Source organism: Loxodonta africana, chromosome 11, assembly GCF_030014295.1.
Source record: "Loxodonta africana isolate mLoxAfr1 chromosome 11, mLoxAfr1.hap2, whole genome shotgun sequence".
NCBI classification, from domain to species: Eukaryota; Metazoa; Chordata; class Mammalia; order Proboscidea; family Elephantidae; genus Loxodonta; species Loxodonta africana.
The window spans coordinates 20363705-20435793 of record NC_087352.1 but is presented as its reverse complement, the minus strand read 5'-3'; the positions used below and the strand labels follow the sequence as shown (position 1 = coordinate 20435793).

At 43.5% G+C, this 72089-nt stretch overlaps 1 pseudogene; it reads right to left on the bottom strand.

The window, feature by feature from the left end:
• Positions 1–29912: 29912 nt before the first annotated feature.
• Positions 29913–65743, bottom strand: LOC100672016 (zinc finger protein 350-like; annotated as a pseudogene).
• Between the last annotated feature and the right edge of the window lie 6346 nt (positions 65744–72089).

Below are 72089 nucleotides of genomic sequence, written 5' to 3'. Positions count from 1 at the left end.
CCTCTTCATCTGTGTACAGGTTCCTCATGAGTACAATTAAGTGTTCTGGAATTCTCAATTTTCCCAGTGTTATCCATCATTTCTCATGATCTACACAGTCGAATGCCTTTTGTAGTCAATAAAACCCAGGTAAACATCTTTCTGGTACCCTCTGCTTTCAGCCAGGATCCATCTGACATCAGCAATGATATCCCTGTATCTGCGTCCTCTTCTGAATCCAGCTTGAATACCTGGCAGTTCCCCATCGATATGCTGCTGCAGCTGCTTTTGAATGATCTTCAGCAAAATTTTACTTGTGTGCGATCTTCATGATATTGTTTGATAATTTTCACATTTGGTTGGATCACCTTTCTTGGGAATAGGCATAAATATGAATCAGTTCCAGCCATTTGGCCTGGTAGCTGTCTTCCAAATTTCTTGGCATAGATGAGTAAGCACTTCCAGCACTGCATCTGTTTGTTGAAACATCTCAATTGGTATTCCATCAATTTCTGGAGCTTTGTTTTTTGTTAATGCCTTCAGTGTAGCTTGGACTTCTTCCTTCAGTACCATCAGTTCCTGATCATATGCTACCTCCTGAAATGGTTGAATAGTGACCACTTATTTTAGGAATAATGACTCTGTATTCCTTCCATCTTCATTTGATATTTCCTGCGCTATGTAATATTTTCCCCGTAGAATTCTTCAATATTGCAACTCAAGGCTTGAATTTTTTCCTCAGTTTCTTTCAGCTTGAGAAATGTCAAGAGTGTTCTTGCCTTTTGGTTTTCTGTCTCCATGTCTTTACACATGTCATTGTAATAATTTATTTTGTCTTCTCAAGCTGCCCTTTGAAACCTTTTGTTCAGCTCCTTTACTTAATCATTTCTTCCTTTTGCTTTAACTACTCGATATTCAAGAGCAAGTTTCAGAGGCTCTTCTGACATCCATTTTGGTTTCTTCTGTCTTTCTTGTCTTTTTTATGATTTTTTTGGTTTCTTCATGTATGATGTCCTTGACATCATTCCATAATTTGTCTGGTCTTTAGTCATTAGTATTCAGCACGTCAAATCTATTCTTGACAGGGTTGAGAATAGATTCAGGTGGGATATACTCAAGGTCGTACTTTGTGTCTTGTGGATTTGTTCTAATTTTCTTCAGTTTCGACTTGAACTTGCATATGAACAATTGATGATCTGTTCCTTTTTTTGGCCCCTGGCCTTGTTCTGACTGATGATATTGAGCTTTTCCATCATCTTTTTCCACAGATGTAGTCGATTTGATTCCTGTGTATTCCATCTGGTGAGGTCCATGCGTATAAAAAAAAAAATAGTCACTGTTAATGTTGTTGAAAGAATGTATTTGCAATGAAGAAGTTGTTGGTCTTGCAAAATTCTATCTTGTGATCTCTAGCATCGTTTATATGTCCAAGGCCATATTTTCCAATTACTGATCCTTCTTCTTTGTTTCCATCTTTCACATTCCAATCACCAGTAATTATCAATGCAATCTGACTGCATGTTTGATCAATTTCAGACTACAGATGTTGGTAAAAATCTTCAATTTCTTCACCTTTGGCCTTAGTGGTTGGTGTGTAAATTTGAATAACAGTCATATTAACTGGTCTTATTTGTAGGCTATCACTGACAGCATTGTACTTCAGGATAGATCTTGAACTGTTCAGTTTTTTTAAAATAATTTTTATTGTGCTTTAAGTGAAAGTTTACAAATCAAGTCAGTCGCTCACACAAAAACCCATATACGCCTTGCTACACACTCCCAATTACTCTCCCCCTAATGAGATGGCCTGCTCTCTCCCTCCACTCTCTCTTTTCGTGTCCATTTTACCAGCTTCTAACCCCCTCTACCCTCTCATCTCCCCTCCAGGCAGGAGATGCCAACATAGTCTCAAGTGTCCACCTGATCCAAGAAGCCCACTCCTCAGCAGCATCCCTCTCCAACCTATTGTCCAGTCCAATCCATGTCTGAAGAGTTGGTTTCAGGAATGGTTCCTGTCCTTGGCCACCAGAAGGTCTGGGGGCCATGACCACAAAGGTCCTTCTAGTTTCAGTCAGACCATTAAGTCTGGTCTTACGAGAATTTGGGGTCTGCATCCCATGCTCTCCTGTTCCCTCAGGGGTTCTCTGTTGTGTTCCCTGTCAGGGTAGTCATCGGTTGTAGCTGGGCACCATCTAGTTCTTCTGGTCTCAGGATGATGTAGTCACTGGTTCATGTGGCCCTTTCTGTCTCTTGGGCTCGTAATCGCCTTGTGTCCTTGGTGTCGAACTGTTCATTTTGACAATGAATGCAATGCTGTGCCTCTTCAAGCTGTCATTCCCAGCATAGTATACCAGAGGATTGTCCAATTCAAAATGGCCAATACCAGTCCATTTCAGCTCATTAATCCCCAGGATATCGATGTTTATGCATTCTATTTAATTTTTTATGCCTTCCAATTTTCCTAGATTCATACTTTGTACACACCATGTTCTGATTACTAACGGATGTTTGCAGCTGTTTCTTCTCATTTTGAGTCATGTCACATCAGCAAATGAAGGTTGTGAAAGCTTGACTTCATCCATGTCATTAAGGTCATCTCTACTTTGAGGAGGCAGCTCTTCCCTAGTCGTATGTTGAGTGCTATCCAAGCTGAGAGGCTCATCTTCTAGCACTCTATCAGACAATGTTCTGCTGCTATTCATGAGGTTTTCACTGGCAAATTCTTTTTGGAAGTAGACTGCCAGGTCCTTCTTCCTAGTCTTTCTTAGTCTGGAAGCTCAACTGAAACCTGTCCACCATGGATGACTCTGATGGTATTTGAATATTGGTGGTGCAGCTTCCAGTATCACAGCTACATGCAAGCTCCCACGGTATGACAAACTGGCAGAAGCATGGGGGAATAGATGAATGGATAAACAAGTTATGGTACATATGCACAATGAAATACTATGCAACAATAAAGCACAATGATGAATCCATGAAACATCTCACAACAGGGGTGAATCTGGAGGGCACTATGCTGAGTGAAATAAATCAATCACAAAAGGACAAATATTGCATGAGACCACTATTATGAAAATTCAAAGAAAAAAAATCTTTGATGGTTACGAGGGAGGGAAGGTGTGGGGAGGGGAAATTATTAACTAGATAGTAGACAAGTGTTAACGTTGGTGAAGGGAAAGACAACATACAATGACAGGAGAAGCCAGCACACCTTGACTACAGCAAAGTCATAGCAGCTTCCCAGACACATCCAAACCCCTTGAGGGACCGAGTTACTGGGGCTGAGGGCTGGGGGCCATGGCTTCAGGGGACATCTAGGTCAATTGGCAAACATAGTTCTTAGAGAAAATGTTCTACATCCTACTTTGGTAAATAGGATCTGGGCTCTTAAAAGCTTGAGAGCAGCCATCTAAGATACATCCATTGGTTCCATCCTATCCAGAAGCAAAGAAGGATGAAGAAAACCAAAGACACAAGGAAAACATTAGTTCAAAGGACTAATGGACCACATGAACAACAGCTTCCACCAGCCTGAACCCAGAGGAAGTAGATGATGCCCGGCAACCAACACTGACCACTCTGACGGGGATCACAATAGAACGTCCCAGACAGAGCAGGAAAAAAATGTAGAAGAAAAATTCAAATTCACAAAAAAAGAGCAGACTTACTGGTCTGACAGAGACTGGAGGAACCCCTGAGAGTATGGCCCCTTTTACATGAGACTATTTGGGCAACTCCTGTCTGGAGGTGAGCTTAGAAGACAGAAGGGGACAGGAGCTGATGAACGGACACAGGCAATACTGGATGGAGAGGAGAAGTGTGCTGTCTCAATAGGGAGAGAGCAGCTAGGAGTACATAGCAAGGTTTGCATAAGTTTTTGTATGAGATACTGACTTGATTTATAAACTTTCAGTTAAAGCACAAAAAAAAAAAAAAAAGAATTAGTCCTTCAATAAGGCAGAGTCCTCAGAGTGAGGTTATTCAGAGCAGTGTGATAGATCACTTTTGTGTGGACTTTCTCACCATGATTGGGCAGGACGGTGCAAATAAGGTAATTGTAGCCAACCAAAGGGATTGGTCAGTTTTGCCATCCTGCTAGGCTTAAAATGAGCCATCCCAGGGTCAGGAAAGAGGATCTCGCCACCACTAAGGAAGAAGAGCCAAGAGTGGATGTGTAATCCCTGTGCTGAGAAGCTCCTGGAAACAGGAGACAGAAATAGAGAGATGTAACACTAAAGACAGCCAGAAGCGATGGCACAGAAACAGCAGCAGGAGACTGACATGAAACGGCACAGTCGGCTTCACAGCCCAGGGAGTGAGAAAGCCGAGTATCTTTGTGCAGGAGGCTTCCTAGCAGAGTAGGGTGCCTCCAGACACTTGGTGGAGCAAAATTTCCAAGCCCATGGAGTGAGAAAGCTGAGTGCCTTCGTTTGAAGGCTTACTGGCAGAATGTGGTACCTCTGGGCACTTATCAGCAAAGCTAAAATGGCTCTGTAACACTTGCCAGAGCAGTACAGAGGCTGAGGGCCAGAGAGAGGCATGCTTGAGAAGAGGCTGTCCTGATGGAAGAACTGTATCCTGAGTGTTTCTGACCATGAAATATAACCTGTTACTTCCCTAATAAACCCCATAATGATGAGTATGGTCTGTGAGTTCTGTTTTGCCGTTGCAATGACTTATTGAACCCACAGAGAAGTATAGAATGCCTTCGGAGGGACGGATAGGGTTAGATTGGTAAAGATGGTGGAGAAAGGAGGCGTGTCTGAAACTCGCCTCATCAGAATCAGCCCTGGACTGTTAGTCTTGATTCTCCTTCCACCCTGCGAAGTTAGAGGAGGTCAGACACCACTCCCATGCCATGTTTAAATTCAAGTATCTGTCATTCAGGTCTGCTGCAGGTGTTTATCTCATCTGGTCAGGTTCTCCAAACGTCATCTTGGCTTCACCTTTTCTAGTGTCTGATGAAATTTAACCAAGAGAAGATTATTCCCTTGCTCTGAGACTCACAAGGTATCAGCATAGCAAAACCTTTAAGGGGACTTAGGTTTGGCCACTGTACTGCAGTCCGGCAGCGCCTCTCCATTAGTCCACTCTTTCACAGTTACAGCTTCTACAATTACAGTTCTTAAAATCACAATTAACCCTGTTAAAAACAGCACTCACAACAGAATCATATAATCCTATCCGCATCTTCCCCCACTGTCCCATCCACAGACCCAACAACAGGAAAAGGGGAACCTATTCAGTGGGTGTCTTAGGCTGGGTCCTCCAGAGAAGTAAAACCTGTGAAACAGCAAAGTTCTGTCCATTGGGAGGATTTCCCTTCACCAGTGTCATTCAGGGAGGCTCCAAAAAGGGCTGTAATGCTGCCCCCATCTACTTTCTAGTGCTGCCTGCATAGCACACAAAACAATCTATAAACCAGGCATGAGATTTCTCTTCCTCAGCCAACTGATCTTAAGGAACTTCCCATGAGGCCATAAGTGAAGATGGGGAGATGGAAGGTAACATGACAGGAGTGGAGGCCATGCGCATTTGGACCCCTTTCTCACACAATTTATTTGTGCCTTCAGGTCTTGCTTGGGCCTGATCTCCCATATACCGCTTCCATATAAAGATGGAGTGCTGCCGTACACTTCCAAATTTATGACTCTGTGCGTCAGACAACACACAGTTCATTAGGGGCAACTCAGGCTACATGGTGACTTGGTGGTCCATAGTTAAGCATTCAGTCTCTAGTAAAGCCCAGTAACAAGCCAAAAGCTGTTTCTCAAAAGGAGAGTAGTTATCTGCAAAGGATGGCAGGGCTTTGCTTCAAAATTCTAAGGGTCTGTGCTGTGATTCACCACAAAGGGCCTGCCAAAGACTCCAAAAAGCATCTCTTTCTGCCACAGACACTCCAAGCACCATTGGATCAACGGAATCTTATGGCCCAAGTGCCAGTGCAGCTTGAACGGCAACCTGAACCTGTTGCAGAGCCTTCTCTTGTTCTGGGCCCCACTCAAAACTAGCAGCTTTTTTTTTTTTTTTTTTTTTTTGACTTCGTCAAAGTGAATATATTTATGTTCAGAACACAGTATACCAAAGTTGTCAGCCTGCCTTGTTTCATTGTTGTTAGGTGCTATCAAATCAGTCCTGACTCATAGTAACCCTATGTACAACAGAACGAAACACTGTCTCGTCCAGCACCAACTTTACAATAGTTGCTATGTTTCAGCCCTCCTCTGCAACCACCGTGTCAGTCCATTTCATTGAGGGTCTTCCTCTCTTTTGCTGACCCTCTGCTTTACTAAGCATGATGTCCTTCTCCAGGGACTGGTTCTTCCTGATAACATGTCCAATATGTGAGATGAAGTCTCACCATCCTTACTTCTAAGGAGCATTCTGTGTGTACTTCCTCCAAGACACATTTGTTCATTCTTCTGGCAGGCCATGCCATATTTGATATTCTTCACCAACACCGTAATTCAGAGGCATCAGTTCTTCTTTGGTCTTCCTTATAAACTGCCCAGCTTTCACATGCATGTGAGGTGATTGAAAATACCATGGCTTGGGTCAGGTGCACCTTAGGCCTCAACAAAGATGTCAAGTGACATCTTTGCTTTTTAGCACTTGAAAGAGGTCTTTTGTGGCAGATTTGCCTAAGGCAATGGTGTCATTTGATTTCTCGGCTGCGCTTCCATTGGCATTGATTGTGGATCTGAGTAAAATGAAATCCTTGACCACTGCAGTATTTTCTGCCTTCATCATGATGTTGCTTAGTGGTCTTGTTGTGAGAGTTTTTGTTTTCTTTATGTTGAGGTATAATCCATACTGAAGGCTGTAGCCTTTGATCTTCATCACGAAGTGTATCATGACCTCTTCATTTTCAGCAAGCAAGGTTGTGTCATCTGCATATGGAGAACTGTTAATGAGTCTTCCTCCAATCTTGATGCTGCCTTCTTCATATAGTCCATCTTCCTGGATTATTTGCTCAGCATAGAGATTGGATGGGTATGGTGAAAGGATACAACCATGACGCACACCTTTACTGATTTTAAACCACGTAGTATCCCCTCGTGTATTCCAGTGACTGCCTCTTGGTCTTAGTACAGGTTCCTCATGAACACAGTTAAGTATTCTGAAATTTGTTGTGATCCACACAGTTGAATGCTTTTACATAGTCAATAAAACACAGGTAAACATCTTTCTGGTATTCTCTGATTTCAGCCAGGATCCATCTGACATCAGCAATGATATTCCTCGTTCCGCATCCTCTTCTGAGTATGGCTTGACTTTCTGGCAGTTCCCTGTTGATGTACTGCTGCAGCCACTTTTGAATGATCTTCAGCAAAATTTTACTTGGATGTGATATTAATGATATTGCTTAGTAATTTCCTCATTATGTTGAATCACCTTTCTTTGGAACGGGCACAAATATGGATCTCTTCTAGTCGATTGGCCAGGTAGCTGTCTTCCAAATTTCTTGGCATAGATTAGTGGGCACCTCCAGCATTGCATCTGTTTGTTGAAACATCTCAATTTGTATTCCATCAATTCATGGAACCTTTTTTTTTTTTTTATTAACTTTTATTGAGCTTCAAGTGAACGTTTACAAATCAAGTCAGACTGTCACATATAAGTTTATATACACCTTACTCCGTTCTCCCACTTGCTCTCCCCCTAATGAGTCAGCCCTTCCAGTCTCTCCTTTCGTGACAATTTTGCCAGCTTCCAACTCACTCTATGCTCCCATCCCCCCTCCAGACAGGAGATGCCAACACAGTCTCAAGTGTCCACCTGATATAATTAGCTCACTCTTCATCAGCATCTCTCTCCCACCCACCGTCCAGTCCCTTTCATGTCTGATGAGTTGTCTTCGGGAATGGTTCCTGTCCTGGGCCAACAGAAGGTTTGGGGACCATGACCACCGGGATTCCTCTAGTCTCAGTCAGACCATTAAGTATGGTCTTTTTATGAGAGTTTGGGGTCTGCATCCCACTGATCTCCTGCTCCCTCAGGGGTTCTCTGTTGTGCTCCCTGTCAGGGCAGTCATCGATTGTGGCTGTGCACGAACTAGTTCTTCTGGTCTCAGGATGATGTAGGTTTCTGGTTCATGTGGCCCTTTCTGTCTCTTGGGCTCTTAGTTATTGTGTGACCTTGGTGTTCTTCATTCTCCTTAGCTCCAGGTGGGCTGAAACCAATTGATGCATCTTAGATGGCCACTTGTTAGCATTTAAGACCCCAGACGCCACATTTCAAAGTGGGATGCAGAATGTTTTCATAATAGAATTATTTTGCCAATTGACTTAGAAGTCGCCTTAAACCATGGTCCCCAAACCCTGGCCATTGACTAGCAGCTTTTTGAATCACTTGATAAACAGGCCAGTGTAGCACAACCAAATGAGTGATATGTTGCCTCCAAAATCCAAATACATACACTAGGCATTGTACCTCCTTTTTAGTTGTGGGAGGGGCCAGATGCAATAGCTTATCCTTCACTTTAGAAAGAATATCTCTATGTGCCCCACACCACTGAACCCCTAGAAATTTCAATCATGTAGAGTGCGTGAATTTTTGAGGGATTAATTTCCCAGTCTCTAGCATGCAAAAGAGTCATTGACCCATCTTCCTTACTAGATCCAATCAGCATAATGTCATCAATGTAATGGACCAGTGTGACATCTTGTGGAAAGGAAAGACAATCAAGGTCCCTGTGAACTGAGTTATGACACAAGGCCGTAGCGCTGATATAACTCTAAGGTAGGAGAATAAAGGTATATTGTTGGCCTTGACAGATGAAGGCAAACTGCTCCTGGTTGTTCTTTAAAACAGCTATGGAGAAAAAGGTATTAGCCAGATCAACAGCAGCATATCAGGTACCAGGAGATGTATTAATTTGCTCAAGCAATGAAACCACATCTGGAACAGCAACTGCAACTGGAGTCACCACCTGGTTAAGTTTTCAATAATCCACTGTCATTCTCCAAGATCTATCTGTTTTTTGCACAGGCCAAATAGGTGAGTTGAGTGGGGACGTAGTGGGAATCACCACCCCTGCATCCTTCAAGTCCTTGATGGTGGTAGTAATCTCTGCAGTTCCTCCACAAACACGGTACTGTTTTGGTTTACTATTTTCCTAGGTATGGGCCGTTTAATGGCTTTCACTTGACTTGTCCTACCACAACAGCCCTTACTCCACTTGTCAGGGATCCAGTGTGGGGGTTCTCACAGTTATTGAGTATATCTATTCCAATCATGCATTCTGGAACTGTGGAAATCGCTACAGGATGAGTTTGGTGACCCACTAGAGTTGCTGTGAGACAGACATGAGCTAGGACTCCATTAATAACCTGACCTCTACAGGACCCACTCTGACTGGTGGACAACAGTGATGTTTTGTGTCTCCTGGAATTAGTGTCAGTTCAGAGCCAGTATCCAGTATTCCCGGGAAAGTCTGATTATTTCTTCTTCCCCGGTGAACAGTCACTCTCATAAAATGCCCTAAAACCCTTTGGGGAAGGCTGGGAGAAAGATTAACAGTATAAATTTTTGGCAGCGAAGTCCTTCCTCAAGAGTACCCACCTTCATTCAAGGGGTTGTGGGTCTTTAAACTCACTCAAGTCTGGGAATTGACGGAGGGGCTATGACTCCCTATGCTGGCGATTTGAGTTAGATTCTGTTCGCTTGACCTAGAATTCTTCTGCTTGTACAGATTGTGGTGCGATGGACCACTTTTGCACGGCCTTTCTAGCCCTGGCCTTGTAAATCCCCCCCAAGTGACTGGGTGGGACTGTGTGATATGATAACTGTGGTCCACCAAAGGGACTGGTCACTTTTGCCATCCTGCTGGTTTGAAAGAAGGCACCCCAGAGGCAGGAGAGACAGGATCCCACCACTGCAAAGGAAGAACAGCCAGGAGCAGAAAGCATGTCTTTTGGACCATGAATTCCTGCACTGAGAAGCTCCTGGACCCAGGAGAGAGAGAGCTGTAACACTGAAGACAGCAAGAAGCAGCAGCAGAGACCCAGCAGCAACCTCGCTGCATGAGACAGCATGCTGGGCTTCCTGGCCCTTGGAGAGAGAAAGCTGAGTGCCTTTGGGCAGAGGCAGAAGGCCATGGAGAGGTGTGCCTGTGAGCATGGTTGGGCAGAGGCTGTTCTGACGGAAGAACTGCATTCTGAGTGTTTCTGAGCCTGAACTGTAATGTGTTACTTCCACAATAAACCCCATAATCGTGAGTATTGCCTGTGAGTCCCATACGACCATTGAAATGAATTATCAAACCCAGTAGAAAAGTAGAGAGTGCTGTGGGAGGGACAGTTGATGTCAGAATTGGTAAAGATGGCAGAGAGAAGAGGTATATCTGACCTCTGCTTCAGAAGAATCAGCCATGGCCTGTTTACCTTGACTCTTCTTACCCATTGGGACGTTAGAGGAGGCCAGACGCTGCCCCCCATGCCATTTTTACACCGATCAGGTAAATATTTAGTAGATTTCCTATTTATTTCACTCCTAGGGGCACCATGACTAAGCAGCCAATGCCATAAGTCATACAAGTCAGACAATTCTGATTACTGCTTTGACTCTGCCGTCTATCACGGTAACCAGATCCACTTGTCTTTGTCAATTGAGTGCCACCACTTGGTCCCTACTATCACAGGGTCCAATCAACCCCATTGTAATTAGATGTCTTAATTCAATCAGGCAGTTCCCACTGTCAAATCTGACTTACATAAAATAGCAATCACAGCAGTCTTCAAGGATGCTGGGACTCCCTTCACAAATTTGTTCCTCACTATTGTTCTCAAAGGTGTGTCTCTGGACACTGTGTGTGGGTCTGTGGGTCTAACCTGATAAACTCGCTCCAACATGCCAACTTTTCTAAGCCTTTGGATATCTAATGCTTTCTACAGTATACCAACACATGTCAGGCGCTTCCACTTGATTTAGTGTAGCCCACTGTGTAATTCACGCTTCAGCAACCAAACCAATCGACCTATTAGATCGTTTCCTGTCCTCTTGAGCTGAAACACTGAATGAAGAATCTATGCTTACTGGGCCTTATCAATAACCTCAGACTGATCCATCTTTATGTTCCTTGGAGCATTATCCCACACCCTTAATAGACATTCCCACACATATTCCCCAGGTTTCTGTTTGTACATATTAGAAAAATCAAGCAGTTCTTTTGGGGTGTAGCACACCTCCTCCTGGGGCATACTTTGTACTTCCACTATTGAAGCTCACTAGGACTCAAGTTGTTATAGGTCTAAAAGCCAAAATGAGTGGCAGGGATGTGTTCTGAGAACATTGAGTGTTCTCTTTAAGGTATCTACCTCACGTGATGCCCCAGGGAACGACTGATACAAAGGTTCTTCAGACACAGCTGGTTTAATCTCACTGGATGGGGTGGAAGGACTACTGGTTTTACTGGTGATGGTGGCTTAGCAGACAAACATGGAGTAATCTCTTCAGGTGGGAGTGATAGGGCTGGTTCTGTTGGCAGGATAGATTCAACAGAACTTAGGGGCTCAGTATCCCCAGTTTCCTGATTATCTGCCCAAATGTCTCCATCCCAAGTTTCAGGATCCCATTTCTTTCCAATGAATGCCCTCTCTTTAACTTCAGACACCACTCAAGGTTGGGAATTACTTGGTATTATAATTCAGCAACTCTTGTGATAAGACTCTGGGTTTTGTTTTCAGCAATACTAGCTCTGTTATTACAAGAAATAAGGCTTTCCCTTAAGGTATAAGTGGAATCTTTTAGGTCATTTATGTGGTGCTTCAGGTGTGACTCTGAAGCCCTGAGCTCATGTTTTCTTTCACCAGTTTGTCTAGTGAAAGTAGGACCAACAAATCAGCTTCCTGATACTTCTCATTATAACATAATTGTAGAAAGGTATCCAACATGCGATGACCTCAAGCCGAACATGCCACTAATACCTAATCTATTGATGGTGATAGTTTACATGTTTCTATTACCACCTCATACCGTGGATTAGCAGTGCCCTCTTTACTGATGGAAGCAGAGTCATCAACATCTGTAAGACTAACGGGACTCAGGAACCAATTTAGAAAACTCATCCTTAAAATTCTGTTTCTCTAGAACCACTTGTCTTAGGCTGAGTTTTCTACAAAAACAAAAGCAGTGAAATGTATATATATATACATATACCCAAAACCCATTGCCATCAAGTGGATTCCAACTCATACCAACCCTATAGGACAGGGTAGAACTGCCCCATACAGTTTCCAAAGAGCACCTGCTGGATTCGAACCACCAACATTTTTGTTAGTAGCCATAGCGTTTAACCACTATGCCAGCAGGGTTTCCATATATATACGTATACATATACACAGACAGGGAAAGATTTATATCAAAGAAATGGGTCACGTGGTTGTACAGGCTGGAAAGTCCCAAATCCATGGGTCAGGCTGGAGGCTTCTCCTGACTCATGTAGCTGCAGGGGCTGGTGAACTCAAGATCCAGGCTGCAAAGGCTGATGAATCCCAAGATCGGCAAGTAAGCTGCCAGGTCAAGTTCCAGGAACTGGCTGTCCAATGATCAGGAGCCAGCTGTAGGATCCTGAGCAGACAAAAGCCAGTGAGCCTTGCCAGAAAGTCCATCCATATTTGATGCAGGCCACACCCCCAAGGAAATTCCCTTTAAACTGATCGGCTATTCACAGGAGCTCCCTTCATGGAGGTGATCACATTATATCAGATCTCATCACAGAGGTGACTGCATCATTACACGACTGCCAAATTACATCATAATTGCCAAGCCACAGTTGAGCACTTCCCTTGTAACCTCATTTTGTGTGTATGGACACCCACAGAATCGTGTAAGCAAGCCACTTCATGCGGTTATCTTCCCCTATTTTAGATAGCCAATGTTTTAATTGTCCATCCCTATCATACCAGTACTCTGAGAAGACAAGCATGTTACTTGTTCTTGAAAGGTCTTCTGTTCTGATTGGAACTTTCCAGCACCTTCATCCATAAGCACAGTCTAGCCCAGAGCAAGACATGAAGCTATAGCAATCTGCACTCGCTCACGGAGTAAAACCTCTTTCCATTCATCATGTCAAGTTCTGGTCAGCTCATCCCTAGCCATTCAGCCTAAGTCACAATGGATAGCCCCTTCTTTCTCTCATCCCTACCTCCTTTGGGCTAGGTCAATGTGCTCTACCCATAAACTCAGGAGTCTACACAACTCCCTGCACTTCTGACCAGCCAGCCCCCTCTCTCTCACTCTCATCCCTAACCCCCATGGGCTAGGTCAACAGGTGCAAATGGAAAATATCCAGACTCAAACTGTCTCTTCATTGCTGTACTTCCCCTACTTCTATTCATTCACTGAACCCAGGTGGTCACCGCAAGTGAGAATATCAAGCTGTCTACTCCCAATGTCCCTTTAACTTCTAGTCCTGGAAGTGGGTTCTGACGGGCCCTAAATTTTCCTGCCTCAATACACCCAAAGGCAAACCACTTCCTTACTCAAAATTCAAAAAAGTCACTTTTTCTCCTGCAGGTCCTTCCTCCAAATGCAAATCTTTTGTTCTCTCAGCAATTCTAGGTAGGTATGCATGTCTTCTCAAATGCATAATCTGGGTGGGGCTCAGGTTTTTGACCTAAACCCCTACTTTATACATAGGGCTACTGGCTTGAAACAAAAAATCTGTGTTTCATTGGGCAAACTATCTTTCCCCTTTCACCATGTTCAATCAAGTATTGAGCAAAGGAGGAGTGACACACCTTCTGGAATCTATAATACCCAATATTCATTTTTATCATACATTCAGGTCTGTTTTACAATACTAGGTAGGAGAAACATTCAACATCTACAATACATTCAATTAAATACATAATCCTAAACGCACAACCCTTTTTAAAACATTCTGGTTGCATCTACTCTTCTCTACCACTTCACTATCTTTCCACTCATATGCATATGGCCTTGGGCCTCTGGCTTGGTGGAACCATAATACCCTGGCCCCCATCAACATTCCAATCATCTGGCCTGGCTTTTGCCCCAGGCCACTGGAGATGCAGTTTTTCTCTCTCTCAGCTGCAGCATAAATTTCCTCCCAGCCACTACAGGTAACAAAGTAACCATCCACGAATCAAAAATTTCACTTCTGAAGCCCCATCATTCTTTCTCTTAAATACTCTCATTCTTCCATTAGTCTGGAACCACTGCAGAGAATCCCACTGCTGACACCAACTGTGAAAACGGTATGGCAGGGGTATCGTCTGACCTCCTCTAACTTCACAAGGAGGAAGGATGATCAAGATCAACAGCCGACGTTTGCTTCCTATGTGGAGGAGGTCAGACATGCCTCCTCTCTCCACCATCATTACCAATGCTCACACAAACCGTCCCTTCCATTGCACCCTCTACTTCTTTGCTGTGTCTGATAATTCATTGCAATGTCCACGCAGAACTCACAGACCATACTCACACTTATGTGGATTATTAGGGAAGTATCAAGTTACAATTTAGGTGCAAGAATACTCAGCATACAGTTCTTCCATCAGGACAGCCTCTTCTCAAACATACCCCAAAACATGCATCTCTCTGGCCCTCAGCCTCTGCTTGGGCAAGTGCTACAAGCTCTTTTAGCTCTGCTGATAAGTGCCCTGAGGCACTTGACTCTGCAGTAACCCTGGCCAAAAGGTGCTCAGCTCTAGCTCCTTGGGTCAGCAAACCTAGCTCTGCCAAGCACCTGGAGGCAGCCTACTCCACCAGCAAGCCTCCTGCCCAAAGGCACTCAGCTTTCCTGCTCTGTGGGCTGGGTCGTAACATCTCCTGACTCTGCTTTGCTTCAAAATCCTAAGGGTATGCTCTGTGATTCACCAATAAGGTCTTGCCAAAGACTCCAAACAGCATCTCTATCTGCCACTGACACTTCAAGCACCATTGGATCAGCTGAATCATATGACCCAAGTGGCAGCGCAAATTGCATAGCAACCTGAACCTGTTACAGAGCCTTTGCTTTTTCTGTGCCCCACTCAAAACTAGCAGCTTTTTGAGTCACTTGATAAATAGGGCAGAGTAGCACACCCAAATAATGAAAACGTTGCCTTCAAAATTCAAATACGCCCACTAGACATTGTGCTTCCTTTTTAGTTGGGGGAGAGGCCAGACGCAATAACTTTTCCTTTACTTTAGAAGGAAATCTTGACATGCCCCACACCACTGAACCCCTTGAATTTTCACTGAGGTGGTAGGTGCCTGAATTTTCATGGGATTAATTTCCCACCCTCTAGCATGCAAATGGAAACCCTGGTGGCGTAGTGGTTAAGTGCCACGGCTGCTAACCAAAGGGTCGGCAGTTCGAATCCACCAGGCGCTCCTTGGAAACTCTATGGGACAGTTCTACTGTGTCCTCTAGGGTCGCTATGAGTTGGAATCGACTCGACGGCACTGGGTTTGGTTTGGTTGGTTACCATGCAAATGTTTTAGCAATAAGTCCAGAATCATTGACACTTCTTTCTTAGTAGGTCCAATCAGCATAATGTCATCAATGTAATGGACCAGTGTGATGTCTTATGGAAGGGAAAAGTGATAAAGTTCCCTGGGGGCTAAATTATGACATAGGGTTGGAGAGTTGATGTAGCCCCGAGGTAGACAACTGAAGTTGTGTTGTTGGCCTTGCCAGCTAAAGGCAAAGTGCTTCTGATGGTTCTTTGAAAGAGATATGGAGAAAAAGGCATTACCAGATCAGTAGCTGCATACCAGGTACCAGGAGATGTATTAATTTCCTCAAGCAATGCGATTACATCTGGAACAGTAGCTGCAATTGGAGTCACCAGCTGGTTAAGTTTTCAATAATCCACTGCCATTCACCAAGAATTTTTTTTGCACAGGCCAAATAGATGAGTTGAAGTGGGATGTGCAGGGAATTACCACCCCTGCATCCTTCAGGTTCTTGATGGTGGCAGTAATTTCCATCCCTCCAGGAATGCACTGTTGCTTTTGGTTTACTGTTTTCATAGGTAGGGGCTGTTCTAATGGCTTCCACTTGGCTTTTCCTACCATAATAGCTGTCATAGATGGAATTATGTCCCTCCAAAAATATGTGTATCAACTTGGTTAGGCCATGTGTGGTTGTCCTCCATTTTGTGATTGTAATTTTATGTTGAGAGGATTAGGGTGGGATTGTAACACCACCCTTACTTAGGTCACCTCCTTGATCCAAGATAAAGGGAGTTTCCCTGGGGTGTGGCCTGAGCCACCTTTTTTTTTTTTTTTATTATTAACTTTTATTGAGCTTCAAGTGAACGTTTACAAATCAAGTCAAACTGTCACAAATAAGTTTATATACACCTTACTCCGTACTCCCACTTGCTCTCCCCCTAATGAGTCAGCCCTTCCAGTCTCTCCTTTCGTGACAATTTTGCCAGCTTCCAACTCTCTCTATCCTCCCATCCCCTCTCCAGACAGGAGATGCCAACACAGTCTCAAGTGTCCACCTGATACAAATAGCTCACTCTTCATCAGCATCTCTCTCCTACCCACTGTCCAGTTCCTTTCATGTCTGATGAGTTGTCTTCAGGAATGGTTCCTGTCCTGGGCCAACAGGTTTGGGGACCATGACCGCCGGGATTCCTCTAGTCTCAGTCAGACCATTAAGTATGGTCTTTTTGTGAGAATTTTGGGTCTGCATCCCACTAATCTCCCGCTCCCTCAGAGGTTCTCTGTTGTGCTCCCTGTCAGGGCTGAGCCACCTTTTATTGCTCAAGAGATAAAAGAAAAGGAAAGCAAGCAGAGAGTTGGGGACCTCATGCCACCAAGGAAGCAGTACCAGGAGCAGAGCGCATCCTTTGGACACAGGGTCCCTGAGCCTGAGAAATTCCTCGACCAGGGGAAGATTGGGGACAAAGACCTTGCTCCAGAGCTGCGAGTGAGAGAAAGGATTCCCCTGGAGCCAGCGCCCTCAATTTGGACTTGTAATCTGTTAGTCTGTGAGAAAATTAATTTCTCTTTGTTAAAGCCATCCACTTGTGGTATTTCTGTTACGGCAGCACTAGATGACTAAGACAATAGCCGTTACGCCATTTTTCAGGGATCCACTGTGCGGGTTCTGCCAGTTTCCTGAGTATATCTATTCCAATTATGCATTCTGGAACTGGGGAAAGCACAACAGGATAGGTTCGGGACCCAATGGACCTACTGTGAGACTGACATGAGCTAAGAACCCATTAATAACCTGACCTCCACATGCCCCCACTCTGACTGGTGGGCCACAATGACATTTTGGGACTCCTGGAATTAGTGTCAGTTCAGAGTCAGTATCCAGAAATCCCTGAAAAGTCTGATTATTTCCTTTTCTCCAATGAACAGTCACTCTCATAAAAGGCTGTAGATCCCTTTGGGGGACCTTACTGGAAGAAAGATTAACAGTATAAGCACATCCTCAAGAGGACCCCGCCTGCCCTTCAATCAAAATTTTGTACGTCTGTAAACTTGCTCAAGTCTGGGAATTGATTCAGGGGCCGCGACTCTCTCTTCTGGCAATTCACGTTAGGCTGCTGTTCACTTGACCTAGAAATCATCTGCTTGTACAGATCAAGTAAATATTTACATTTCCTATCTATTTCACTCCTACGGACACCATGACTATATATACAATGCCGTAATTCCATACAAGTCAGGCTTCTGATTACTGCCTTGAATCTGCTGTCCATTATGGTAACCATACCCTCCTTGTCTTTGTCAATTGAGTGCCACCACTTGGCCTCTTCCACCATAGGCCACCATTGTAGTTAGGTGTCAACTCAGTTTGGGCAGTTCCCACCATCAAATCTGACTTACAGAAAACAGCAATCACAGCAGTCTTCAAGGATGTTGGAGCTCCCTTCACAAATTTGTTCCAAACAGTTATGGTAAAAGGTGTGTCCTCTGGGCACTCCACGTGTAGGTCTGTGGGTCTAACCTGATAAATCTGCTCTAGCATGCCAATTTCCCTAAGCCTTTCTATACCTTCTACAGTATACCAAGGCAGGTCTGGTACTTAAAATGGATTTAGTGTAGGCCACTGCAAAAATCCATGCTTCAGCAACCCAACCAAATAAACTATCAGAACCTTTCTTAACTTCTTGAGCTAAAACATTGAATGAAGAATCTGTGTGTAGTTAGCCCACATCAATAAACTCAAACTGGTCCATCTTTATGTTCCTTGTACCATTATCCCACACTCTTAATAGCCATTCCCACACATATTCCCCAGGTTTCTGTTTGTACATATTAGAAAAGTTGAGCAGTTCTTTCAGAGTGTAGCATACCTCCTCCTGGATCACACTTTGTACTTCACTTTTTGGGGCTCACTGGGACTTAAGTCTAGTTATATGTCTAGAAGCCAAAATCGGTGAGGAAATATTTTGAGAACATTCAGCATTGTCTTGTAAAGCATCCACCTCAAGAATGTCCCAGGCAATGATTCAGACTAAGATGCTTTAGATGCAGCTGGGATAATATCATTAGATGGGAGTGGGGAGGCTAATGGTTCTGTTGGCAGGGGTGAGTAAGTGGAATTTAGAGGCTCAATGTCTCCCACTTCCTGATTATCTGCCCATATATCTCCATCCCAGGTTTCAGGATCCCATTTCTTCCCAATCAATGCCTTCGCTTTAACTTCAGACATCTCTTGAGTTTGGCAGTTGAGATGGCATTGTAATTCAGCAACTCTTACAATAAGACTCTGGGTTTGCTATTCAACAATATCAGCTCTATTACTACAAGAAATAAGGCTTTCTTTCAAGCCAAAAGTAGAAAATTTGAGGTTGTTTTTGAAGCACTTGAGCTTTGACTCTGAAGCCTTGAGCTCATCTTTCTTTCACCAATTTGTCTAGCAAAAGTAGGACCAGCCAACCAGCTTTCTAATACTTCTGTTTATGACAAAATTGTATAAAGGTACCATACATACAATCACCGAGAACCTCATCTTTCACTACTACCTGATATTTTGCATATTTGAGTTATCACCTCATGCCATGGATTAGCACTGCCCTCTTTACTACTGGAATCAGAGTCATCAGCATCTTTAAGATTAACCAGACTTGAGAAACCATTTAGAAAATTCATTCTTACAATTTTGTTGCTCTTGAACCACTCTCAGTATCAATTGTCTTAGGTTGGGTTCTCTAGAGAAGCAAAACAAGTGTGTGTATATATATATATACACATACACATATATACATATATACAGAGAGAGAGATTTACATCAAGGAAATGGATTATGCAGTTGTAGAGGCTGTAATGTCTCAAGCCTGTGGGTCAGGAAAGAGGCTTCTGATCCATGAAGCTGCAGGGGCTGGTGAACCCAAGATTGGCAGGCTGGAGAGCAGGGCTGTTGCTCACAGGCTGTGAAGATCGATGAATCCCAAGACTGGCACGAAGACCACATGTAACCTGATAGCTCAAGTCTCAAGAACCACTGGTCTGATGAACAGGAACCAGGTGCAGGATCCAGACTAAGCAAAAGCCCCTGAGCCCTGCTTGAACATCAACCCTCACTAGATGCAGGTCACACGCTCAAGGAAACTCCCCCTCAACTGATTGGCTACTGTCATGGATTGAATTATGTACCCCCAAAAATGTGTGTATTAACTTTGTTAAGCCTTGATTCCCAGTATTGTGTGGTTGTCCTCCATCCTGTGATTGTAATTTTATGGTAAAGAGGATTAGTGTGGGATTGTGACACTGCCATTACCCAGGTCACACCCCGATGCAATGCATAGGAAGTTTCCCTGGGGTGTGGCCTGCACCACCTTTTATCTCTCAACAGATAAAAAGGAATGGGAAGGAAGCAGAGAGTTGGATATCTTATTCCAATAAGAAAGAAGCACCAGGAGCAGAGGGCGTCCTTTAGACCGGGGTTCCTGCTCAGAAAACTTGTAGTCCAGGGAAAGATTGATGAGAAAGACCTTCCTCCGGAAACGACAGAGACAGAAAGACTTCCCCTGGAGTTGACACACTGAATTTGGACTTCTAACCTACAAGACTGTGAGAAAAGAAACTTCTCTTTGTTAAAGCCATCCACTTGCGGTATTTCTGTTATAGCAGCACTAGATGACTAAGACAGCTGCTCACAGCAGATCCCATCATGGGGTGATTACGTATCAAATCTCAACAGGGAAGTGATCTCATTATATGACTGCCAAAACACTGAGAATCACGGCCGAACCAAGTTGACACACAATCCCAACCATCACAGTGCTGATCCTTATGAAAGAAATTATTCATTTATCAACTTATGTCAGAACCCGCTTAAGATGGAGACATGGAAAGGAAACCCCTTTGTAAGTTGGGGGCTTTTTTTGCCACCTCACTGGCCCCGACAAGTGACTCTGCAACGAAAGGATTATTCAAAAGATTAAACTGCTGTATGAGAAACTTTTTGTTAATCCATCCTTGACAATGACGTATTTTTACTTCCTTCTTTAATAGTGTCTTAGGGACTCCCTGACTGTGACTCCGTGGACTCTGCCAGTCTCTTGTGCCTAGTGTACACTGGTAGAACCGTCGTTGCAAAGACTGTCTTTGTCTTGGCTTAATGAAAATCTCTTTTATTTAAATTTGAGTCTGGGGTCTATTCCCCCTACAACACTTGCCATGATGTGCAGTGCAGGGTTTACAATTAATCTTACCTAAAGGAATTTGGTCTTCCCACACAATTCCTGCAAAATAAATGTAATATCATAATTAAGGAGTCTTTGTTATTCAGGCCAATATCTGAGGCTTTGTTCTAAAGAGTGGGGGATGTTCAAGCCAGAAAGACCATCTTCTGCCCTGGTGTCGTCAGTTGACCTCAGGAAGTGGCAGAGATTATGATTCAGTCAGTCACACTTATGCAATGAGGCCCTGATATGGACTGAATTGTGCTCACCCAAAATATGTGTTATAAATCCTATCCTCTATACCTATGGTTATCCTCCCAATTGGAAATGGGTTGTCTTTGTTATGTTAATGCTACAGGATTAGTGTAGATACAACTTGAATCAATCTCTTTTGAGATATAAAAGACATTAAACAAGCAAACTAGCAAGCAGAGATAGGGAAGATTGATGCTAAGCCACCTCAAGATCTTCAAGGAACCAGGAAACAAGCTGAAGGGTCAGGGACCTTCCTCCATAGCCAACAGAAACAGAAAGTCTGCCCATAGACCTGGCACTCGGATCTGACTTCTACCCTCCTAAACTGTGAGAAAAGAAATTTGCATTTGTCAAAGCCACACTTTTGTGACATTTCCGATACAGCAGCACTAGGTAAGTAAGACAGGCCCCAATCATGATTACACAATGAAGCCAATAAAAGCTCTGCACGCAAAAGTTTCATGAGTTTTTTGGTTGGTTAATGACATCCACATACATGGAAGGAATGGTAGCATAGACTTTAGGACGTAGAAGTCTTGCAATGGGAATTCTTCCAGACTTCGACCTATGAGTTCCTTTGATTGTATTCTTGTTGCTATAATAAAGGTGGAAGCGTAAGTACAGTGCTTTCTGTGAGCTCTCGAGTCATTCTAGCAAATTATCAAACCCAAGGAATTAGTGGCAATCACTAGGCCAGAAGTGAGGCAGGTAGGGAACCATAAGCTTGCAACTGGGATGCTAAGAGGGTAGAGAGAACCCCTGAATTTGTAGCCAGTACGTTAGAATTGAGGGAGGCCTGTGGGGGTTCCAGGCTTATGGTTTGCATCCTGAAGGGGTAGTGGGAAAACCCCAAATATGTAGATGCAATTCAGAAGTGAAGAAAAATCTTGGGCTGAATGACACTGTCCTTTTAGCTCATGAGATATGACCTGGGTCTAAGTGGCTAGGGTCAGAGAAAGAAGTACTGCATGCGTGGCTGGTGTCAGAACTGAACAGCAGTGACAAATGAGGATTTGGATTGGATTGGATGATTATCCTCATAGTTGATGACAGAATAATGGAAATTTGAGATTTCTACACAAGCAGGTTGTAACCAAGCATCAGAACTTGTCTAGCTTCAAGAGGAAGGATGAGAATCAGCATCAGCACAAAGGTGGTTCCTATGAGGTGGAGGTCAGACACACCTCCATTCTCTGAATTCTTCATTATTTCTGACACCAGGCACCACGCCAACCCCCCGCCAACACACTCTACTTCTCTGCTAGGTTTGATAATTTGTTGCCATAGCCACACAGAACTCACAGAACATAATTATCATTACGTGATTTATTAGGGAAATAACAGACTACAACTCGGAATCAGGATCAACCTGGAATTAACAGGATGCAACCAGGAGACAGGAAGCAATTCATAAATTATGACAGCTTCCAACAAGACAGCTCTTTCTTCTTGGCCATGCTGGCTGGCAGACTTTTTTCCCGGCCACGCCTGCCACCAGGTCCTTCTGTTGGTCATGCCCATCATCAGGCCCTTCTATCAGTTGTGCCAACCAGGAGCCTCTGTTGCCAAGCCTGCCATGCTCAAGAAAGTGATACAGCTCTTTAGCTCACCAACAACTGATCATAGGCACCACACTCCACCACAAAGTCTCCTGCTTGAATCACTCAGCTCTCTCACTCTGAAGGTTGACAAGCCCAGTGTAGCCACCTTGTTCCATTGACTAGGAAGCCCATCCCGCCATCTCGCACTAGTCTCCTGGTTTTACTACCTCTGTTTTTCTGTTACTGGACTCTGCCATGTTTGCCATCATTCCTCACCCTCTCACACTGTGTCCACTGTTACAGCTGTCTCCGTCTCCTGGGTCTCGAGGGTTGTAAGCGCAGGGACCCTGAAAGGATGTGTTCCATTCCTGGCTCTTCTCCTTAATGTTAGTAAGTCCCCCACCCCCCCATCCTCTGGAATTACCTCTTTTTAAGCCTAGTGGGATGGCCAAACTGACCAATCCCTTTGGTGGGCCACAGGTACCTTATTTGGATGTCCCAGCCAATCCCCACAAGACTTTCACACATCTTATTTGCATAATCCCACCCAATCATTTTGCGAGAGTTACAAGACCATGGCTAGAAAGGCCATATAGGAGTGATTCATTGCACTGCATAAGCCATTCTCCTGTCTGTCAGCAGGTCCTTTTGTTGTTCGTAATTGGAAGCAAGTGAACAGAGAAGTCAATCTGTAAATGATGATAGTGCCAAACAATAAAAGACAGAATGATGTAGGTATATAACTTTCAAATGGAGAGGAACTCAAGGCGATATCAATAAAAGACTGGTTAAAACATAGGAAGATGAAGGCAAATTTCAAGGTAACCACAAAGAAAGTTAACAAAACCTACTCATCAAAACTAAACAAGAGAAACATACTGAGTTAACACAAAATCTGTAATAATGAAAGAAATGAAAAGAAAATCCACAAACAAAAGTCGGCACAGTAAAGTAACAATGAAAACATCAGCACCACAAAAAAAGAAGCACAACAATATGACAACAATAAACTTATACCTAAGAATAATCACACTGAATGTAAATGGCTTACATGTGCCACTAAAGAGACAGAGAGTGACAGGATGGATTAAAAAAAAAAAAATACGACTCATACACATGCTTTCTACAAGAGACACACCTTGGGCACAAAGACAACAAATATATTAAGAATCAAAGGAGACTGCTAAGAGAGAGATGGTTGGTGTTAGAATTGGTAAGGATGGTGGAGAAAGGGTGCATGTCTGACCTCTGCCTTATAGAAATCAGCCTTGGGCTTAATCTTGATTGTATTTCCCCCTTCTGAAGTTAGAGGAGGTCATTCGTTGCCCCCACAGACATTTTTACACCCTTCAAAATGCTGTCTACAAACTCATCAGACATGAAAGGGACTGGACAGTGGGTAGGAGAGAGATGCTGATGAAGAGTGAGCTAATTATATCAGGTGGACACTTGAGACTGTGTTGGCATCTCCTGTCTGGAGGGGGGATGGGAGCATAGAGTGAGTTGGAAGCTGGCAAAATTGTCACGAAAGGAGAGACCGGAAGGGCTGACTCATTAGGGGGAGAGCAAGTGGGAGTACGGAGTAAGGTGTATATAAACTTATATGTGACAGTCTGACTTGATTTGTAAACGTTCACTTGAAGCTCAATAAAAGTTAAAAAAAAATGCTGTCTACAGGAGACACGCCTTAGACATAAATACACTAAAAATCACAGGATGGAAAAAAGTATATCAAGCAAAAGTAACCAAAAAAGAGCAGGAATGACAATACTAATCTCAGATAAAATAGACTTTAAGACAAAATCCACCATAAAAAGACAAGGACAGACGTTATATAATGATGAAAGGGTGTCTAAGCATGGACCAGCAATGCAAAACTCGTCTCTAAAAATGGAGGTTGCCAAGAGACCCATGAAAAAGGCATGCAACTGTAGTGTGGCAAAAAAGGAGTTTATTAGGGAGAGTTACATACTAGGCCAAGTCCTGGGCAGCTGAAGGACCAGAGCAGATCTCTGTGCCCAGCAGTAGGGGGTGAACATTTTATTGTGGTTATGGACAATAGTGGCTACAAGCCAGGGATGTTACATAAGGTGGCCTCAGCAAGGTTACATAACAGTGACTTGGCAAACAGTAGTGAACTAACAGAAAGAGTGAGGGCAGCCAGGTTTGGCCTTGCAAAGCCTGTTTCCCCTTCAGTCTACCTCTCATGGATGCTTCTTATACTCTGATGTGTGTCCCCTCTTCCACAATGTCCTTAAGGGCCCTGAGAGGCGGTGTCACTGTTGGGACAGACAGCATTGCTGTAGTTGGAGGCTCAGACCACACTGGCAGCATTGACAAACACAGCAGACAATCCTTATGCCCAGGAAAAGACCAAGACCCATCAAAAAACCATGCCAACTAGAGGGCAAAGAGGAAAACCAGGTGGCCACAGTAAACCAGCCATCAGGTATGTCCAAGGTTTCTATTAGTTTTTTTCATGTGGCCTATCAAATCAGTTAGGTTCTGGTGGTAGTCTGGTATACAGGTAGTACAACATTCAGTCTTTACTATGGCACACGTCTCACCTTGAGCAGCTGTTAAAATGTAGAACGTCCAGAGCCATTTGGTTCTGAAGGACTACCTTCCTCATCTGGGTAGTTTCAGCAGTTTATAACCATAAGCCTTCTCTGCTATTGTTCAGGTCCTCTTTAGTAAAATTAGTTAAAGCTTCAATTTGTCCAATTCCTTCTAGGAACCCCCGGGGGGAACAAAAACTGTTAAAAGGTAATCTTACCAGTGGAAAACACTATGATCGGTCCACCTGGCTCTCACCATGGGATACGTTAGAGGTTGTGGTATAGTTTTTATTCATGGTCCCTGCAGTATAGGGTAACCCTAAAGTGCAATGCCCTATCTAATTGTATGGTAACCAGGGCCACGCGTAGTGGTCACACAGCCATCGCGTGCCATTAGGAGTGAGATATACTCCTGTCTTCCAGTTGGGGTGTGTATATCACAACCAGTCAATGGCATTAGGTATTATCACCCCTTGGCATTGGGACGCAGAAGTCCAGCCCACTATGTGGGCAGGGGATTGGAGGGAGACGGGAGAGGGGACTTGTGGGGAGATAGGGGAACCCATGGGGATTTCCTGGGTTGAAAACAGAAGCAGGTAAGCCTATTACACCCTGTTCCGGTATCAACCAACCTAAACTATCCCAGAGGTGGTAAACACCCTCTCATGGCCAAAACAGAGAGGTGTTTTGGTCTCTTACCAAGATATGGGTGTCTGTGATTGTATGAGTCCAAGAAAAGATACTGTGTCCCCCCTCTCCTGTTATCCCCCAATTAGTTAAAGGGGCTTTTATGTCTCCCCTTGTCTGTTATACTTGTCTAGTTGGTTTTGGCCAGGGGCTCCACGTTCCAAGGCATGCCTTCAGTGCTTAAGAAGGGGAGTTGTCCACAGACCTAGCAGCTGCTTTTGTTGTGGACTACGGCCAAGCTGTGAGCCCACTCTAGGAAGAGGACAGCAGCCCAAAAGGGAAGCAAGAAGAATAGGCCATACCTGGGGCTGGAAAGATAGCTGTTTAGTAGATACCAAGAGGGATAAATCTTCCCATTCTATTAGGGTCACACTAATGGCTTCCCTTCAGGTGGTAAGAACAGTGGCTGCTGTATTTTTCTTGGCTAGTGTACCACACATACTGCGCTTGGGAGGTCACCTGCAGGGCTGTGGGTCACTGGTTTTACTGTATGCCAGAATAGGAAACCCACTTCCCTCCCTTGTGGTATAGCTGTTCTTCCTTTTTACATGAAGCGTGACTACCAAGGCCCTCCTTCTAGTAGGATGATGGTCTCCCATGTTAGGTTGATCCATTCCTCCACTTCCAGGAGAACGAGGTAACCAATCCACCCCAGTGGGGTAATGCACAACATGCAAAAAAAAATGCCAATAGATGGTTCTATTTCCCAGTACCAGGTCCTGGGATGTCCGGAGGACCATGATGTTTTGTTTCTGCAAGAGCATTGGTGGATAAGCTTCTGGAGCTTGTGGCATCACCAGTATCATCGCTGGGGAGTCACCGGAGGCTCCTAGTCTGGCACACAGAGCTAAAATAAAGCCCCAGTGCAAGCTGAATGTATTCACCCAAAGCCTCAGGCAGCAGCTTGGTCCACTCTGCCTGGGAAGCCTTGCCTGTATTTGTTGTTTAAGGACATCATTCTTCCTTTCTGCTAGGCCTACAGCCTGGGGTTTAGAGGGCAGGTCATAATGCCATTGTACTTCATTCTCAGCAGCCCATTTGCACACATTGTGACTTGTAAAGTGTATCCCCTGGTCACTATCAATCCTTTGGGGTATCTTATACATAACACTCAATTTTTGTAATCCCTTTTTTGTAGCAGACTGTTTGGCTCATTTATACAGGAATGTCTGTGTCAAGCCAGTGACAGTGTCCACACAAACGAGAGTATTCTTTGCTCCTTCACTGGGGGCTAGGGGCCCTATATAATCTACCTTCAAGTCCATCACCAGCTGTGTTCTCTTATATATCTTCCCAGGATTGTGGGGGCAGAAGCCTTGGGCATTGGCATGAGCACAGGTGGCAATTTTGTACAGTCCCCAGCAGATCACTATACTGGATGCTTGCTCTTTTGTTATCTGCCAACTAGCATGGGCACTACAGTGTCCACTTTTCTGGTAAATCTAATGGCAGCTTCCCTCTTGGGATGTGCTTTCTAACTTGTGCTATAGCATCTGCTTCTTGCTTTCCCAGCAGGGAAAGGGATGAATGGGCTGTTACATGAAAAACAGGTCAGCATTCAGGGTCTGGAGGCGATCCCAGATGTTCTGCCACAAGGCTTTCCACCACAGGACTTTACCCATTATTGTCCGTTGCTCCTTATGCCATTGGCCTAGCCACATAGCCCACAGGCTACTGCCCAACTGTCTGTACACAGGGGTAAAGGCCAGGGTTCATGGATGATGACTGTCCACATGGCTCTGAATTTTGCCAAGTGATTGCTTTGTCATGAGCTGGTTTTAAACAAAATGGTATCAGTGGAGACTTGCACAGTGAAGGGTTATAGTTCTTGCCCTTGCTAATGACTACACCTGCTGGAGAACGTCACAGGCCAGTAACAATCACTTCTCCATGGGACTGTATCAATTTTCTGCCCTGCGGTCCTCAATTGGGGCCAAAAACCTAGGAGGACTTTAGTTCGATCCTGGTCTTGCCTCAAGACCCAGCCAAAGCTGTCCTTAGTGTTGGTCACGTCTATCAGAAGGGTACTGCGGTGCAATGGAACACTTTTGTGTGGCTTTTATCACCATGGTCTTGTAACTCCCACAGAAGTGACTGGGCAGGACTGTAAAGACAGGGAAATTGTGGCCCACCAAGGGGATTGGTCAATATTTTTCCATCCTGCTGGGTTTGAAATGAGCCATCCCAAATGTGGGAGAGAGAAAGGATCCCACCACCACCAGTGAGGAACAGCCAGGAGTGGAGAGAGTGTGATTTGGACCCTGAATCCCCATGCTGAGAAGCTCCTGGAACCAGAGAGAGAGCTGTAACACTGAAGATGGTGAGAGGCAGTCACAAAGAAAATGTGGCAGGAAAGGCCAGTAGGAGATAGTGTGGTGGGCTTCCCCAGCCCACAGAGCGAGAAAGCTGAGTGCCTTTGGGCAGGAGACTTGCTGGTGGAGTGGGTGCCTCTGGGCACTTATCAGCAGAGCTAAAAGAGCTTTTTAACACTTGCCTGGGCAGGGCAGAGGCCAAGGGCCAGGGAGGCCAGTCTGTAAACCTGGCCAGGAAGAGGCTGTCCTGGTGGAAGACCTGCATCCTGAATTTTCCTGAACCTGAACTGTAACCTGTAACTTCACTAATAAACCCCACATCTTAGTGATCTGGTGCTGTTATAACACAAATACCACAAGCGGATGGCTTTAAGAAAGAGAAATTTATTCTCTCACAGTGTAGCAGGTTAGAAGCCCAAATTCAGGGTGCCAGCTCCAGGGAAAGGCTTTCTCTCTGTGTTGGTTCTAGGGGAAATTCAATGTCACCAACCTTCCCCTGGTCTAAGTGCTTCTTAGTGCAAGAGCCCCGCGTCCAAATGATGTGCCCCTCTCCTAGTTCAACATACAAAAATCAGTTGGATTCCTATACACCAACAAAGACAACCTTGAAAAGCAAATCAGGAAAACAATATCATCTATAATAGCTCCTAAAAAGACAAAATACATAGGAATAAATACAGCCAGGGTTGTAAAACAACTATACAAAGAAAAATACAAAACACTATTTCAAGAAATCAAAATAGACCTACATAAATGGAAAAACATACTAAGCTCATGGATAGGAGGACTCAACATTGTGAAAATGTTAATTGTACCCAATGCAATCTACAGCTATAATGCAGTTCTGATCTAAATACCAACAGCATTCTTAAATGAGATAGAAAAACTAACCTCCCAATGTTATACGGAAAGGAAAGAGGCCCCAGATAAGCAAAGCATTATTGAAGAAGAACAAAGTAGGAGGCCTCGCACTACCTGATCTCAGAACCTACTATACTACCACAGTAGTCCAAACAGCCTCTTAGTGGTACGATGACAGACACAAAGACCAATGAACAGAATGGAGAGCCCAGATGTAAATTCATACACCTGTAGTCAGCTGATCTTTGACAAATGACCAAAGGTGATTAAATGGGGAAAAGACAGACTTTTAAATAATTGGTGCTAGCAAAACTGGATACCTATCTGTAAAAAAAAAAAAATTAAGCAGGACCCATTCTTCACACCATACACAAAAACTAATTCAAAATGGATCAAAGACATAAAACTGAAAACGATAAAGATCATGGAAGAAAAAATAGGGACACTAGGGGCCCCATAACATGGAATAAATGTAACACAAACCATAACAAACAGGGCATAAACACCGGAAGATGAACTAGATAACTGGGAGCTCCTAAAAATTACTTTCTGCCGTCAGCTGCTCCTCTGCTAAATGGACTAGCTCACAGTCAACGTAGCAGCTTTGGGACCACTCGGCTCTCACATGGTTCTGCCTCTCTGCCACTCCAGCTCTTAGCCAGCATCTTTTCTTCCATCCAGAAGGCCTCCCCCGAAACTTCTCCATTTCAGGTATATATATATATATATATATCCTGATTATCACTCACAATACCAGAGTTCAACCATCCTCAATTACTCATGAGATGTCAATCAACTCAGGTCTTGTTAATTACCAAAGCTGGAAAAAAAATACCTAACCATCAAGTTGTTTACACCTTACCTAGAAAATGTCAACCAGGGGAATTCCTTGGGCATAAGTAACAATTCTTTGTGGGTACAAAACAACACAGGAACCCCCTTTCAATAAACTAGAGCAAAGGTAACAACTTCTCCAGGTTTAGAGGAAAAATATCTCCCAAACTGTTCTCCAAAAAATAGACCAAGGCCAAAGGGCACACAGAGGCACTGATTTTATAACAATTGTAAAAAAATATATAAATAAAACTATGAAAGAATGTACAATCTCCTTGAGGAGATAAGATGTGGGCACTGAAAGAAAAACTTCTTTCCTAGAGTGGTTAAAGCCATCAAACCCATAGCTGTCAAGTTGATTCTAACATAAAGCACCCTGCCTTAGTCATCTAGTGCTGCCATACAGAAATACCACAAGTGGATGGCTTTAACAAAGAGAAATTTATTTACTCACAGTAAAGTAAGCTAAAAGTCCAAATTCAAGGCACCAGCTACAGGGGAAAGCTTTCTCTCTCTGTCGGCTCTGGAGGAAGGTCCTTGACCTCCATCTTCCCATGGTTGAGAAGCTTCTTAGGCACAGGGTCCAAAGGATGCCCTCTGCTCTTGGTCCTGCTTTCTTGGTGGTATGAGGTCTCCAACTTTCTGCTTGCTTCCCTTTCCTTTTATCTCTTGAGAAGTAAAGGTGATGCAGGCCACGCCCCAGGGAAACTCCCTCTATCTTGGATCAGGGAGGTGACCTGAGTAAGGGTGGTGTTACAATCCCACCCTAATCCTCTCAACATAAAATTACAATCACAAAATGGAGGACAACCACACAATACTGGGAATCATGGCCTAACCAAATTGATACACATATTTTTTGTGGACATATAATTCAATCCATGACATTCCACCCTTTAAAGCCCAAAACCAAACCCACTGCCATTGAGTTGATTCTGACTCATAGTGACCCTATAAAAAAAAAAAAAAAGCCCCCCAAAAATCACATCCTTGCAACATGCAAAACATATTCATTCCATCATATCATAGCAAAAATCTTAACTCCAAGTCCAAAATCCAAAAATTCCTCTTCATCTGTGAAATCTAGAATACAAGTTGTCTGCTTCCAAAGGTACAATGGCAGAACAGGCACAAGCTAGACATTTCCATTACAAATGGGAGAAACTGGAGGAAAAAAAGGGATAACAGGCACCAAGCAGGTCAGCAGAACACATTACATTAGCTCTCAAGGCTTTGAAAATAATCTTCTGTTCTCTGAGACCATTTACACAATAGCCCTGCCCTTCAGAATCTAGGTATTGACCACGCTCTCCACATTCTGAGTGGAGGCCTCTGGACCCTGGGCTTCAGCTCCACATTCTAGGCCCACTGGGACAGCAACTCTGCTCCCATGGCTTTAGGCACACAATTCTCCTAGTCCATCTGAGTGGCCGCTCCACCCTTAGAAACATCAGAGGCCATGGCTCTACCCTATGAAATCCCTGAGGTCATGGCCATACCTTTTGAGACTGAGGCAGCTCGGCTTCTTGTATTGTCTCTTCAGCTTCTGCTTCCTGAATCCTTGGCCTCTTGGCTCCTGGGGACTCATGCTCACATCTGCCCTCCTGAGGCAAGTGTTCCAAAACTCTGTAGCTCCACTGATAAGTGCCTGGTGGCACCCCACTCCACCAGAAAGCCTCCTGCATACAGGCACTCAGCTCTCTGGCTCCCTGGTTGGAAGCCTAGCTCCAACAGTAAGTGCTTGGGGGCACCCCACTCCACCAGGATGCCTCCTGTGCACAGCCACTCAGCTCTCTCGCTCCATGGGTCAGCTCCAGCACCGTCTCCCGCTGGTCTCCCAGTTCTGCTGCTGTCGGTTCTTTTCTGTTGCCATTTCTGTGCCACTGCAGGTTCTCTGCTGCACTGGTCCCCAGCCGCTGTAACAACTCTATCCATTCAGTTTCAAAACCGCTTCCACATTTTAGGTATCTGTTAGAGCAGCATCCCACTCCTGGTACTAAATTCTTAGTCACCTAGTGCTGCTGTAACAAAAATACCAAAAGTGGGTGGTTTTAACAAAGAGAAATTTATTTACTCACAGTAAAGTAGGCTAAAAGTCCAAATTCAAGGCATCAGCTCCAGGGGAAGACTTTCTGTGTCACCTCTGAAGGAAGGTCCTTGTCCTCAATCTTCCCACGGTCGGGGAGCTTCTCAGGCGCAGGGACCCTGGCCCAAAAGATGCACTCTGCTTTAGGTTCTGCTTTCTTGGTGGTATAAGGACCCCAACTTTCTGCTTGCTTCCCTTTCGTTTTATCTCTTGAGAGGTAAAGGTGGAGCAGGCCACACCCCAGGGAAACTCCATTTACCTTGGATCAGGGAGGTGACCTGAGTAGGGGTGGTGTTACAATCCCACCCTAATCCTCTCAACATAAACTTACAATCACAAAATGGAGTACAACCACACAATACTGGGACTCATGGCCTTACCAAGTTGATAAACATATTTTTGGGGGGGACATAATCAATCCATGACAGACTCTATAGCACAGAGTAGAACTGCCCCATAGGGTTTCCAAGGAGTCGCTAGTAGATTTGAATTGCTGACTACTGTGCCACCAGGGCTCCCGGATGCTTAAGGACCCTTAAAAGTAGTCCTTACTCCAAGAATCTGTGGGTAGTCCCAATGGTTAACACATTTGGCTGCAAACCCAAAAGACTATAGGTTCAACTCCACCCAGAGGTGACTCAAAGGAAATGTCTAGTAATTTCCTTTCAAAAACTCAGCCATGGAAAATCCTAGGGAGCAGAGTTCTACTCTTATACACATGGTCACCATGATTGGGAATCTACTCAATGGACAGGAAACTGACATAAGAAATTTTCAGGATTTTCTAACTTCTAAATATTCTAACTAAACCCGTTGTACCAACTACTCCATGTCTATTTCACCTAATGTAGATATTGCATCATCCTTTGACTAGATTACCTGCAGTGTCAAGATTCCACTTAAATATAATCCAACTAACTCAATGCTCTCTCCAAGAGGGCATGGACTCTTTTCGATTCACCACTGTATTTTCAGCTCCTGGAAACAGGGCTAGGCACAAAGACAGTAAGTGACAAGTGTTCATTACATGAAAAGAATAAACTCGGTTGAACACTACTGTTTTTTAGGTCCCTCTGCATGACTGAATGTCCTAAAATTGATGACAGACATTCTGGTTTTCAATTATTCCTTCACACTGTTCGGGGGGAAACTCAACTGATACATATGTGCTCAAATCCCACCAACACAACATTGCATTTTTGCAACCAACCATCTCCTAGGGCTTTTTTCATTAATAAAAAATAGCAACATTCAAAACACTGATTATCTTCTGTTTCAGAAATGCAGTTTTCATTTCCTCCACTGACATTAACGCACACTTTCATTCATTTAATTGGCACAATAGAACAACTGAAGCTTATGTGTTCATGGTAGCGTCAGAGTATGTCATGATATCAAAGCATATATTTATGTAGGACGAGCATACCAAGCTTTCCCAGTCTCTGCATTCATTACGGTTTCCCTCAGGATACACTTTGTAGCCATACAATGAGGCAAAATATTTTGCTCAACCTCTTCCCCAGTGTTTGACTTTATCCTACCTGTTTTATGTGCCATAAGGTAAGAGGTAATTGATCAATGAAGGCACTGTAACATTTGCTGCATTCATAAGGTTTCTCTCCTGTACAAATTCTCTGTAATCTCCTGAGGGTTCACATCCGGCAAAAGGCTGTCCCACAAGGACTATGTTCCTATTTGTTAGGAAGCCACTGGTGTTTACTGATGTCTGAGCTGCCACAGAAGGCATCTGCATACTCACTGTGTTAACAGGGTTTCTCTCCTGCATGAGATCACTGGTATGTGCCTCACTGTGGAAGGGTTTTCCACCTTGATTGAACATACATGTTTCTCTCCAGTGTGTTTCTTCTCCAGGGAAGACATATAGGCAAATGCTGCTCCACACTCACTGCAGCCATATGGTGTCTCTCCTATGAGATCTCTGATGTACAATGAGCTCTGGCTTCTTGTCAAAGGCTTTCTCATTTCTCACATTCACCACAATTGAAGGGTTTCTCACTTATGTGACTTTTCTGATGTATAATGAGACTTGACTTCTGAGAATAAAATTTTCCACATTCACTGCATAAAAAGGGAGATACTCCTGTGTGAAATCTCTGATGTGCTATGAGGCATATCTTCTGACTGAAGGCTTTCCCACATTCAACACACACATAGGGTTTCTCTCCAGTATGAATTCGGTGATGAGTAATGAGATTTCCCTTCTGGGTGAAGGCTTTTCCACATTCTCTACATATATAGGGTTTCTCTCCAGTATGAGTTTGCTGATGAACAGTGAGATGTACTTTATGGATGAAGCCTTTTTCACACTGACTGCATATATGTGGTCTCTCTCCAGTAGGAGATCACTGATGGATAGTGAGATTTCTATTCCGGCTGAAGCCTTTTCCACATGCATTGCATACATAGGGTTTCTCTCCAGTATGAGTTCGCTGATGAATAGTGAGACCTGTCCTCTGAATGAAGCCTTTTCCACAATGACTGCATACATGGGGTTTATCTCCAGCATGAGTTCGCTGATGAACAGTGAGTTCATTTTTCCAGATGAAGCCTTTTCCACATGTACTGCATATATGGGTTTCTCTCCAGTATGAGTCTGCTGATGAACAGTGAGATTTACTTTATGGATCAAACTGTTTTCACTTTCATTATATATATAAGGGTTTTCTGTCATATGAATTTCCTGATGTTTACTGAGGTGTGATTTACAGTAATAGGCTTTGCCACACTCTGTGCATTTATATGGTTTTTCTCCTTTATGAGTTGTGTGATGTTCGACGAGCTTGGACTTTTTAAAGAAAATTTCCCTACATACACTACATCTATATGGTTTCTCTCTTGTATGAATGATCTGATGCTCTGTATGGAAAGACTTCCTGATCAAGGCTTCCTTACATGTACTGTGTACACATGGTTTCTTTATTTTGTGAGTTTTCTGATGCTGAATGAGTTGGCATTTAGTGTTACTCGACTTCTGACTCTCACAGAATTTCACTTCAGTATAACGTTGTTCTCCGTCAGCATGGAGAAAGGTTTTCTCATCTCCATTAAGCTCAGCAGAGTTCTTTATCGCATTGCTTCTGCTCTGTTGAGTGCTGTTAAATTTGATTTCACAGCTTTTCCATTTAAGTCAAACATACCATGATTTTCCCTTAAAAGAAACGGATTTTTTTGCCGATGAACAATATTTTCCGATGCGTTATGTTCATGGCACTGTTCCTATCTGTCCACCCTGCTTTTGTTCTGCAAGCACCCAAGCAGATGATCATCAGCTCTCCAGATTTCTAGGAAAGAAGAGAACAATGAGTTGTTCTATTATTTTGATTTGCAATGAACCCATTTTAAAAAATACACTGCAGTAAGGTGGCTCTTTAGTGACAACCCTCTCATATGAGTGTAAATATAACACCATGCTTAATGTTCATTGCACAATGGTAAAAATACAATAATATAAACGATGCAATAGTAAAAGCAGTTAGTAAAGAAATAAGGTTAGATAATACATAAAGAATAAACACAGATTTGGCTGCTTCTTTAAAAAGCCCTTGAAAACATGCAGAGGATGTAAAATAAAAGCAAGTCACTGTGACGCAGAACACAGAGGTTCTAAGGCCTCCTGATCCCAACTGATGAAGGACTGATTCATTCATTCCACAAATTCTTCCTGAAAGACTACTAGTCACCAGACATAGTTGGGTATGTAAAGAATGAAGAATGTGACGTTTGGGAGAAAATAATTTTCACACATATAAAGTAAGGTAGAGCCCTGGTGACACAGTAGTTAAGCATTAAGGTTGCTAATCAATAGGTCGGCAGTTAAAATCCACTAGCTGCTCCTTGGAAACTCTACGGGGAACAGTTCTACTGTTCTATAGGGTCGCTATGAGTCGGAATCAACTAAAAAACATTGGGTTTTGGTACAGTAAAGGTATTAGGAATACAAAAGCATATTCCTTGTTTATGAAGTCTATACAATTATCTGATAAACTACTGAAAAAAGGGAAGGAAAGCCATACTGAAAGTAGCTGTAGATTGTGAAAAGTGCTTTTTATGACAGTTGTATTTTATTGGCTATGCAAAGGCATTTGACTGTGTGGATTATAACAAATTATGTATAATATTGCCGAGAATGGGAATTCCAGAACACTTGATTGTACTCATGAAGAACCTGTACATAGATCAAGAGGCAGTTGTTCGAACAGAAGAAGGGGTACTACCTGGTATAAAGTCAGGAAAGGTGTGCATCAGGGCTGTATCCTTTCACTATGCTTATTCAATGTGTATGCTGAGCAAATAATTCGAGAAGCTGCAGTATATGAAGAAGAATGGGCATCAGGATTGGAGGAAGACTCCCTGACAATCTGCGCTATGCAGATGACACAACCTTGCTTGCAGAAAGTGAAGAAGACATGAAGTAGTTACTGATGAAAATCAAAGACAACACCCTTCAGCATGGATTACACCTCAATATAAAGAAAATAAAAACTCTCATAACTGGACCAAAAAGCAACATCATGATAAATGAAGAAAAGACTAAAGTTGTCAAGGATTTCATTTCACTTGGATCCACAATCAATACCCATGAAAGCTTCAGTCAAGAAATCAAAAGATGTAATGCGAATCTGCTGAAAAGGCCTCTTTATAGTGTTAAAAAGCAAAGATGTCACCCTGAAGACTATGGTGTGACTGACCCAACCCAGGGTGTTTTGAATCACCTCACATGCATGCAAAAGCTGGACAATGAATAAGACCAAAGAAAAATTGATGCCTCCGAGTTATGGTGTTGGCAAAGAATACTGAATATAACATGGACCGCCAAAAGAAAATCTGTCTTGGAAGAAGTACAGCCAGAATGCTCCTGGGAAGCATGGATGGTGAGACTAAGTCTCACATACTTTGGACATGTTATCAGGAGGGATCAGTTCCTAAAAAGGACATCATGCTTGGTAAAGTAGAGGGTCAGTGAAAAAGAGGAAGACCCTCAATGAGATGGACTGACACAGTGGCTGCAACACTGGGTTCAAGAATAACAATGATTATGAGGATGGCGCAGGACCAGGCAATGTTTCGTTTCTCCTGTACCTAGGGTCACTATGAGTCAGAATTGACTTGATGGCATCTAAGCACAACAAGAACAGGCAAGAGGTGGAAGAAATGGGGATACATTCTGAAAGAAGGGAAGGCTCGCTGATGAATTCGTTGTTGCCGGGGTGGGGTAAAGAATGTGACGAGTAAAGGTAAATGAATAATTTCTTTTTTCAGGGTGAGAAAAAAGCTGGTGCCTATGAGGCGTACTGGTTAAGGGCTATAGCTGCTAACCCAAGGGTCGGCAGTTTGAATCCTCCAGGCCCTCCTTGGAAACTCTACAGGGCAGTTCTACGCTGTCCTATAGGGTCACTATGAGTCAGAATCGACTTGATGGCACTGGGTTTGGTTTTTTGGCAGAGGTTAAGTACGTACCAAATGTCCAGTGTTTCCAAATTGCTGTACCACTCCATCGTCTCTAATATCAGACACTCCCCCTCCTCTCAGTACTCTTCCTCCCGTCTTTGGGCTCCGTAATTCACCGCAACATTGCACAGAGTTCACAAACCATATGAAGGAAATGGCTCACAGAATTTTGGATGCTGGCAAGTCCCAAATCTGTGGATCAGGCATAGGCTTCTCCTGACTCAGGTGGCCGCAGAGGCTGATGAACCCAAATCGGCAAGCCAGATGACAGATTGCTGGCTCACAAGGCTGCATAAGATGGCAAATCAGGTCAGACAATAGGCTGCTGGCCCATGGGGCTGCAGAAGTTGGCAAATCCCAGAATCTGAAGGTCAGGCAGTAGGCCATTGGCTCAACTCCCAAGACCAGACATCAGACAATGACAAACTGGACACAGGATTCAGATGCAGAATGAGACAGCATGCCACCAGGACACCCACATATATACACTGGATACAGACCACACCCAGGGAAGGGCATGACTTGAGTAAGGGTGTAATCTGAGTAACACCTTCCTGCAAGGCTGGGTCTAAAGATACACCCCATACTAATCCTGCCTCATTAACATATAGACTTTAGGATTTATAACAGAGAAAAAAGAGGATAACTAAGATAATTTCATTAGATCACAAAATAGAAGACAGCTACACAATACTGGAAATCATGGCCTAGCCAAGCTGACAAGCAACACCAACCCCCACAACTGGTTAGTATTACATATACTTTATTTGCATGGTCCCATTCAACCACTGTGTGGAAGCCTGAAAGACTACCACTAACCAAAAAACCAAACCCATTGCCACTGAGTCCATTTTGACTCATAGTGACACTACAGTAGAGTAAAAAAAAAAAAAAAAAAAACCCATTGAGTAGAACTGCCCAAAATGGTTTTCAAGGAGCAGCTGGTGGATTCAAACTGACCTTTTAATTAGCAGCCGAACTCTTTGCTGCCTCTTGGATGGCTCATTTCATAAGCCTAGCAGAATGGCAAAACTGACCAATCCCTTTGGTTGGCTACAATTACCTTATTTGCACAGTCCTGTCCAATCATTTGGGTAGGAGTTACAAGACCATGGCAAGAAAGGCCACACAAAAGATATCACACTACACTGAGTAACCTCATTCTGAGGACTCTGCCCGAATGAAGGAGTCTTTTTTTTTTTTTATTGTACCTTAAGTGAAAGTTTACAAATCAAGTCAGTCTCTCACACAAAAACTTATACAAACCTTGCTATGTACTCCTAGATGCTCTCCCCCTATTCAGACAGCACACTCCTCCTTTCCATCCAGTATTCCCTGTGTCCATTCACAAGCTCCTGTCCCCCTCTGCCTTCTCATCTCACCTCCAGGAAGGAGTTTCCCACATGTCATGTAGAAGGACTAATCCTTTTTCTAAAACTTTATTGCGCTTTAAGGGAAAGTTTACAAATCAAGTCAGTCTCTCATACAAAAATTTATACACACCTTGCTATATACTCCTAATTGCTCTCCCCCTAATGGCCCCCTCCGACCTCTCATCCCCCCTCCAGGCAGGAGCTGCCCACATAGTCTCATGTCTCTACTTGATCCAAGAAGCTCACTCTTCACCTGTATCATTTTCTATCCCACAGTCCAGTCCAGTCCCTGCCAGAAGAGTTGGCTTTGGGAATGGTTCCTGTCTTGTGCTAACAGAAGGTCTGGGAGCCATGACCACTGAGGTCCTTCTAGTCTCAGTCAGACCATTAAGTCTAGTCTTTTTAGGACAATTTGGTGTCTGCATACCACTGCTCTCCTGCTCCCTCAGGGGTTCTCTGCTGTGTTCCCTGTCAAGGCAGTCATTGGTTGTAGCCAGGCACCATCTAGTTCTTCTGGTCTCAGGCTCATGTAGCATCTGGTCTGGTCTGTGTGGTCCTGTCTCTTGGGCTCATAATTACCTTGTGTCTTTGGTGTTCTTCATTCTTAGTTGCTCCACGTGGGTTGAGACCACTTGATGCATCTTAGATGGCCCTCTTACTAGTGTTTAAGACCCAAGACGCCACTCTCCAAAGTGGGATGCAGAATGTCTTAATAGATTTTATTACGCCAATTAACCTAGATGTTCCCTGAAATCATGGTCCCCAAACCCCCACCCCTGCTACCCTGGCCATGGAAGAGTTCAGTTTATTTAGGAAACTTCTGTGCTTCTGGTTTAGTCCAGTTGTGCTCACTTCTCCTGTATTGTGTGTTTTCTTTCCCTTCACCTAAAATAGTTCTTATCTACTATCTAATTAGTGAAAACCCCCCTTCTTCCCTCCCTCCCTCCCCACTCTCGTAACCATCAAAGAATATTTTCTTCTGTTTAAAATATTCCTCAAGTTCTTATAATAGTGGTCTCATACAATGTTTGTTCTTTTGCAACTAATTTCACTCAGCAAAATGCCTTCCAGATTCATCCATGTTATGAAATGTTTCACGGATTCACCGTTGTTCTTTATCGATGCTTCGTATTCCATTATGTGAATACACCGTAATTTATTTATCCATTCATCCATTGATAGGCACCTCGGTTGCTTCCGCCTTTTTGCTATTGTAAACAGTGCTGCAATGAACCTGGGTGTGAATATATCTATTCGTGGAAAGACTCTTATTACTCTAGGATATACGCCAAGGAGTGGGATTGCTGGATCGTATGGTAGTTCTATTTCTAGCTATTCAAGGAAGCGCCAAATCTGTTTCCAAAGTGGTTGTACCATTTTACATTCCCACAGTGTATAAGTGTTCCAGTCTCTCCACAACCTCTCCAACATTTATTATTTTGTGTTTTTTGGATTGATGCCAGCCTCCTTGGAGTGCGATGGAATCTCATTGTAGTTTTGATGTGCATTTCTCTAATGGCTAATGATGGTGCGCATTTCCTCATGTATCTGTTAGCTACCTGAATGTCTTCTTAGTGAAGTGCCTGTTCATATCTTTTGCCCATTTTTTTAACTGGGTTATTTGTCTTTTTGTAGTTGAGTTTTTGCAGTATCAAATAGATTTTAGAGATAAGTCACTGATCACAAATGTCATAGCTAAAAATTTTTCCCAGTCTGCAGGTAATCTTCTTACTCTTTTGGTGAAGTCGTTGGATGAGCATAGGAGTTTGATTTTTAGGAGCTCCCGGTTATATAGTTTCTCTCCCGCATTGTTAACAATGTTCTGTATACTGTTTATGCCATGCATTAGGGCTCCTAGCATTGTCCCTATTTTTTCTTCCATGATCTTTATATTTTTAGATTTTATATTTAGGTCTGTGATCCATTTTGAGTTCATTTTTATGCATGGTGTGAGGTTTCAGTCTTGTTTCATATTTTTGCAGATGGATATCCAGTTATGACAGCACCATTTGTTAAAGAGACTGTCTTTTCCCCACTTAACTGATTTTGGGCCTTTGTCAAATATCAGCTGCTCGTATGTGGATGGATTTATGTCTGGATTCTCAATTCTGCTCCATTGGTCCATGTACCTGTTGTTGTACCAGTACCAGGCTGTTTTGACTACTGTGCAGGTACAATAGGTTCTAAAATCAGGTAGAGTGAGGCCTCTCACTTTGTTCTTTTTCAGTAATGCTTTACTTATGCTGGGCCTCTTTCCCTTCCATATGAAGCTGGTGATTTGTTTCTCCATCTCATTAAAAAACGTCGTTGGAATTTGGATCAGAATTGTATTGTATCTATAGATCGCTTTTGGTAGAATAGACATTTTTACAATATTAAGTCTTCCTATGAATGTGCAAGGTATGTTTTTCCAGTTATGTACGTCTGTTTTGGTTTCCTGCAGTAGCGTCTTGTAGTCTTCTTTGTATAGGTTTTTTATGTCTCTGGTAAAATTTATTCCTAAGTATTTAATCTTTGTGGGTGTTACTGCCAATGGTATTGATTTCGTGATTTCCTCTTTGATATTCTTTTTGTTGGTGTAGAGAAATCCAAATGATTTTTGTATGTTTATCTTGAAACCTGAAACTCTGCTGAACTCTTCTATTAGTTTCAATAGTTTTCTTGAGGATTCTTTAGGGTTTTCTGTGTATAAGATCATGTCATCGGCAAACAGAGATACTCTTACTTCTTCCTTACCAATCTGGATGCCCATTATTTCTTTACCTAGCCTAACTTCTCTGGCTAGACCTCCAGCACAATGTTGAATAAGAGCGGCGATAAAGGGCATCCTTGTCTGGTTCCCGATATCAACGGGAATGCTTGCAGGCTCTCTCCATTTAGGATGATGTTGGCTGTTGGCTTTTTATAAATGCCCTTTATTATGTTGAGGAATTTTCCTTCTATTCCTATTTTGCTGAGAGTGTTTAGACGAATGGGTGTTCAACTTTGTCAAGTGCCTTTTCTGCATCAATTGATAAGAACATGTGGTCCTTGTCTTTTATTTATATGATAAAACAAAAAGGACCAAACCCGTTGCCATCGAGTAGATTCCAACTCAAAGCAACATATGGATTACATTAATTGTTTTTCTAATCTTGAACCATCCCTGCATATCTGGTATGAATCCCCCTTAGTCATGGTGAATTATTTTTTTGATATGTTATTGAATTGCACAGGCTAGAATTTTGTTGAGGATTTTTGCATCTAAGTTCATAAGGGACATAGGTCTGTAATTTTCTTTTTCTGTGGTGTCTTTACCTGGTTTTCGTATCAGGGATATGCTGGCTTCATAGAATGAGTTTGGGAGTATTTCATCCTTTTCAATGCTCTAAAATACCTTTAGTAGTAGCGGTGTTAACTCTACTCTGAATTGGTAGAACTCTGCAATGAAGCCATCCGAGTCAGGGCTTTTTTTTTTTTGTTGGGAGTATTTTGATTGCCTTTTCAATCTCTTGTTTTGTTATGGGTTTATTTAGTTGTTCTACCTCTGTTTGTGTTAGTTCAGGTAGGTAGTGTGTTTCTAGGAATTTATCCATTTCTTCTAGGTTTTCAAATTTGTTAAGAGTACAATTTTTTGTAGTAATCTGATAGGACCCTTAATTTCAGTTGGGTCTGTTGTAATATCACCCATCTCGTTTCGTATTTGGGTTATTTGCTTCCTCTCCTGTTTTTCTTTTGTCAGTTTGGCCAATGCATTATCGATTTTGTTAATTTTTTCAAAGAATCAGCTTTTGGTCTTTTTAACTCTTTCAATTGTTTTTCTGTTCTCTATTTCATTTAATTCTACTCTTATTTTTATTGTTTTCTTCTGGTGCCTGAGGGTTTCTTCTGTTGCTCTCTTTCTATTTGTTCAAGTTGTAGGGATAATTCTTTGATTTTGGCCCTTTCTTCTTTCTGTATGTGTGCATTTATTGATATAAATTGACTTCTGAGCACTGCTTTCACTGGGTCCCAAAGGTTCTGATAGGAAGTGTTGTCATTCTCACTGGATTCTATGAATTTCTTTATTCCATCCTTAATGTCTTCTATAACCCAATCTTTTTTGAGCAGGGTATTGTTCAGTTTCCAAGAGTTTGATTTCTTTTCCCTGCTTTTTCTGTTGTTGATTTCCAATTTTATGGCCTTACGGTCAGAGAAGATGCTTTGTAATATTTCAATGTTTTGGATTCTGCTAAGGCTTGCTTTATGACCTAATATGTGGTCTATTCTAGAGAATGTTCCATGTGCACTAGAAAAGAAAGTATACTAGGCAGCTGTTGAATGGAGTGTTCTGTATATGTCTACAAGGTCAAGTTGTTTGACTGTGGCATTTAGATCTTCCGTGTCTTTATTGAGCTTCTGTCTGGATGTTCTGTCCTTCATCAAAAGTGGTGTGTTGAAGTCTCCTACTATAATTGTGGAGTTGTCTATCTCACTTTTTAATGCTGTTAGAGTTTATTATCTTTCAGCCATGTCATTAAGTGCACAAATATTTAATATGGTTATATCCTCCTGGTATGCTGTCCCTTTAATCATTATATAGTATCCTCCCTAATCCTTCGTGGTGGATTTAACTTTAAAGTTTATTTTGTCATTAATTAATATTGCCACTCCTGCTCTTTTTGGATTGTTGTTTGCTTGATATAGTTTTTTCCATCCTTTGAGTTTTAGTTTGTTTGTGTCTCTAAGTCTAAGGGGTGTCTCTTGTATGCAGCAATTAGATGGATCATGTTTTTTTATTCATTCTGTCACTCTTTGTCTCTTTATTGGTGCACTGAGTCCATTTACACTAAGCGTAATTATGGATAGGTATGAGTTTAGTGCTGTCACTTTGATGTCTTTTTTTGTGTTGTTGCCGTTTCTTTTTCTCACTTAATTTTCTGTGCTAAGTAGTTACCTTTATATATCGTCTTTTGCTGTTATTCGTTGTTGTTGATTGTGTTTCTGCTGAGTCTATTTTTTTCTTGTATTTTACTTGGATGAGTAGGATTGTTAGTCTCCTTTGTGGTTACCTCAATATTTACCCCTATTTTTCTAAGTTTAAACCTAATTTTTATTTCTTTATATCAGCTTGTCTTCTTCTCCATATGAAAGATCTATGACTACATTTTAGTCCCTCTTTATTGTTTTAATGTTTTCCCCTTTTACATAGTAACATCGCTGTTTCCCTGTTTTATCTTCATTTGTTTTTGTCATTTCTCTATCTGGATTGACATCTGATTGCTCTCTCCAGTGTCCTAGTCTTGCACTGATATCTGATATTATGGATTTTCTAACCAAAGAACTTCCTTTAGGATTTCTTGTTAGTTTTGGTTTGGATTTTACAAATGCCCTAAACTTCAGTTTATCTGGAAACGTCCTAATTTCACCTTCATATTTGAGAGACAGTCTTGCTGGATATATAATTCTTGGCTGGCAATTTTTTTCCCTTCAAAACTTTATATAAGTCATCTCATTGCCTTCTTGCCTGCATGGTTTCTGCCAAGCAGTCCGAGCTTACTCGTATTGATTATCGTTTGTATGTGACTTTTCGTTTATCAGTAGCTGCTCTTAAAATTCTCTCTTGATGTTTGGTTTTGGCAAGTTTATGTCTTGGTGGCCTTATTTTAACATCTACCTTATGTGGAGTTCGATGAGCATCTTGCATAGATATCTTCTCATCTTTCACGATATCAGGGAAGTTTTCTGCCAACAAATCTTCAACAATTCTCTCTGTATTTTGTTATCCCTCCCTGTTCTGGTACTCCTGTCACATCTGGGTTATTTCTCTTGATAGAGTCCCACATGATTCTTAAGGTTTCTCCATTTTTAAAAATTCATTTATCTGATTTTTTTTCCAAATATATGGGTGCCAAGTGCTTTATGTTCAATCTCACCAGCTCTGCCTTCCACTTGCTCAATTCTGCTCCCCTGACGTTCTACTGAGTAGTCTAATTCTTTAATTTTGTTTTTAATCTTCTGGATTTATGGTTGCTGTCTATGCATTCTTGCAACTAATTTAATTTTTCATTGTGTTCTTCATAAGTTCGTCAACTGCTTTATCTGTGTGTTCCTTGGCTGCTTCTGCGTATTGCCTGCTCTCCTTCCTGATCTTGTTCCTGATGTCTTGAATAGTTCTGTAATCTTTTGTATTCTACATCTGGCATTTGCAGGAAGACACGTTCATCCAGAAGATCCCTTGATTCTTTGATTTGAGAGCTTGTTGAAGCGATCATGGTCTGCTTCTTTACGTGATTTGATATTGATTGTTGTCTCTAAGCCATCTATAAGTTATTGTATTAGGTTATTTCATGTTTGCTTACCGAATCCTAGTTTCTTGCTTTGTTTTGTTTTGATATGCCCAAATGGGTTGCTTGAGTGAGCTAGCTTGATTATTTTTGCCTTTGAAGCTCTGATATCCTGTCACCAGATGGCTAGAGCTGTTATCAGGTGTATCAGCCTAGGAGTCCATTCACTTTTCTTTTATGGATTCAGCTCAGGTGGCCAGGTAGCTGGTCATCAAGTGTGTGGTACAGGCTCTATCCTACAGTCTTCAAGGGGCAGAGGGGATTGGTGTAGGTACCGGCATCTGGTTGCAGCAGGGGGTCACACCCTCAACAAGGCAGGGGGCTGACAACTGTCCCCCGAGTGTCTGTGAAGAAAGCGTATCCCTGTTTCCTAAAGCATACCGATGGGCTGGTTCTACAGACAGACTATGGGCATCCCATTCTTTTGGACATAAGAACCAGGAGGTACCGTTATCCTTGGACCCCTGTCGTGGGTGGCTGGGTGACCTGAGTGGAGCCACCAGTCCTTAGGCCCCTGATGTGGGTAGGTGAGAACCCTGTTTAATAGGCAAAGCGGTGTGAAACATCAAACACCTCTCCACTGCACAGCTGAAACCGTTGCAGTCTGCCAACAAGTGCCTAGTCTCCTCAAATAGGCCCACACAAGTCCATGCAAGGGGGAAAGTTATTCAAAGTCCACAGACTGTATATGCCTGGACAGGAGCTGCTTCTGTCCTGAGCTCCCCAGGTTAGTGGAGCTGGCAAATTATCTTTTTCCCCATTTGTGGGTTTACTCCTTCTCCATGGCCAGGAGAATGGCTCAGTATGCTCCGCAGAACCTATTTCAGGCCCAGGGAAATCAGCAGCCACTGAAGCCAGCTTGGTGACGGGGGGTACGATAAAATATACCCAAGTACTTAGCTTTTGCAAGAGCACCAATCTTCTCTGGTTCTGGAGGTGTGAGTAGGCTGTGCAGCTGGCTGTTTCTCCCGGAGGAAACTGTGGCTGAGTGCTACCACCAGCCTGCTGCAGCTGCTCCTGGGAATAGTGTTGAGGGATCCTGGCGATTCAGGTCTGGCAACTCCTCTCCGCTTCTGAACCGTTTCTCCCACCCCCTGCCGCTCTGCCCATTTCCTAACTTTGCCTTTGATGTTCAGGGATAGTAGCTTGTCATAAATATAATCGTTTCACTTAATTTTTTTCGGGTCTTTGTTGTTAGTCGGTTCACCAGAAGCATCTGACTACCATCTTGGCCCACCTCCAGCAGCTGAATTCTTAACCACTGCACCACTAGGGCTCCAAGAATAGGTTAGAGGGGTCATATTTAATTTACTACACTGCAAATAATGTTCATGAAACCCCGTGGGGGTGGGATTATGCAAATAAGATGTATGGAACCCTAGTGAGGAGATTGGTCAGTTTTGCCATCCTGCTGGGCTTAAAAAGAGTGAATTCCAGAGAATTTACTACCAAGAAGAAAAAGAGTCCTTTGAATTCATGGTCCCTGCACTGAGAACCTATTAGACCCAGGAGACAGAGAGACCTGTAACACCAGAGCCAGCGAGAAGCTGCAACAAGCATGGCAAAACTCAGTGGCAGAGAAACAGGAGCAGCAAAACCAGAAGACCAACACAAGACATCCGTGGCAGACTTCCTGGCTAACCAAGCAAGGCGGCTACAGTGGGCGTGGTGACCTACAGAGCTAGAAAGCTGAGTGCCTTCAGGCAGGAGGCTTGTTGGTAGAGTGGGGTGCCACTTGGAACTTATCAGCAGATCTAAAAGAGCTTTGTAAGACTCGTCTGAGCAGAGCAGAGGCCAGCCTAATGGCTCAGAGAGAAGTCTACCCTGAGGAGGCCAAGAAGAACCCTGCATGCTGGAGAGGCATTGAGAGAGCTGTCATGCACTGAAGAAGGGAGAATCTGCTTACATGCTTCCTGATCCTGAACTGTTTTTCCAATTGAGTCCATGAAATGATCAAATATGGGGGTGCTACAGCAATGTCACCATGGGCTGAATCTAGACACTTCCTTCCTGCACCCTCCGAGGTACAAAAACCCAGTAAGGACTGATTTGTTCACTAACAAGAAAGACAGAAGTTGCAGATAGCTGAAGTGCAGATTCTTGGGGGGAAGGCCTTGTACACAGCTGGCAAGTTGATTAGAGTGGACCAATGATGCCGGTGGCACCAGGTGGCTACAAAAAGGGTTCTCACAAGAATAATACTTACTCTGGACTGGGCTTTGCATACCCCGTGACAGATGCAATGCCAAAAAGACTATTAAAGGATTAGATCAAAAGATACTTTACCAATTTGAGCCACTGAATTATATTTCATCAGACCAAGGAACACACTTTACGGCCTACAGAGGCAGAGAAATGGCACCAGGAGAGACTGGCAGGAGAGGGTGTAGAGTGCTTCCTGGCCCACAGAGTGCGAAATCTGAGTGTCCTCGGGCAGGAGGCTTGCTGGCAGAGTAGGGTGCCTCTGGGCAGTTAGTGGAGCTAGGTTTGCCAACTGACAGAACTACAGCTGAGCATCTTTGGGCTGAGGCTTACTAGTGGGGTGGGGTGTCTCAGGGCACTTATCAGCAGAGCTGACAGAGCTTCGTAACACTTGCCCAAGAGAGCACAGGCCAAGGGGCCAGAGAGAAGTGTGCCTCCAAGCAGAGGCTGAGAAGAGGCTATCCTGATGGGAGAGCTGTATCTTGAGCATTCTTGAACCCAAACTATGTTATTTCCTGAACAAACCCCATAACTGTGACTATTATATGTGAGCTCTCTGAGGCTACTGCAGTGAATTTTTGAACCTAGAAGAGAAGTAGAGAGTACCAAAGGAGGGATGGTTGGTGTCAGAATTGGTAAAGATGGTAGGGAGAGGAGGCATGTCTGACCTCTCCACCAAGGAAATCAGCCTTGGGCTGATGATCTTGATTTTCTTTCCTCCTTGTGAATTTAGAGGAGGTCAGATGCCATGCTCATACCATTTTTACAGCTATCAATTCCTCTTCTCAGCTGGCTTCCAGCTTCTCCTGGCCAGCCTGAGGATAACTGTTGGACAGACCCAGTTCTTGAGTGGTCCTAGATACTCTAGGTTGGCTTCACAACAGTTCTTGTGAACAACTCCCTTAGTCGTACACCCTCCTCTGTGGGAAGCCCCCTTCTCGTGGTTTTACATATCTTAGAGTATAACATGTCCTGACCAGGGTTTTGCCTTTATATTTTGCTGCCACCATCCATGTTCACTCATTTCTACAGCTTCTCATCTCATTGTAGGCACTTTCTCCATTGCCATCACAAGTGTTACACCTATGTTGGGTCTGAGAGGATCTCAACACCGGGTCCCCACGTCAAAAGGACAAAATCACTTCCTCCTCTTGATTTTCATTGATCAGGAGGCCCCTCCCAAAATCCTCAGTGTTTTTGCCCTTCATGTAGGCCAGTCCTCAGGACTGAGCCGGGCTCCCAGACAATCCAGGTAAAAGTTAGACAAGGCAGGTCTCCCCAGCCAGTCTGGGTAAAGGTCAGTTAACGGGCAACTTCCACAGCCAATCCTAGTAAGGGTCAGGCTGGCCATTTTCTTCAGCCAGTCCCAGTAAGGTACAGACCTGGTGGCACTCCCGAGCAAATCCAGGTAAGGCCAATGTAATTCTGTTTACGAAGCCAGTTACATTCTTCTAGCTTCAGACGTCGTTTAACTTCAAGACTAGGGATAAGAATCAAGATCAGTACAAAGCTGATTCCTGTGAGGTGGTGGTGAGATATATATACCTCCACTCTCCTACCTTTTCACCATTTTTAACTCCAGTGGCCTCCCCTCCCACAGCACTTTCTACTCTGCTCTGTTTAATAATTTGTTGCAGTGGCCACTGAGAATTCACAGACCATACTCACATTTATGGGATTTACTAGGGGGGTAAATGAATAAAAAAAAAAAAAAAATTTTTTTTTTAAATGAATAAGTTCTTTCACAAGAATAAGCAGAAAGGTGGTTCCAATGAGGCAGAGGTTAAAGATGTCCCAAATGTCCACTTTTACTGAACTGCTGTACCACTCTATTGTCTCTAAACTGAACTACTCCCCTTCTCCTCAGTATTCTCCTTCTCATATTCTAGGTTAAGTAATTCACTGTAATGTCTCACAAAACTCACAAAGTGTGCAGTTAAGCGTTTTATTATGGCAGTAATAGGGCACAATTAAGGATCAGGATCAGAAACAACTCAGAATACATTTGTTTGATCACAAGAGCTTCTTATTGCCCTCTGCCACTGGGCTCTGCTGTGGCCTTGCTGCCACCATGCCTAGCTGGGGTTTTGGGCCACTGGACCTTGATGGGGAACTTCTGCTGCCAGGCCCTGCTGGGGGCCCTCTAGGGCAACTGTTACAACTCCTCAGCTTCATGAGTCAGCAAACCCTACCACAGCCATCCTGCTCTGCTCTCGTGGCTGTTGCCATCTCGCGATGGTGTCCCTTGCTGTCCTCGGTGTTACAGCTCCTCTCTCTCTTTCTGTGTGTCTCTCATTAAGCCTAGCTGGATGGCAGAACTGACCAATCCCTTCAGTAAGGTTCCATACACCTTATTCGTACGGTTCCACCCCCAAATGGATGCCATGCACCATATTTGTATTATTAGCAAGCTATCCAATCCTCTTGGTGGGCCACAAGCACTCATTTGCATAGCCCCCCACAGTCATTTGGTAGGAGTTACGAAGACTATGGCTAGAAGGGCCATGTTAAGTATTTCACTACACTGTAAGTTGTATAGTTACACTCTCTTGCATGGGAATCACCCCTGCTTCTCTCCTCACAGCTGCATCCCTTGTCCTGGGACTGCAGCATCTGGCAGGAAAAAGCAATTTTAGGTGTACAGATGGCATGAGGGTGGCGTCTGACTTCCTCTAGCTTCAAAACGGGAAAGGAGAATCAACATCAACAGCCCAAGGCTGATTCCTATGAGGTTGAGGTCAGACACACCTCCTTTCTCCACCATCTTTACCAATTCTGACATCACCCGTCCCTCCCAAGGCACTCTCTACTTCTCTGTTGGGTTCAGTAATTCATTGCAAAGGCTACAGAGAACTCACAGACGATAATCACGATTACGGGGTTTATTAGGGAAGTAACGGGTTACAATTCAGGGTCAGGAACACTCAGGATACAGTTCCCCGATAAGGACAGTCTCTTCTCGGCCAGGCCCATAGACACGACTTTCTCTGGTCCACGACCTCTGTCCTCCTTGGGCAAGTGTTTTAGCTCTGCTGATAAGTGCTTCAAGATACCCCACTCCGCCAGTAAGCCTCAGCCTGAAGGTGCTCAGTTCTAGCTCCGTGGGTCAGAAAACCTAGCTCTCCCAAGTACCCAGAGGCACCCACTCTGCCTGCAAGCCTCCTGCCCAAAGGCATTCAGCTTTCTTACTCTGTGGGCCGGGAATCCATCTCACTGCTTCCTGCCAGTCTCTGTCGCTGGCCTCTAATGGCACCGTTTCTCTGTCACCTCTTCTCGCCATCTTCAGCGTTACAGGTCCTTCTCTCTATGTATCTTACAGATTCCCAGTTCCAGGAGCTTCTCAACACAGGAATCCCAAGTCGAAAGGATATATTCCACTCTTCACTCTTCTCCCTTGGTGGTGGTGAGATCCTCTCTTTCCTATCTCTGGAATGGCTCATTTTAAGCCTAGTGGGATGGCAAAACTGACCAATTCCTTTGGCAGATCACAATAACCTTAATTTACACAATCTCATGCAGTCACTTGGGCGGGAATTATAAAACCATAGTGAGAAAGTCACACAAAAGCAATCCATCACACAATAGCGGAGCCCACTGAGTGACATCGCACAGCAGTTCCTGGCTGAAAGGTTTTTCTGGTTGACAAGAGTGAACATCTGTTACAGGGAGAGTAAACATATGCCCTTCAGGTGCTGAAACCATGTGCAGGAAACACTAAGAGAACTTGTCCTGTGAATATCTAAGTTTTATATCCTTTGTTTAGATACATCTTGCTTATATTAGACATTGTTATCACACATACGGCATTTCTGTTATTTATCTGTGACCACTACAATGGATTACCAAATCCATTAGAAAAAGAGAGTGCTGAGAAAGAATGGCTAATGTCAGAAATAATATACAAGTGGGGAATTTGGGATCTATTTGACCTCAGCATCACAGGAACCAGCTTTGGGCTGATTCTTAGAATTATCATTTCAGTTTATAATACAACTGAAAATGCAAGATGTTAAAAGATGTTTTTTCTAGTTAGAAAATCAACAGGAAGACCCACAGAGGTAAGAAACATTAAAGGCAACTGCCAGGATGGCAAGGAGTTCAGATATACAGTACTAAGCTGATAACTTAAAGCTAAGAGGTTTCTTGCAGATATTCATGACTCATGGAGAAGTTTCTTCCAAATGAGTAAAATATATACAAAAAAGTCTATGTCAGACAATTTCAAGAGAGATGTCATTTGACAGTCTTCTTTAGGAAAGAGAAAATTAACTGATTAGATTGAAGGGAATTTTAAATGGTTAGGAGAACAAATTAGAAAATGGAAATCAGAGCCTTTAGAAATCTCAGAGTGGGGAAAAGAGAAACTAAGGAAGCAGACGGAAGCATAATGACAGACCAATTTACTGTGGAGGCAAAACATCCAAGGTGGGGTTGGATGCCAGGAAGGGAAATCCATGTTACTCAATGAGGGACGAAGATGCCATCCTTTGTAGAGAGTTATGAATTCAAAATTCTCCCTTGAAAGAGAGGCCTGGAAGGTGGAATTTCAAGAGCAAGAGTGGTGGAAAGATATGAAAAAGATTTGAGAATCCTAGGAAGAAGAAAATTATGGAAGCAAAAATGTCCAAATGTAGATCAAATAAACAGGGATCTGATCTCAGAAGAGACAGAGGACTATAGATTTTTCTAAACTCCTAGAAAAAAAGGGGTCTCACATGGGGAAAGGGATACGTGGAAGCACTTTTTTTTTACGTAGCCTTAGACACTGCTCACAGATGTGACACCTTCTCTCTTGAGTATGACTTCCACAGCCTCCCTGCCACAGAGCTTTTCACTTGCTCACCTGAAAAGATTCCACTGTGGCTTTTGTCTAATAGAGTCCATGGTTTTTCTCCTCGTTCCAACCTGGAAAGTGCATCTGGTTTGCTAACAGGACACCCTGTTCATGAGAAATCATAGAATCTTAGTTACGAACCTGGCCTTGGGTTTGTGAAGACTGCAGAATGTTGTATTTGTAAAAAAAGAATTTTCAGTCATACAAAGTAAAGGTTTTTCTGTCAAGAGTAGAAAGAATATGCCCACTTATTTAGAACCAGAGAGTGCAGTGAGAATCTATCACTTTCGAGCACCACAGACATTGCTAAGGTTTTGGCAGCTGAGAAAGGAAAGGTCAATGACAGGGCCAATGACAGGAGAGTTGTCCTCACCAATAGACAGCAGGTTGTTATAGTTCTCCAACATCACAGCCCAGTACAGCTCCTTCTGAGCAGGGTCCAGGAGCTGCCATTCCTCCCAGGTGAGCTTCACAAACATATCGCTGAATTTCAGTGATTCCTGTATTAAAAGGATCCTGTTTAATGAAGAATTTTCCATGTGATCACATGAACGAAATGTGAGGGAACTTGTTCTGCTCATTCTTCTACGGAGGCTGCTGCATATATATACCTAGGTTTTTCTTTAATATCTTATAGAAAAAGAAATATCTTAATAAACTATTCTCAAATTTTGCATTCCATCATCTACTCACTTATGAAATGAGAATTTTCTATAATGTGTTGCTGTAGAAATGGCTTCGTAAGCTAGAAACATCTCACGTTTATACACACACAGCGATATACATATGCTAGATAAACACGTATGAATATATGTTAACAGACAAATTAACAACATATTGTGAAATGGGACTAGAAGTAATAGCAGTATCAGTTAACGTTGTCAGAACCTATCCAGCTTTGAGGGTGATAACGATTAGGATAAGCCCAAAGCTGATCCCTATGCAGTGGAGGCCACGTATACCTTCCCCTTCCGATCTTTTACCAATTCTGACACCAGCTTTCTCCTTGTGCTTTAGGTAAAAGTTTACAGGGCTAATTAGTTCCTCATTAAACAAATAGTACACAAATTGTTTTATGACATTGGTTGCCAATCCTGTGATGTGTCAACACTCCCGTTTTCCACCCCAGGTTCCCTTCTTCCATTTGTCCAGTTTTTCTGTCCCTTCCAGACTTCATCTTTGCTTTTGGGCTGGTGTCCCCATTAGTCTCATATACATGATTGAAATATGAAGCACATTCCTCACGTATGTTGTTTGCCCTATAGACCTGTCTAATCTTTGGCTGAAGGATGAACCTCGGGGGTGACTTCAGTTCCGAGTTAAAAGGGTGCCCAGGGACCATACTCTCAGGGTTTCTCCAGTCTGTTAGATCACCAAGTTTGGTTTTCTTTTTTTTGGGAATCTGAATTCTGTTCTACATTCTTCCCCCACTCTGTCTGGCAATCTCTTTTGTGATCTCTGTAGAGCAGTTGGTGGTGGTAGCCAGGCACCATCTAGTTGTTCTGGGCTCAGTATGGCAGAGATTGTGGTAGTTGCAGTCCATTAGTCCTTTAGGACTAATCTTTCCCTTGTGTCTTTGGTTTTCTTTATTCTCCTTTGCTCCAGCCAGGATGAGACCAGTAGAGACATCTTAGATGGCCACTCGCAGGCTTTCAAAACCCCAGATGCTACTCACCACAGTCAGATGTAGAAAGTTTTCTTTATGAACTATTTATGCCAAATAAGCTAGATGTCCCCCCAGACCATGGTCTCCAGCCCTCAGCCCAGTAACTCGGCTCCTCAGGGAGTCTGGATGTGTCTGTGATGCTTCGATGACTGTGCCTTGGTCAAGTTCTACTGATTCCCCAGTATGGGTCTGATGGCTGGTTGCAGTGACAGGTTCAGTACACAACAGCTCTCTCAGCTTTTCTCAGCCTCCTGAGGACAGACTCCTCTTAGCCCTTTGTGGATAGGATTCTCACAGTCCACTCAGGAGATGCTCCTCTTGGCCCTACTCTCTGTCTCCACCAGCTCTGCCACTGGGCCCCTTCTGGGCCTGTCTCCACTGACTCTGCTTCTGGGCCTCTCGTTGTCTTCAGTGTTACAGACCTTGACTAGTGTCTTTTTGGAGGTTCCTTGCCTCCCTTCTCTCTCTGCTTCTTTCTGCTTTATTCCTTTGGCTTCTTCCTGGTGCTTCTCTTCTTGCTTCTTTCTGTTTGACAAGCCGCTATGGGGCTGGCTGCTTGTACTTATAAACTCCTTGTCAATTTCAAGACAAGGCTATGAACTGACCAATCTCCTCTTGAATAGTCCTCAGATACCTCATTTGCATAGTAGATATGGCTAGGCTACAACTCATTTGCATAGTCTATTGACCAATCCCTGCAAGGTACATACCAATCACAGGGCAGGCTGTAGCCCAAGGCCAGGCAGAAAGTATCAAACCAAGTTGTTTACGACTTAACCCAGGAAATGGCAATCAAGTTGGACAAAAGCATCAAACCATCTGAAGAACCAAGGCCAAATGAACTCATTTTACCACACATATCAAATACATTAAAGAGCTAATTAGTCAACTGTAATATACCATTGAAGAAATTACCCTAAATGTAGAGAAAGAGAGAATATAAAGGAGAGGTAAGTAAAGACAGAGCAGGAATGTCTACTTGTAGTGAAATGAGTTCCTTTATGTGGGCTTTTATCTTGGTGATTTGGAAAGTATATAGACAATCTTGCCCCTAAGCCCTGAGGAGCTACCTTTGCCCTAGATTTCTACCCTAGAGGGTTTGTCACATTTCTTGGGTAAGTTGTAAATACCACAGTTTGATACTTTCTGTCTGCTCCTGGGCTGTAGTCTGCCCTGTAACTGGTATACGCATCTTGCAGGATTGATTAATATACTATGCAAAGAAGTGTCTACAGTCTAGTATGCAAATTAAGTGTCTATGTCCTACTGAGAGGGAATTGGTCCCTTCATGGCCTTCTGAGAAGAGATGTGCCTTGAAAATGACGAGTTTGTGTATGTATGCAGCCAACTCTACAGCATTTTCAAAAAAGAAATAGGAAGCAGAAATAAGAAAAGACAAGAGAGAAGCAGAGAGGAGGCAAAGAGCCTCCTAAAGGTTCTAACTCTGGAACGAGGGCTAACTCTGAAGACAGCAAGAGGCTCAGAAGGGGCCTTGTGGCAGTGTCAGTGGCAAAAAGCCTGGAAAGGGACTGGCAGCAGTGCTGTCACTGACAGGCCTGGAAGGGGCCCTGTGGCAGAGCCAGTGGCGATAGGTTGCAGGGCCAAGAAGAGTCTCTCCTGAGGGGACCGTGAGGAGCCTGTACTCAGGGGGCTTAGAGGAGGCCTGCACGGGAGAGAAGAGCTGAGAGAGCTGTCCTGCACTGAAGAAGGAAGACTTTGCCTGCATGGTTCCCGATCCTGATTCCTGAGTTACGGCCGGTTGATCCTGATCCCATGTTACACCCTGTTCCTTAATAAACCACTTAACTGTAAGTACCGTCTGCAAGTTCTTTGTGGCCACTGCAACAAATAATCAAACCCAGAAGAGAAGTAAAGAGTGTTGTGGAAGGGATGGCTGGTGTCAGAATTGGTAAAAAGGTTGGGAAGTAAAGGTATGTCTGACCTCTACCTCACAGCAGTTAGCTGATCTGGGTCATTATCCCCCCTTAAGTTAGACAGGTTCTGATGCTAGTATTTGCAGTGCACCGAATTACCTAATATGGCCATAGTCTAAGGAATCCTGGTAGTGCAGTGGTTAACCACTCATCTGCTAACCAAAAAGTCAGTGGTTGGAACCCACCAACTGCTCTGTGGGAGCAAGATGCAGCAGTCTGCTTCTGTAAAGACTTAAGAGGCTTAAAAACCCTATAGAGCATTGTACTCTTCTCTACAGGGTCGCCATGAGTTGAAATTGACTTGATGGTAGTGGGTTTAGCCATGTATAGACTTTGTGATTTCCACAAAATGATTAAACAGGAGTATGCAAATAAGGTACTTGTGGCCCTCCAAGGAGCCTGGACAGTCTGCTAATAAGACAAATAAGGTGCATGGAAACCCTGTGGGGATGGGACCATGCAAAAAAGGTGTATAAAACCCTAGAGGGGGATTAGTCAGTTTTGCCATTGCACTAGGCTTCAAAACAGCTCACCTCAAAAGCAAGAGAGGGGACCTCACTACCAACAAGAAGAACCGGGACAGCAGAGTGTCCTTTTGACCCAGGGTCCCTGTGCTGAGAACTTCCTAGACACAGGAGACAGAGAGAACTGTAACACCAGAGAAGAAATGCCTGGAAATAGTGGTAAGTACAGGAAAGTCCAGCGGCAAAGAAATGGTGGCAGCAGAGCCAGAACACCGGTGCTACAAGGTGTGGTGGGTTTCCTGGCCCACAGAGCAAGGTGGATACAGTAGGCGTGCCAACTGGCAGCTACAGTGACAGTGTGACCCTTGGAGTGAAACAGCTGAGTGCCTTCAGGCAGAAGACTTGCTAGTGGAATGGGATGCCTCCAAACACTTATAAGCAGAGTTAAAGACCTCTGTTAACACCTGACTGAGCAGAAACCAGGTCAAGGGCCAAGGACCGAGAGAGGGAGCCTGTCCTAAGGAGGCTGAGCGGAGCCTGTTCTAAGGGTGCTGAGAGGAGCCTGTCTTCATGGGGCTAAGAGGAGCCCTGGATGGGAGATAAGAGACAGAAAGAGCTGTCCTGTGCTGAAGAAGGCAGACTTTGTCTACATGCTTCCTGATCCTAATCCTGAGTTATAGCTCGTTGATTCTGATGCCGTTATAACCTGTTACTTCCCTGATAAACTCCATAACTCTAAGTAAGGTCACTGAGTTCTGAGTGGTCACTGCAACAAATTATCAAACCCAGCCTAGAAGTAGAGAATGTCATGGAGGGATGGCTGCTTTCAGAATTGGTAAAATTTTGAGGGTGCAGGTATGTTTGACCTCCACCTCACAGGAATCCGCCTTGGACTGATGTTGATGGTGATTCTCTCTCCTACCCGAGGTTAGAGAAGGTTGAAAGCTGCCCATCATTTTTATATTACTATTACTACTGGAAACCCTGGTGCCGTAGCGGTTAAGCGCTATAGCTGCTAACCAGAAGGTCGACAGTTTAAATCCACCAGGCGCTCCGTGGAAATTCTATGGGGCAGTTCTACTCTGTCCTATAGGGTCACTATTAGTCAGAATCAACTTGACAGCAATGGGTTTGGTTTATTACTATCACTACTAGTCCCATTTTACATGCATTAATGAATGTTACAACCAGAATGTTCCTAAAAAGCAAGCAACGCAAGACTATGTCACACATACTTTGGACATGTTATCAGGAGGGATCAGTCCCTGGAGAAGGACATCATGCTTGGTAAAGCGTCAGCGAAAAACAGGAAAACCCTCAACGAGGTGGACTGATGTAGTGGCTGCAACAATGGGCTCAAGAACAACAACAATTATGAGGATAGCGCAGGACTGGGCAGTGTTTCCTTCTGTAGTACATAGGGTCACTATGAGTCAGAACCAACTTGATGGCACCTAACGACAACATGAAAATGATGCAGTTCAGGACAACATCCACCAAATCACCTCCAGGAAGAAACATCAAAGAAACTCACTCAAACAAGTCTCATGGAATACTGAAGTCCCCAAGGAGCTTATCTTCTTTCTCCTCAGAAACTGGGCATAGCATTTATATTATAATGATTCTCTTGGATTGGCCAGAGAAATATTAAATGCAAGTTGGCAGCTAATGTAACACAAAGAATCCTCAGTCACATATTATGTTAAACGTAAATAATTTAGTGTTAATATCATGAACAATATATTCCTGATCCTACATTGTTTGAAGCTGAAATGAAAATCTATTTCTCTCTAGCTTCTAATTTTCCAAACTAATACTTTTCAGATGAATTGAACTGACATTTTACAGGCCTCTGCAAATCCATTAAAGAACAAAGAAAACCATGAAACAAACCAAAATCACCTGGGCCATCACCATTTTCTTGGTGACATTTATTTGGGACATTGCGAGCAACTGGGATGCTTTGTCTTTGTGTTTTCTGGATCAGCTGTAATGTCTGCTCAGAAATTTCAGGCTCCCATCAAGGGTGTTCCCAAAGATGACAACACTCAAGTCCTGTAACCTCTTCCTTCTTCCCTCCAATGATTCTCTTGTTGCTTGGGGGCCAAGACCTGCAGGCTGAAGGGAAAATTCAATGTGAGTGGCACATCACCTCTAGGTCCAAATGCTGTTACTGCTCCTGGCACTCTCCGTAACACGCATCCCCCAGTACTGTTGACTGTTCCTTTATCTGGTGACTCAGAACGTTTTACACCCATGGGCAATAAAAACCTAAGATTCGAAATTTGCAGAGATATGGGTAAAAGGTATCTTCAAAAAATGGTGCTTGGAGAATCCGATATATGTTGGAAAGAAAAAAATAAATAAAAAGCTTGATCCCTATCTCTCACCATACAGAAATATCAATTCGTCATCAAGTGTGACTTTCAATGACAATGACAAATCAAGGAAGCTTTAATAAACAGGTAAGTTTACAGTAAGGTCTGGAAACATATTTTAAACACGCCACATAAAGCACTAACCATAAACTGAAGACCATTCTCCCAGAGGAACTTTAAAGTTATACGACCACTTCGGAAAACACTTAGACATCATCTATTAGGTTGAAGTTATACTTACATTTTGAAATAATAATTTAAATCTGAGTTTTAATCCCCCGTAATAGCGCACATTTGAACTACAAGACATGTGCTAATATTTTCAAAGCGGCATTATTTGTTGTAACTGAATGCAGTTTGCTGGATCATTTCCATATGGCCTTTGTAGCCAAAGTCTTGTAACTCCCACCAAAGGATTGGGCGGGAATATGCAAATAAGTTGCTTGTGACCTATCAAGAGGACTGGACACCTTGTAAATAGAGTGCATGGCATCCTGTGGGGTGTGTGGTGCAGTGAATTACTTAAAATGGCCCTTGTAGCCACAGTCTTTGCAACTCCCACCAAATGGATAGGGGGAGACAATGCAGATGAGGTGCTCACAGCCCAAGACAACTATATAGATTGTTAATGTAAATAAGGTGCATGGCACCCTTCTGTGCGTGGGACCACACAAATAAGGTGTCTGAAACCCTAACAAAGGGATTGGTCAGTATTGCCCCACTGCTAGGCTTAAAAGGGCAGTCAATTCCAGGGTATCATTTCTTCCATTTGCTTTAGCTACTCGACGCTGAAGAACAAGTTTCAGAGTCTCTTCTGACATCCATTTTGGTCTTTTCTTTTTTTCCTGTCTTTTCAATGACCATTTGCTTTCTTCAAGTACGATGTCTTTGATGTCATTCCACATTTCTCCAGGTCAAATGTATTCTTGACATGGTCTCTAAATTCAGATGGGATATACTCAAGGTTGTACTTTGTCTCTCATGGACTTGTTCTAATTTACTTCAGCTTCAACCTAAATTTGCACTTGAGCAATTGATGGTCTGTCCTACAGTCGCCCTCTGGCCTTGTTCTGACTGATGACATTGAGCTTTTCCATGGTGTCTTTCCACAGATGTAACTGATTTGATTGCTGTGTATTCAGTCTGGCAAAGTCCACGTGTATAGTCGCTATTCACGTTGGTGAAAAAGGGTATTTGCAATGAAGAAGTCATTGGTCTTGCAAAATTCGATCAGGCAATCTCTGGCATCATTTCTTTCACCAAGACCATATTTCTCAATTACTGATCCTTCTTTGTTTCCAACTTTGACATTCTAATCACCAGTAATAATCAATGCATATTGATTACATGTTTGATCAATTTCAGACTGCAAAAGTTGGTAAAAATCTTCAATTTTTTCCTCATTGGCCTAAGTGGTTGGTGCATAAATTTAAATGATAACTGGTCTTCCTTGTAGGTGTATGGATATTATCCTATCATGGGCAGCACAGTACTTCAGGACAGATTCTGGAATGTTCTTTTGATGATGAATACGACTCCACTCTTCTTCAAGTTGTCATTTCCAGCATAGTATACTATATGATTTTCTGATGCAAAGTGGCCTGTATCAATCCATTTCAGCTCACTAATGCCTACAATATCAATGTTTATGCGTTTCATTTCATTTCTGACAATTCCCAATTTTCCTAGATTCTTACTTCATAGTTCCATGTTCCAATTAATGGATGTTTGCAGATGTTTCTTCTCATTTTTGAGTCATGTCACATCAGGTAATGAAGGTCCTGAAAGCTTGACTCCATCCACGTCATTAAGGTCAACTTTACTTTGAGGAAGCAGCTCTTCCCCGGTCACGTTGAGTGCCTTCCAACCTGCGGGGCTTATCTTCCAGCACTTTATCTGACAATGTTCCGTTGCTATTCATGAGGTTTTCACTGCTTAATTCTTTTCAGAAGTAGACCACCAGGCCCTTCTTCCTAGTCTGTCTTACTCGGGAAGCTCAGCTCAAACCTGTCCACAATGGGTGACCCTGCTGGTATTTGAATACCAGTGGCATAGCTTCCAGCATCACAGCAACACAAAAGCCCCCACAGTACGACAAACTGACAGATGCTTTGATAAGACCAATGAAATGCACATTCTTAATGAAATAGTGTCTTGGTTATCTAGTGCAGCTATACCCCAAATACCACAGGTGGATGGCTTTAACAAACAAAAATTTGTTTTCTCACAGTTTAGGAGGACAGGAGTCCATTCAGGGTGCCAACTCTAGGGGAAGGCCCTCTCATTGTCAGCTCTAGAAGAAGGTCCTTGTCTCCTTTGAGCTTCTGTCCCTGAATGATCTTCATGTGGCTTGGAATCTCTCTTCTCCATGGCTGTGTGCTGGCTTGCATTTCACCTCTTTTATAACTCAAGAGATTGCCTCAACATATACCCTACACTAATACTGTCTCATTAACATAACAAAATGACTCATTCCCAAGTGGGATTTAACCACAGACATTAAGGTTAGGATTCACAACACACATCTGGGGGAATAACAATTCAATCCATAACATTCCACTCTCTCGCTCCCCAAAATTTATGTTCTTCCCACATGCAAAATAATTCGCCCCATCACATCATTGCAAAAGCCTTCAATGAACTCCAAGTCCAAAATCCAATCTTCTGAATCATCCAAATCAAATATGGATGAGACTTTAGGCATATTCCATCCTGGGGCAAAATTCCTTTTCACGTGTGAGCCTGTAAAATCTAGAGTACAAGTTATCTGTTTCCAAAGTACAATGGTGGAACAGACACAACATAGACATTTCCATTACAAATGGGAGAAACTGGAAGAAAAGAAGGGATAAAGTGCACCAGGCAAGTCCAAAACTCTGCAAAATACATTACATTAGCTCTCAAGGCTTGAAAATAATCCTATTGCCTGAGAACATCTGGGCAGTAGCCCTGCCCTCTAGACTCCGGGTGTTGGCCAAGCCCTTTGTATTCTAGATGGAGTCCCCTCACCTTGGGCTTTAGTTGTGCCTTCCAGTACCTCTGGAATAGCAACTCTGTCTTCTCAGCTTTAAGTAGCACCATTTGTGTGGCATCTGCAGTGCAGTGAGTTATGTACTATGGCTCTTCTAGCCATAGTCTTTGTGACTCCCAAACAATGATTTGATGGGCCCACGCAAATGAGGCGTATGGAACTCTAATGAGGTGTGGTGGTTGACATTGTGTGTTGGCTTGGCTAGGCCATGATTCCCAGTATTGTGTGACTATCCTCCATTTTGTGAACTAATGTAATTATGCTCCATTTTCTGTTGTAAATTCTAATGCCTATTGTCAATGAAGCAGGATTAGTGTGGGGTATATCTTGAATCATAGCCTTGCAGGAGGGCATGACTGAAGTCCAAACTTTACTTAAGTTATGTCCTTCCCTGGGGTGTGGGCTGCAATATATATGTGGTTGCTCTGGCAGGGCTCTCTTGCTCTGTGCATTTGGATCTTGCATCCAGCTCATCATTGTCTGATGTCTCATTCTTGGGACTTGGGCCAAGAGCCTACCATCTGACCTGCAGATTCTTGGATTCACCAGCTTCTGCAGCCCCATGGGACAGCACTTTATCTTCTGACCTGTTTTGCCAGCTTCTGTAGCCTTGTGAGCCAGCAGCCCGTTGTCTGGCTTGCTAATTAGGGTTCACTGGCTTCTGAAGCCACTTGAGTCACAGGAAGCCTGTGCCTGACCCATGGATTTGGGCCCTAGCAGCCTACACAGTGGTGCGAGCCATTTCCTTCATATGGTTCATGAATTCTGTGAGACGTTGCAGTGAATTACAGAACCCAAAGATGGAAGGGACAGTGCTGACGGGAGGAGGAATGGTTGATGTTGGAGATGATGCAGTGGTACAGCAACTGAAAAAGTTGAATATTTGGACATATTTAACCTCGACTCAAAGGAACCAGCTTTGTACGGACCCTTGTAAAAGAAAGTATTCATTTATCTCCCCATCCGCTTGCCCCCAGAAGGCCTCATTCCTCTCTCCCTTGGGCATGGCAGCCCACCTTCTCAGCCTCCGGTGGTGGCACCATCCAATGGCACACCTTAATGGCAGCCCCATGCTCCGGAACCAAACTGATGAAGATCCCAGTCTGAAACCTAGGAGGCTGTGGACCCACCCTCTGAAACCAAGAAGAGCCTGCTTAGAGTTCTCCCTCCAACAGTTCTGGTTGTTTTCATGCTGCTGCAGGGATGGTCCTGTTCTTTTCTTGGAGAACAACATATGTAGCTCCTCTGGCCTGTTTCCTGCTTGCAGAATTCCAAGAAGCAGACAGCTTTCTTTCCTTCCATTCTTTTTCTGTCCTTTTCAGTCAAAGCTGATGGCTTTTCAGCTGTGGTAGTTGGGAAGATTCATCAGTCCCAGGCTTAACGTCTTTAACAAAAAATAGTGTAGCCATGCCTCTGGTGAACACTCTAGGAGACATGTCCTTAGTTTGCACAGAAGAGTTTTCCAAATTTTAGATTTTGTTTGTATTTTGCACGGTTCATTTTTTAAGTCCATCATTTTCCTCTCACATTTTACTACAAGTCGCAAGGAGAAACCACACAGCCCCTTTTAGATCTTGCTTAGAAATCTTATCAGCCAGATAGCCACGTTTATCACTTAAAAGTTCTACATTTCACCAAACATCTGAACATAATTCAGACAAGTTCTCTGCACTGCATGAAAAGCATTCCAGTTTCTCCATTGTCCAATCATATGTTGTACAAACGACTTGGGGGCGGTGTCTGACATTCTCTACTTCACAAGTGGGAAAGAGAAGCAAGATCAACATGCCAAGGCTGATTCCTATGAGGTGGAGGTCAGACATGCCTCCTCTCTCCATCACCTTTACCAATCTTGACACTAATCAACCCTCCCACGGCACTACTTCTCTGCTGGGTTTGACAATTCATTGCAATGGCCACACAAAACTCACAGATTGTACTCACGGTTATGTGCTTTGTTAGGGAAGTAACAGCTTACAATTCAGGCTCAGGAACATTCAGGACACAGTTCTTCCATCAGGACAGCTTCTTCCAAGCTGTGCTCCCTGCCACGCATCTCCCTGGCCCCCAGCCTCTGCCCAAAGACACTCAGCTTTCTCCTCCGGGCTGGGAAGCCTATCATGCCATCTCCTGCTGCTGGGTCTCTGATGCTGCATGTTTGCACCTGCTTCTCGCTGCCTTTAGTATTAAAGTTCTTTCTCTGTTTCCTGGTTACATGAGCTTCTCAGTATAGGGATCCCGGGTCCAAAGGATGTGCCAACTCCTGGCTGTTCTTCCTTGGTAGTGGTGGGATCACCTCACCTCAAACCAAGCCGGATGGCAAAACTGACCAATCCCTTTGGTGGGCCACAATTACCACATCTGCACAGTCCTGCTCAATCACATGGGTGGGAGTTACAAGACCATGGGGAGAAAGGCCACACAAAAGTGATCCATCACACTGCACGTGTTTATTATTTTCTTTTAAGGCCTCACCAGAAACACATTTTACATTCATATTCCTAGCGACACTCTGTTGCTTGCGCCATATGTATACTCTAAGACCACAGAGGATTTCTCTATAGCTCTCCTCACTTCCTTCGGAGCCTTCCCCAGAACTGCCTTTGACAGCCATGATTCTATCAACTGTCTCAAAACCTTAAATCTCTTCCAGCCTGCACCCATTACCCAATTCCAAAACCACTTCCACATTGTCAGTATTTATTACAGCAGCACCTCACTCTTCTGGTACCAAATTCCATCTTAGTTACTTACTGTTGCTACAACAAATATATCACAAGTGAAAGGCTTTAAAGAACAGAAATCTATTTTCTCACAGTTTGGAGACAAGAAGTCTGAATTCAGGGTGCTGGCTCTAGGGAATGCCTTTCTATCCATGCTAAAGGAAGATTCTTGTCTCTTTTGAGCTTCTGCCCCTGGGTGATCTTCATGTGGCTTATCATCTCTCTTTTGCCATCTCTGTTACTTTTGTTTCTTTAATCACTTTTATATATTAAAAGAGAATGACTCTAAATATACCATACACTAATCCTACCTCATTAACACAGCAATACAACCTATACCAAATGGGATTATATCCAAATAGAGCTTAGGATTTACAATTTGTATTTTGGGGGGACACAATTCAATCCACGATGAATTAAATAAAAGATAAAAAGAAGTGGCACACATAAAAACTGTAAGGAATTAACGGGAGAAACGACACAGATAAAATCGACATTTTCTAGTAGTCGAGCATTTTCACAAACATACTGGGGTAGAAGTGCTCCACATATCCAGACTCACCTGCATGCCATTACTAACCTTACCAACGGTAACTGGACACATAAAGACTTACTAATAAATTGGGATATGGTTCACCTTGCCAGAGGATGAAAAAACAAAATAGACAGTCTGTCACCAAAGCAGAAAGTGTGCATGTATGTGAAGCTTTGCAGTCTGTAAGATCTCCCACACAACGACTCAACTATACTTCTGCAGCACAAAAGCAGCTCTAGATCGATGGCCGGCGTGCTGGATTAGTTCTTCAGACAGTAGTTAGCCGACTGGTGGGTGAGAGAAAACATGTGATTACATAAACCAACGTTTGTGAACTACTGCCAGGAGAATATAATGCCTTCTGGAACAGTAGCGAGGTTGCTGGGATCTTGGCCTTGCAAAACTTCAGGCCAGACGAGCCTCTGCCACACAGACACTGACCACCCTTACGCCCTGATTAATGACAAACCTGGTCCAGAAACCCCGTATGGTGTCCATACGCCGGTTCCAACTTCAGAGCCCCATATTAAACCCCGAACCCGAACCAGACACCGCATTCTTCGTAAATACCACCTGCACCTCTTACAAGCAGAGTGATGCACAAAGACCCCCTATCCTCGGTCTGGACAGCCTTAATCTTTGTACAAAAGTGCTCACCCCATCTCTGACCCCTAAAGCACCGGAATCCCACATGCTCCCCCTGAAGCACCTAAACCCCTGCGCTCCCCTCAGAAGCTCCATTTGTTCTCACGCTATCGCGTCCACACACTCACTTCGCCCTCTTTCAAGGACAAAAACACACACTGACCCTTTTTTCTCCCGAATCAACAGAAGTTCCGAAAAGATGCACCTACTTCCCCGAATGACTCCCACTTCGCCACCCTTCGGGTGGAACGCTCGATCGCCTACGGTGGACCGCGAGGGTCGGGAACTTTTGAAAGAGCGCGGAAAAACGCATTTCGGGCGTTGATTTACAAAATAATATGTCTGCGCCCATCGGGTAGCCTCTTCAGGAGGCGGCCATATTTGAAAGCTAGCCGTAAAGAACAAAAAGCGCCTGTTTTTTGAGCCAGTTAAAAAAAAAAAAATGGGGTCCACTTGATCCCGATCCCCAGCGGCCCTTTATGGCAGAGTAGAACTGCCCCATAGGGTTTCCAAGCAGCAGCTGGTGGATTCCAACTGGCGACCTTTTGTTTAGCACCCCCACAGGGGCTCCTCTTTGCAACGTTATGATTTATAAAATAATACTGGCGCCATTATTCCCTGTCCTTGTGCATGGAGAGTGTGACCCAGCTGGAGTTGGACTCACAAGTGATCAACAAAACTCACAAGAGCACATCTACTGGGTCCTGAGGTATAAAGACAATAGATAGAATAATCTTGGAAAATATCTTTTAGGGAACCTTTCACATAAGCCAGAACACAAAAGACTTTCCACTCTGATCTTTTTATGTTAACATTTAGTGAATAGAAATTTGTTGGACCAGTGAGGACCCTCCTGACTGTCCTTACTGAAACCTGTACCAATGATCTTTAAAAAAGACAATTCAAAATGTAGGATGACAGTTTCTAGCCAATGTGTGAAAAAGTGAAGCTTTCAGTGGTTTTGCCCATTTGTAATGTTAATATACCCTCATGACTGTAACCTTCCTTGCACTGGGGCAGACATGGCTGTGGCAGCACGCTTGTCCTTTTTCCCCACTTCCGTCAATTCTGTAATATTCCTTGGATTCGGACAGACATGGCTGTGGCAGCATGCTTGTCCGTTTTCCCATTCTTGTTTATTCGGTAACGTTCCTTGGACTTGGGCAGACATGTCTGTGGCAGCATGCTTGTCCATTTTCCCATTCTTGCTTACTCTGTAGTATTTCCTTGGACTTGTGCAGACATTGGCTCTGGCAGCATGCTTGTCTGCTTCTCAACTTTTGGCTTTTTGAATATATGCCAAATAAAACTTTCTTTTTGCTTTACTAAACTTTGTACTGTTTTTTTCCCCTGCAAAAATGAACAACTACAAACAACAACCCACTGCCTTGGAGTCAATTCTGGCTCTACATTAGATAGAGAAATATTCAATATCCATATTTATAGTACATTCAGATAAACACACAACTGTTTTTTAAAATACTCCAGTTCCATCCTCTCTTCTCTATACCTTAACTATCTTCCCATTCAGTAGCAGTGCTGAAAATAATAAAATTCAAAGAAATTTGAACATAAAGTTTATTCTGGGCAGTTATTCTATATGCATATAGAGAGACAATTTTGATTCCAAAAAAAGCAAATGACTCTAAGAACCTTATAATGAGAAGAGATGGGATAAATTTAGAAGCTCGACCATTAGCTAATCTGAGCATGATTGAAACCTGTTCTCCAACTTTTACTGAGATCAACAGATATCAGTTCAGGAGATGGTCTGTCCCTGCAACCGCGCCATCTCTTTTGAAATTAAAATTTAGTAAGCTTTTTAAGTAAACTTTTAATTCTTAGATGGTTACTTTGGCCCTTGTTACCTATAATGGCTGAAAGGAAAGTTATGCTGCAGGTGAGGGGAGAAAAGCCACATGTGGCATGGCATGGGGCAAAGGTCAGGCCAGATAAGCAAGGTGATTGGTACAGGTCCAGGGTCTACCGATTGCACCCAGCCACAGGCCTGGGAAGAGAGTCAAGGGGTGGAGAAGATGCAACCGGCATATTTTAAAAAGGGTTATGTGTTTATTTGAATGTACCCTGGATATTGAATGTTTCTCCTACCTAGTGTTGTAAAGCGGACCTAAATGTATGATAGACATAAATATTGGATGTTACAGATTACACAGGGCATGTAACTCTGCCGTCACCCAATACTCGATTGTTTATGCCAAAAGGACTAGGATTTGCCTGAGGATAACACAGGTTGTTGTAATGAAGGTGGGAGCCCTGTGTTGGACTTTAGGTCTAAAACCTGAGCCCCACACAGACTCTGAATTCGAAAAAACATGCAGGATGACCCAGAACTTCTGAGAGAACAGGAGATTTGTATTCACAGGAAGGAGCTGCAAAAAAAAAAAAAAAAAAAAAAATGACTGTTTTGATTTCTAAATTTTCAGCAAGCAGTTTGACTTTGGATCCATGGAGGAAGGAAAAGTCAGTGCCCATCACAAGGAACCCACTCCAGGACTGGAAGTTAGAGGGAGCAAGTGAGTAGACAGCTTAGCACGCTCACTTGAGGTGACCACCCAGGTCCACCAATGAGTGGAAGTGGGGTTAGTGTAGCAATTAAAAGACAGGCTGAATTTGGACACATTTCATCGGCAGCCTTTGACCCAGCCCTTGGGAGCTAGAGATGACGAAGAGAGAGAAAGGGCTGGCTGGTCAGAAGTGAAGGGAGTTGTGTGGACTCATGAATTTACAGGTGGAGCTCGTTGACCTAGCCAAAGGTGACTAGGGATGAGAGAGGAGAGAAGGGGCTCCTCATTGTGACTTAGCATGGACGGCTAGGGATGAGCTGACCAGAACCCGATCTAATGAAGAGAAAGATGTCTGACACTATGAGCTGTGTAAATTGCCACAGTTTGATGGCTTGCTCTGGATGGGACTTTCCTTATGGATGCAGATGCTCAAAGTTTCAACTGGAACAGAAGATTCTTCAAGACCAAGGAACATGCTTGTCTCTTCAAGGTACTGGTTTGATAAGGGACGGGCAATTTAGATATTAACAATCTAAAATGAGGGAATATAAAGGCATGAAGTGGCTGGCTTATACACTTTCATGGGTGTGACTACAATCAAGATGAGGGGTACAAGGGAGGATCCCCCCTAAATAAAATCCTCTTTTCCTGATATGTCCGGGGAAGAGAGTGTGGGGGAAGATGCTAATAGGATTCTACGACTCAGTTGTGAATGTTGACTGTTAATAGGGTTAACTGTGATTCTAAAAGCTGTAATTGTAGAAACTGTAACTGTGAAAGAGTGGGCTAACAGGGAGGCACTGCTGGACTGATACAGTGGCCAAACCTAAAGTCCCTCAAAGGTTTTGCTAGGCTGATGCCTCATGAGGCTCAGAGCAAAGGAATGACCTTCCCTCAGTTAAATTTTACCAGAGGCTAGAAAAGGTGAAGATAAGACAAATTATTGGAGAACCTGACCAGATAGACACCTGAATGGCTGGTATCTGAGTAACCTCACCCTTAGAACTCTTTACCCTACTGAAGGACTGTTAATGACTGTTTTGGACTAGTAAAATGATTGGGAGGGGGAAGGAATCTTCCAAGTATGAAAGAACTATGGCTAGGGTGGGATGGATCACATTTGTATAGCCTTTCTCATCATGGTTTTGTAATTCACACCCAAGTAATTGGGTGAGACTGTGCAAACAAGATAATATTGGCACACCAAGGGGATTGGTCAGTTTTGCCATCCTTCTAGGCTTAAAAGAGAGCCAATTCCAGAGTAGGAAGAGAATCTCACCACCACCAAGGAAGAACAGCCAAGAGTGGAGCACATCCTTTGGACCCATGATCCTGGTGTAGAGAACCTTGGAACCAGGAGACAGAGAAACAGAGAGCTGTAACACTGAAGACAGTGAGAAATGGTGGCAGAGAAACAGCTGCAGGAGAGACCAGCAGGAGAAGGTGCAGTGGGCTACCCGGCCCACAAAGCAAGAATACTGACTGCCCTCAGGCAAGAGGCTTGCTGGCAGATTAGGATGCCTCCAGGCACTTGGTGGAGCTAGGTTTGCTGACCAAAGGGGCTGTAGTTTGTGCCTTCAGCCAAGCTTACTGGAGGAGTGCGGTACCTCAAGGAACTCACAGGCAGAGCTAAAAGAGTTTTTAACACTTGCTAAATCAGGGCAGAGGCCAAGGATGGGGAGAGATGAGAGACATGAGTGACTGTCCTAATAGGAGACCTGTATCCTGAGCATTCCTGCACCTGAACTGTAACCTGTTACTTCCCTAATAACCCCCATAATCATGAGCATTGTCTGTGAGTTCTGTGTGGCCATTGCAATGAATTATCTAACCCAGAAAAGTAGTAGAGAGTGCCACGGGAGGGATGGTGGTGTGAGAATTGATAAAGATGATGAAGAGAGGAGGTATATGACTGCTGCCTTGATCTTGATTCTCCTTCCCCCTTTGCAGTTAGAAGAGGTCAGATGCCATCTTCACCTCATTTTTATAAGCTGGGACCACCCAGCAGCAAGCAGCACCTCCTCACGAGAGGCAGATTCTCCAAAAGTCGCCTCTCATCAACACTGCCCTAATCCTTGCCTTTGGTATGTTCCTTTGCCCCATCTTTACAAACCTGCAGGCAAGCGTCTCTAATTGCTCGTCGTGCTCTTGAACCTGGCTACTTAATACATCAGTTGTTGCCACACCCAACTGCTGCACATCTCTTTCTAACTGCAGCTCTTCCTGAAGAGCTCTTACGAACGTTTCGGCAGCTAGCTGGGTGCTAGAGGCCAGGCGAACCTCCCAGAGTAGTGGCCATCCTATGGCTGCAACTGCTCTCTTAGTTTCTTTTCCACGATTATGAAGGCGCACATCTTCCACAACTGTGCTATGCAAATTGGTGTTTTAAGGGTGTCCCTGCACTCATGTAGCAGTCTAAACACATCAAGCACACGAGCCAGATCTCCCAAAGTGGAGGTCACTGGCCAATCTAGGATTTGCTCTGCAGGTGCATGACTCCTACTCACCATTTATTTCATTGGTCTCCTGGCTGACTCACCAATTGTCCAGGCACAGACCAATAACGTGAAACTTACCTTCAAAAACGGAGGGTGCAGAGAAACTGAAGAAAGAGGTGGGCAACTCTAGAGTGGTGGTGAAGGAGTTTATTAGGGAGACTTAAATACAACGCCATGTCCAGGGTGGCTGAAGGACAAGAGCAAATCTCTGTGCCCAGCATTAGGGGGTAGAGGTTTTATAATGGTTATGGACAATAGTGGCTACATGCCAAGGTTGTTACATAAGACCGCCTCAGCAAGGTTACGTAACAGTGGCTTGGCAAACAGCAGCGAACAAATGAAAAGTGTGAGAGCAGCCATGTTCAGCCTTGCAAAGCCTTTCCCCTTCAGGAGGACAATCCACCAAGAAGATGTAACCTTAATAAATATCCATGCACCCAACAACAGGGCTCCACTATACATGAAAAATTCTAACGGCACTGAAAAGAGAAATTGGCAGTTCCACAACACATAAAGGTTTCACACATGCAATCACACAGAACCTCATCTTTCACCAATACCTGATATTTTGCTTATTTGAATTACCACCTCATGCCATGGATCAGCACTGCCCTTTTTACTACTGGAATCAGAGTCATCAACATCTTTAAGATTAACCAGACTTGAGAACCAATTTAGAAAATTCATTCTTACAATTTTGTTGCTCTAGAACCACTCTCAGTACCAAATGTCTTAGGTTGGGTTCTCTAGAGAAGCAAACCATGTAAAGCATATGTGTGTGTGCGTGTGTGTGTATTTGTATATACATATACACAGAGAGAGAGATTTATATCAAGGAATGGATCATGCAGTTGGAAAGGCTGTAATGTCTCATGTCCATTTGTCAGGAAAGAGGCTTCTCCTGATCCATGTAGCTGCAGGGGCAGGTAAACCCAAGATTGGCAGGCTGGAGAGCAGGGCTATTGCTCACAGACTGTGAAGATCGATGAATGCCAAGATTGGCAGGCAAGAACACAGGTAACCTGCTAGCTCAAGTCTCAGAAACCAGAGGCCGGATGAACAGGAGCCAGGTGCAGGATCCAGAATAAGCAAAAGCTCAGAGCCCTGCTTGAATATCCACCCTCACTAGATGCAGGCCACACGCTCAAGGAAACTCCCCCTTAACTGATTGGCTACTGTCATGAATTGAAATATATCCCCCCAAAAATGTGTGTATTACCTTGGTTAGGCCATGATTCCCAGTATTGTGTGGTTCTCCTCCATTTTGTGATTGCAATTTTATGGTAAAGAGGATTAGTGTGGGATTGTAGCACCACCCTTACCCAGGTCACATCCCTGATCCAAATTATAGGGAGTTTACCTGGGGTGTGGCCTGCGCCACCTTTATTCTTTCAAGAGATAAAAAGGAACGGGAAGGAAGCAGAGAGTTGGGGACCTCATGTCATCAAGGAAGAAGCAGCAAGAGCAGAGCTCATCCTATAGACGCAGGGTTCCTGCTCAGAGAAACTCCTAGTCCAGGGGAAGGTTGACAAGAAAGACCTTCCTCCAGAACCGAGAGAGGAAGACTTCCCTTGGAAATGACACCCTGAATTTGTGGTTCTAACCTACTAGACTGTGAGAAAATAAATTTCTCTTTGTTAAAGCTATCCACTTGTGGTATTTCTGTTATAGCACCACTAGATGATGAAGACAGCTGCTCACAGCAGATTCCATCATGGGGTGATTACGTATCAAATCTCAGCAGGGCAGTGATCTCATTATATGACTGCCAAAACACTGAGA